Genomic DNA, 72,089 nt, shown 5'->3' on the forward strand with positions numbered 1-72,089 from the left:
GGGATTTTCCGTCATCAGACACATACTTTCGCATTCTTCACATACTTGTTGAACAGATTCTGGGCTTTTTCTGGTTTCGATCACGTAGTAATGTGGTACCACACTGAAACATTCAATTAAACCTGGTCTTGATAATTATTTTAGAGGATAACGCATGTTAGGTCTGGGTTAGGCCTTGGATTTGCTTTCATCAGGCTCATACTTTCGCATATTTCTCATACTTGTTGGCTAGATCCTGGGCTTTTTCTGGATTGGATCACGTATTAATGAGGTACCAAACTGAAACAGTCAATTAAACCTGGTTTGGATCAATATTTTAGGGGATTACGCATGTTAGCTCTGGGTTAGGTCTAGGATTTGCCCTCATCAGTCTCATACTTTCGCATTCTTCACATACTTGTTGAACAGATCCCCGGATTTTGCCGGTTTGGATCAGGTAGTAATGTGGTACCACACTGAAACAGTCAATTAAACCTGGTTTCCATCAATATTTTAGAGGATAACACATGTTAGGTCTGGGTTTGGTCCAGGATTTGCCCTCATCAGTCTCATACATTCGCATTCTTCACATACTTCTTGAACAGATCCTGGGTTTTTTCTGGTTTGGATCACATAGTAATGTGGTACCGCACTGAAACTGTCAATTAAACCTGGTTTCGATCAATATTTTGTGGGATAACGCAAGTTAGGTCTGGGATAGGTCTGGGATTTGCCCTCATCAGGGTCACATTTTCGCGTTTTTCACATACTTGTTGCACAGACCCCTGGCTTTTTCTGGGTGGATCACGTAGTAATGTGGTACCACACTGAAACAGTCGATTAATCCTGGTTTCGATCAATATCTTAGAGGATAACGCATGTTAGGTCTAGGTTAGGCCTGGGATTTGCCCTCATCACGGTCATACTTTCGCAGTTTTAACATACATGTTGACCTGATCGAGGGTTTTTTCTGCTTTGGATCACGTAGTAATGTGTTACCACGCTGAAACAAACCATTAAACCTGGTTTCGATCAATATTTTAGAGGATAACGCAAGTTATGTCTGGGATAGGTCTGGGATTTGCCCTCATCGTTCTCATACTTTCGCGTTTTTCACATACTTGTAGAACAGATCCTGTGTTTTTTCTGGTTTGGATCACGTAGTAATGTGGTACCACACTGAAACAGTCAATTAAACATGGTCTTGATAAATATCTCAGAGGATAACGCATGTTAGGTCTGGGCTAGGTCTAGGATTTGCCCTCATCAGGCTCATAGTTTGGCATATTTCTCATACTTGTTGGCTAGATCCTGGGCTTCTTCTGGATTGGATAACTTAGTAATGTGGTACCACACTGAAACTGTCAATTAAACCTGGTTTCCGTCAATATTTTAGAGGATTACACATGTTAGGTCTGGGTTAGGTCCAGGATTTGCCCTCATCAGTCTCATACATTCGCATTCTTCACATACTGCTTGAACAGATCCTGGGTTTTCTCTGGTTTGGATCACATAGTAATGTGGTACCACACTGAAACAGTCAATTAAACCTGGTTTCGATCAATATTTTATAGGATAGCGCATGTTAGGTCTAGATTAGGCCTGGGATTTTCCCTCATCAGACTCATATTTCCGCATTCTTCACATACTTGTTGAACAGATTCTGGGCTTTTTCTGGATTGGATCACGTATTAATGAGGTACCAAACTGATACTCTCAATTAAACCTGGTTTCCGTCAATATTTTAGAGGATTACACATGTTAGGTCTGGGTTAGGTCTAGGATTTGCCCTCATCAGTCTCATACTTTCGCATTCTTCACATACTTCTTGAACAGATCCTGGGTTTTTTCTGGTTTCGATCACGTAGTAATGTGGTACCACACTGAAACAGGCCATTGAACCTGGTTTCGATTAATATTTTAGTGGATAACACATGTTAGGTCTAGGTTAGGTCTGGGATTTGCCCTCATCAGGGTCATACTTACGCAGTTTTAACATACATGTTGAACAGATCCCCGGATTTTGATGGTTTGGATCACGTAGTAATGTGGTACCACACTGAAACAGTCAAGTAAACCTGGTTTCCATCAATATTTTAGAGGATAACATATGTTAGGTCTGGGTTAGGTCCAGGATTTGCCCTCATCAGTCTCATACATTCGCATTCTTCACATACTTCTTGAACAGATCCTGGGTTTTTTCTGGTTTGGATCACGTAGTAATGTGGTACCACACTGAACCTGTCAATTAAACCTGGTTTCGATCAATATTTTAGAGGATAGCGCATGTTATGTCTAGGTTAGGCCTGGGATTTGCCCACATCAGACTCATACTTTCGCAATCTTCACATACTTGTTGAACAGATCCTGGGTTTTTTCTAGTTGTGATCACGTAGTAATGTGGAACCCCACTGAAACAGTCGATTAAACCTCGTTTCGATCAATATTATAGAGGATAACGCAAGTTAGGTCTGGGATAGGTCTGGGATCTGCCCTCATCAGGCTCATACTTTCGCATTTTTCACATACTTGTTGAACACATCCTGGGTTTTTCTGGTTTGGATCACGTAGTAATGTGGTACCACACTGAAACAGACCATTAAACCTGGTTTCGATCAATATTTTAGAGGATAACGCATGTTAGGTCTAGGTTAGGCCTGGGATTTGCCCTTATCAGGGTCATACTTTCGCAGTTTTAACATACATGTAGACCTGAGCGAGTGTTTTTTCTGCATTGGATCGCGTAGCAAAGTGGTACCACACTAAAACAGTCAATTAAACCTGGTTTCGTACAATGTTTTAGAGGATAATTCATGTTAGGTCTAGGTTAGGTCTGGCATTTGCTCTCATCGGGCTCGTACTTTCGCATATTTCTCATACTAGATGGCCAGATTCTAGGCTTTTTCTGGTTTGGATCACGTAGTAATGTGGTACCACACTGAAACAGTCCATTAAACCTGGTTTCGGTCAATATTTTAGAGAATAATCCATGTTAGGTCTAGGTTAGGTCTGGCATTTGCTCTCATCGGGCTCGTACTTTCGCATATTTCTCATACTAGATGGCCAGATTCTGGGCTTTTTCTGGTTTGGATCACGTAGTAATGTGGTACCACACTGAAACATTCCATTAAACCTGGTTTCGATCAATATTTTAGAGAATAATTCATGTTAGGGCTCGGTTAGGTCTGGCATTTGCTCTCATCGGGCTCGTTCTTTCCCATATTTCTCATACTTGATGGCCAGATTCTGGGTTTCTTCTGGTTTGGATCACGTAGTAATGTGGTACCACACTGAAACAGTCCATTAAACCTGGTTTCGATCAATATTTTAGAGGATAGCGCATGTTATGTCTAGGTTAGGCCTGAGATTTGCCCACATCAGACTCATACTTTCGCAATCTTCACATACTTGTTGAACAGATCCTGGGTTTTTTCTAGTTGTGATCACGTAGTAATGTGGAACCCCACTGAAACAGTCGTTTAAACCTCGTTTCGATCAATATTTTTGAAGGTAACGCATGTTAGGTCTAGTTTAGGCCTGGGATTTTCCCTCATCAGACTCATACTTTCGCATTCTTCACATACTTGTTGAACAGATCCTGGGTTTTTTCTGGTTTGGATCACGTAGTAATGTGGTACCACACTGAAACAGTCAATTAGACCTGGTTTCGATCAATGTTATAGAGGATAACGCAAGTTAGGTCCGGGATAGGTCTGGGATCTGCCCTCATCAGGCTCATACCTTCGCATTTTTCACATACTTGTTGAACACATCCTGGGTCTTTCTGGTTTGGATCACGTAGTAATGTGGTACCACACTGAAACAGACCATTAAACCTGGTTTCGATCAATATTTTAGAGGATAACGCATGTTAGGTCAAGGTGAGGTCTGGGATTTGCTCTCATCAGGGTCATATTTTCGCGTTTTTTACATACTTGTTGAACAGATCCCTGGCTTTTTCTGGTTTGGATCACGTAGTAATGTGGTACCACACTGAAACAGTCCATTAAACCTGGTTTCGGTCGATATTTTAGAGGACAACGCATGTTATGTCTATGTTAGGCCTGGGATTTGCCCTCATCAGGGTCATACTTTCGCAGTTTTAACATACATGTTGTCCTGATCGAGGGTTTTTTCTGCTTTGTATCACGTAGCAAATTGGTACCACACTAAAACTGTCAATTAAACCTGGTTTCGATCAATATTTTGGAGGATAACGCAGGTTATGTCTGGAATAGGTCTGGGATTTGCTATCATCAGGCTCGTACTTTCGCAATCTTCACATACTTGTTGAACAGATCCGGGGTTTTTTTCTGGTTTGGAACACGTAGTAATGTGGTACCACACTGAAACAGTCGATTAAATCTGGTTTCGAACAATGTTTTTGAGGATAACGCATGTTAGGTCTAGGTCAGGCCTGGGATTTTCCCACATCAGGCTCGTACTTTCGCATTCTTCACATACTTGTTGAACAGATCCTAGGTTTCTTCTGGTTTGGATCACGTAGTAATGTGGTACCACAATGAAACAGTCAATTAAACCTGGTTTGGATCAATATTTTAGGGGATTACGCATGTTAGCTCTGGGTTAGGTCTAGGATTTTCCGTCATCAGACACATACTTTCGCATTCTTCACATACTTGTTGAACAGATTCTGGGCTTTTTCTGGTTTCGATCACGTAGTAATGTGGTACCACACTGAAACATTCAATTAAACCTGGTCTTGATAATTATTTTAGAGGATAACGCATGTTAGGTCTGGGTTAGGCCTTGGATTTGCTTTCATCAGGCTCATACTTTCGCATATTTCTCATACTTGTTGGCTAGATCCTGGGCTTTTTCTGGATTGGATCACGTATTAATGAGGTACCAAACTGAAACAGTCAATTAAACCTGGTTTGGATCAATATTTTAGGGGATTACGCATGTTAGCTCTGGGTTAGGTCTAGGATTTGCCCTCATCAGTCTCATACTTTCGCATTCTTCACATACTTGTTGAACAGATCCCCGGATTTTGCCGGTTTGGATCAGGTAGTAATGTGGTACCACACTGAAACAGTCAATTAAACCTGGTTTCCATCAATATTTTAGAGGATAACACATGTTAGGTCTGGGTTTGGTCCAGGATTTGCCCTCATCAGTCTCATACATTCGCATTCTTCACATACTTCTTGAACAGATCCTGGGTTTTTTCTGGTTTGGATCACATAGTAATGTGGTACCGCACTGAAACTGTCAATTAAACCTGGTTTCGATCAATATTTTATGGGATAACGCAAGTTAGGTCTGGGATAGGTCTGGGATTTGCCCTCATCAGGGTCACATTTTCGCGTTTTTCACATACTTGTTGCACAGACCCCTGGCTTTTTCTGGGTGGATCACGTAGTAATGTGGTACCACACTGAAACAGTCGATTAATCCTGGTTTCGATCAATATCTTAGAGGATAACGCATGTTAGGTCTAGGTTAGGCCTGGGATTTGCCCTCATCACGGTCATACTTTCGCAGTTTTAACATACATGTTGACCTGATCGAGGGTTTTTTCTGCTTTGGATCACGTAGTAATGTGTTACCACGCTGAAACAAACCATTAAACCTGGTTTCGATCAATATTTTAGAGGATAACGCAAGTTATGTCTGGGATAGGTCTGGGATTTGCCCTCATCGTTCTCATACTTTCGCGTTTTTCACATACTTGTAGAACAGATCCTGTGTTTTTTCTGGTTTGGATCACGTAGTAATGTGGTACCACACTGAAACAGTCAATTAAACATGGTCTTGATAAATATCTCAGATGATAACGCATGTTAGGTCTGGGCTAGGTCTAGGATTTGCCCTCATCAGGCTCATAGTTTGGCATATTTCTCATACTTGTTGGCTAGATCCTGGGCTTCTTCTGGATTGGATAACTTAGTAATGTGGTACCACACTGAAACTGTCAATTAAACCTGGTTTCCGTCAATATTTTAGAGGATTACACATGTTAGGTCTGGGTTAGGTCCAGGATTTGCCCTCATCAGTCTCATACATTCGCATTCTTCACATACTGCTTGAACAGATCCTGGGTTTTCTCTGGTTTGGATCACATAGTAATGTGGTACCACACTGAAACAGTCAATTAAACCTGGTTTCGATCAATATTTTATAGGATAACGCATGTTAGGTCTAGATTAGGCCTGGGATTTTCCCTCATCAGACTCATATTTCCGCATTCTTCACATACTTGTTGAACAGATTCTGGGCTTTTTCTGGATTGGATCACGTATTAATGAGGTACCAAACTGATACTCTCAATTAAACCTGGTTTCCGTCAATATTTTAGAGGATTACACATGTTAGGTCTGGGTTAGGTCTAGGATTTGCCCTCATCAGTCTCATACTTTCGCATTCTTCACATACTTCTTGAACAGATCCTGGGTTTTTTCTGGTTTCGATCACGTAGTAATGTGGTACCACACTGAAACAGGCCATTGAACCTGGTTTCGATTAATATTTTAGTGGATAACACATGTTAGGTCTAGGTTAGGTCTGGGATTTGCCCTCATCAGGGTCATACTTACGCAGTTTTAACATACATGTTGAACAGATCCCCGGATTTTGATGGTTTGGATCACGTAGTAATGTGGTACCACACTGAAACAGTCAAGTAAACCTGGTTTCCATCAATATTTTAGAGGATAACATATGTTAGGTCTGGGTTAGGTCCAGGATTTGCCCTCATCAGTCTCATACATTCGCATTCTTCACATACTTCTTGAACAGATCCTGGGTTTTTTCTGGTTTGGATCACGTAGTAATGTGGTACCACACTGAACCTGTCAATTAAACCTGGTTTCGATCAATATTTTAGAGGATAGCGCATGTTATGTCTAGGTTAGGCCTGGGATTTGCCCACATCAGACTCATACTTTCGCAATCTTCACATACTTGTTGAACAGATCCTGGGTTTTTTCTAGTTGTGATCACGTAGTAATGTGGAACCCCACTGAAACAGTCGATTAAACCTCGTTTCGATCAATATTATAGAGGATAACGCAAGTTAGGTCTGGGATAGGTCTGGGATCTGCCCTCATCAGGCTCATACTTTCGCATTTTTCACATACTTGTTGAACACATCCTGGGTTTTTCTGGTTTGGATCACGTAGTAATGTGGTACCACACTGAAACAGACCATTAAACCTGGTTTCGATCAATATTTTAGAGGATAACGCATGTTAGGTCTAGGTTAGGCCAGGGATTTGCCCTCATCAGGGTCATACTTTCGCAGTTTTAACATACATGTTGACCTGAGCGAGTGTTTTTTCTGCATCGGATCGCGTAGCAAAGTGGTACCACACTAAAATAGTCAATTGAACCTGGTTTCGAACAATGTTTTATAGGATAACGCAAGTTAGGTCTGGGACAGGTCTGGGATTTGCACTCATCAGGGTCATATTTTCGCGTTTTTCACATACCTGTTGAACAGATCCCTGACTTTTTCTGGTTTGGATCACGTACTAATGTGCTACCACACTGAAACAGTCCATTAAACCTGGTTTCGATCAATATTTTAGAGGATAACGCATGTTAGGTCTAGGTTAGGCCTGGGATTTGCCCTTATCAGGGTCATACTTTCGCAGTTTTAACATACATGTAGACCTGAGCGAGTGTTTTTTCTGCATTGGATCGCGTAGCAAAGTGGTACCACACTAAAACAGTCAATTAAACCTGGTTTCGTACAATGTTTTAGAGGATAATTCATGTTAGGTCTAGGTTAGGTCTGGCATTTGCTCTCATCGGGCTCGTACTTTCGCATATTTCTCATACTAGATGGCCAGATTCTAGGCTTTTTCTGGTTTGGATCACGTAGTAATGTGGTACCACACTGAAACAGTCCATTAAACCTGGTTTCGGTCAATATTTTAGAGAATAATCCATGTTAGGTCTAGGTTAGGTCTGGCATTTGCTCTCATCGGGCTCGTACTTTCGCATATTTCTCATACTAGATGGCCAGATTCTGGGCTTTTTCTGGTTTGGATCACGTAGTAATGTGGTACCACACTGAAACATTCCATTAAACCTGGTTTCGATCAATATTTTAGAGAATAATTCATGTTAGGGCTCGGTTAGGTCTGGTATTTGCTCTCATCGGGCTCGTTCTTTCCCATATTTCTCATACTTGATGGCCAGATTCTGGGTTTCTTCTGGTTTGGATCACGTAGTAATGTGGTACCACACTGAAACAGTCCATTAAACCTGGTTTCGATCAATATTTTAGAGGATAGCGCATGTTATGTCTAGGTTAGGCCTGAGATTTGCCCACATCAGACTCATACTTTCGCAATCTTCACATACTTGTTGAACAGATCCTGGGTTTTTTCTAGTTGTGATCACGTAGTAATGTGGAACCCCACTGAAACAGTCGTTAAAACCTCGTTTCGATCAATATTTTTGAAGGTAACGCATGTTAGGTCTAGTTTAGGCCTGGGATTTTCCCTCATCAGACTCATACTTTCGCATTCTTCACATACTTGTTGAACAGATCCTGGGTTTTTTCTGGTTTGGATCACGTAGTAATGTGGTACCACACTGAAACAGTCAATTAGACCTGGTTTCGATCAATGTTATAGAGGATAACGCAAGTTAGGTCCGGGATAGGTCTGGGATCTGCCCTCATCAGGCTCATACCTTCGCATTTTTCACATACTTGTTGAACACATCCTGGGTCTTTCTGGTTTGGATCACGTAGTAATGTGGTACCACACTGAAACAGACCATTAAACCTGGTTTCGATCAATATTTTAGAGGATAACGCATGTTAGGTCAAGGTGAGGTCTGGGATTTGCTCTCATCAGGGTCATATTTTCGCGTTTTTTACATACTTGTTGAACAGATCCCTGGCTTTTTCTGGTTTGGATCACGTAGTAATGTGGTACCACACTGAAACAGTCCATTAAACCTGGTTTCGGTCGATATTTTAGAGGACAACGCATGTTATGTCTATGTTAGGCCTGGGATTTGCTCTCATCAGGCTCGTACTATCGCATCTTTCACATACTTGTTGGCTAGATCCTGGGCTTTTTCTGGATTGGATCACGTGTTAATGTGGTACCACACTGAAACAGTCCATTCAACCTGGTTTCGATCAATATTTTAGAGGATAGCGCATGTTATGTCTTGGTTAGGCCTGGGATTTGCCCACGTCAGACTCATACTTTCGCAATCTTCACATACTTGTTGAACAGATCCTGGGCTTTTTCTAGTTGTGATCACGTAGTAGTGTGGAACCCCACTGAAACAGTCGATTAAACCTCGTTTCGATCAATATTATAGAGGATAACGCAAGTTAGGTCTAGGTTAGGTCTGGCATTTGCTCTCATCGGGCTCGTACTTTCGTATATTTCTCATACTAGATGGCCAGATTCTAGGCTTTTTCTGGTTTGGAACACGTAGTAATGTGGTACCACACTGAAACAGTCCATTCAACCTGGTTTCGATCAATATTTTAGAGAATAAGTCATGTTAGGTCTAGGTTAGGTGTGAGATTTGCTCTCATCAGACTCATACTTTCGCATATTTCTCATTTTCGTTGGCCAGAACCTGGGCTTCCACTGGTTTGGACCACGAAGTAATGTGGTACCACAGTGAAGCAGTCAATTAAACCTGGTCTTGATAAATATTTTAGAGGATTACTCATGTTAGTTCTGGGTTAGGTCCCGGATTTGTCCCCATCAGGCTCATACTTTCGCATATTACTCATACTTGTTGAACAGATCCCAGCCTTTTTCTGGTTTGCATCACGTACTAATGTGGTACCACACTGAAACAGTCGATTAAACCTGGTTTCGATCAATATTTTTGAGGATAACGCATGTTAGCTCTGGGTTAGGTCTAGGATTTGCCCTCATCAGGCTCATACTCTCGCATATTACTCATACTTGTTGGCTAGATCCTGGGCTTTTTCTGGATTGGATCACGTATTAATGTGGTACCACACTGAAACTGTCAATTAAACCTGGTCTTCGTCAATAGTTTAGAGGATAACACATGTTCGGTCTAGGTTAGGTCTTGGATTTGCCCTCATCAGGGTCATACTTTCGCATCCTTCACATACTTGTTGAACAGATCCTGGGCATTTTCTGGATTGGATCACGCAGTAATGTGGTACCACACTGAAACAGTCCATTCAACCTGGTTTCGATCAATATTTTAGAGAATAATTTATGTTAGGTCTAGGTTAGGTCTGGGATTTGCTATCATCAGGCTCGTACTTTCGCAATCTTCACATACTTGTTGAACAGATCCGGGGTTTTTTTCTGGTTTGGAACACGTAGTAATGTGGTACCACACTGAAACAGTCGATTAAACCTGGTTTCGAACAATGTTTTTGAGGATAACGCATGTTAGGTCTAGGTTAGGCCTGGGATTTTCCCACATCAGACTCATACTTTCGCATTCTTCACATACTTGTTGAAGAAATCCTGGGCATTTTCTGGATTGGATCACGCAGTAATGTGGTACCACACTGAAACAGTCCATTCAACCTGGTTTCGATCAATGTTTTAGAGAATAATTTATGTTAGGTCTAGGTTAGGTCTGGGATTTGCTCTCATCAGGCTCGTACTTTCGCATTCTTCACATACTTGTTGAACAGATCCTGGGTTTCTTCTGGTTTGGATCACGTAGTAATGTGGTACCACAATGAAACAGTCATTTAAACCTGGTATCGATCAATATTTTTGAGGATAACGCATGTTAGCTCTGGGTTAGGTCTAGGATTTGCCCTCATCAGGCTCATACTCTCGCATATTACTCATACTTGTTGGCTAGATCCTGGGCTTTTTCTGGATTGGATCACGTATTAATGTGGTACCACACTGAAACTGTCAATTAAACCTGGTCTTCGTCAATAGTTTAGAGGATAACACATGTTAGGTCTAGGTTAGGTCTTGGATTTGCCCTCATCAGGGTCATACTTTCGCAGTTTTAACATACATGTTGTCCTGATCGAGGGTTTTTTCTGCTTTGTATCACGTAGCAAATTGGTACCACACTAAAACTGTCAATTAAACCTGGTTGCGATCAATATTTTGGAGGATAACGCAGGTTAAGTCTGGAATAGGTCTGGGATTTGCTATTATCAGGCTCGTACTTTCGCAATCTTCACATACTTGTTGAACAGCTCCGTGGTTTTTTTCTGGTTTGGAACACGTAGTAATGTGGTACCACACTGAAACAGTCGATTAAACCTGGTTTCGATCAATATCTTTGAGGATAACGCATGTTAGGTCTAGGTTAGGCCTGGGATTTCCCCACATCAGACTCATACTTTCGCATTCTGCACATACTTGTTGAAGAAATCCTGGGCATTTTCTGGATTGGGTCACGTAGTAATGTGGTACCACACTGAAACAGTCCATTCAACCTGGTTTCGACCAATATTTTAGAGAATAACGCATATTAGGTCGAGGTTAGGTCTGGGATTTGCTCTCATCAGGCTCGTACTATCGCATCTTTCACATACTTGTTGGCTAGATCCTGGGCTTTTTCTGTATTGGATCACGTGTTAATGTGGTACCACACTGAAACTGTCAATTAAACCTGGTTTCCGTCAATATTATAGAGGATAACGCATGTTAGGTCTAGATTAGGCCTGGGATTTTCCGTCATCAGACTCATACTTTCGCATTCTTCACATACTTGTTGAACAGATTCTGGGCTTTTTCTGGTTTCGATCACGTAGTAATGTGGTACCACACTGAAACATTCAATTAAACCTGGTCTTGATAATTATTTTAGAGGATAACGCATGTTAGGTCTGGGTTAGGCCTTGGATTTGCTTTCATCAGGCTCATACTTCCGCATATTTCTCATACTTGTTGGCTAGATCCTGGGCTTTTTCTGGATTGGATCACGTATTAATGAGGTACCAAACTGAAACTGTCAATTAAACCTGGTTTCCGTCAATATTTTAGAGGATAACACATCTTAGGTCTAGGTTAGGTCTAGGATTTGCCCTCATCAGTCTCATACTTTCGCATTCTTCACATACTTGTTGAACAGATCCCCGGATTTAGCTGGTTTGGATCAGGTAGTAATGTGGTACCACACTGAAATAGTCAATTAAACCTGGTTTCCATCAATATTTTAGTGGATAACACATGCTAGGTCTGGGTTAGGTCCAGGATTTGCCCTCATCAGTCTCATACATTCGCATTCTTCACATACTTCTTGAACAGATCCTGGGTTTTTTCTGGTTTGGATCACATAGTAATGTGGTACCACACTGAAACTGTCAATTAAACCTGGTTTCGATCAATATTTTATGGGATAACGCAAGTTAGGTCTGGGATAGATATGGGATTTGCCCTCATCAGGGTCACATTTTCGCGTTTTTCACATACTTGTTGCACAGACCCCCGGCTTTTTCTGGGTGGATCACGTAGTAATGTGGTACCACACTGAAACAGTCGATTAATCCTGGTTTCGATCAATATCTTAGAGGATAACGCATGTTAGGTCTAGTTTAGGCCTGGGATTTGCCCTCATCACGGTCATACTTTCGCAGTTTTAACATACATGTTGACCTGATCGAGGGTTTTTTCTGCTTTGGATCACGTAGTAATGTGTTACCACGCTGAAACAAACCATTAAACCTGGTTTCGATCAATATTTTAGAGGATAACGCAAGTTATGTCTGGGATAGGTCTGGGATTTGCCCTCATCGTTCTCATACTTTCGCGTTTTTCACATACTTGTAGAACAGATCCTGTGTTTTTTCTGGTTTGGATCACGTAGTAATGTGGTACCACACTGAAACAGTCAATTAAACATGGTCTTGATAAATATCTCAGAGGATAACGCATGTTAGGTCTGGGCTAGGTCTAGGATTTGCCCTCATCAGGCTCATAGTTTGGCATATTTCTCATACTTGTTGGCTAGATCCTGGGTTTTCTCTGGTTTGGATCACATAGTAATGTGGTACCACACTGAAACAGTCAATTAAACCTGGTTTCGATCAATATTTTATAGGATAACGCATGTTAGGTCTAGATTAGGCCTGGGATTTTCCCTCATCAGACTCATATTTCCGCATTCTTCACATACTTGTTGAACAGATTCTGGGCTTTTTCTGGATTGGATCACGTATTAATGAGGTACCAAACTGATACTCTCAATTAAACCTGGTTTCCGTCAATATTTTAGAGGATAACACATGTTAGGGCTGGGTTAGGTCTAGGATTTGCCCTCATCAGTCTCATACTTTCGCATTCTTCACATACTTCTTGAACAGATCCTGGGTTTTTTCTGGTTTCGATCACGTAGTAATGTGGTACCACACTGAAACAGGCCATTGAATCTGGTTTCGATTAATATCTTAGTGGATAACACATGTTAGGTCTAGGTTAGGTCTGGGATTTGCCCTCATCAGGGTCATCCTTACGCAGTTTTAACATACATGTTGAACAGATCCCCGGATTTTGCTGGTTTGGATCACGTAGTAATGTGGTACCACACTGAAACAGTCAAGTAAACCTGGTTTCCATCAATATTTTAGAGGATAACATATGTTAGGTCTGGGTTAGGTCCAGGATTTGCCCTCATCAGTCTCATACATTTGCATTCTTCACATACTTCTTGAACAGATCCTGGGTTTTTTCTGGTTTGGATCACGTAGTAATGTGGTACCACACTGAAACTGTCAATTAAACCTGGTATCGATCAATATTTTAGAGGATAGCGCATGTTATGTCTAGGTTAGGCCTGGGATTTGCCCACATCAGACTCATACTTTCGCAATCTTCACATACTTGTTGAACAGATCCTGGGTTTTTTCTAGTTGTGATCACGTAGTAATGTGGAACCCCACTGAAACAGTCGATTAAACCTCGTTTCGATCAATATTATAGAGGATAACGCAAGTTAGGTCTGGGATAGGTCTGGGATCTGACTCATCAGGCTCATACCTTCGCATTTTTCACATACTTGTTGAACACATCCTGGGTTTTTCTGGTTTGGATCACGTAGTAATGTGGTACCACACTGAAACAGACCATTAAACCTGGTTTCGATCAATATTTTAGAGGATAACGCATGTTAGGTCTAGGTTAGGCCAGGGATTTGCCCTCATCAGGGTCATACTTTCGCAGTTTTAACATACATGTTGACCTGAGCGAGTGTTTTTTCTGCATCGGATCGCGTAGCAAAGTGGTACCACACTAAAACAGTCAATTGAACCTGGTTTCGAACAATGTTTTAGAGGATAACGCAAGTTATGTCTGGGATAGGTCTGGGATTTGCCCTCATCAGGCTCATACTTTCGCGTTTTTCACATGCTTGTTGAAGAGATCCTGGGCTTTTTCTGGATTGGATCACGTAGTAATGTGGTACCACACTGAAACAGTCCATTAAACCTCGTTTTGATCAATATTTTAGAGAATAATTCATGTTAGGTCTAGGTTAGGTCTGGCATTTGCTCTCATCGAGCTCGTACTTTCGCATATTTCTCATACTAGATGGCCAGATTCTAGGCTTTTTCTGGTTTGGATCACGTAGTAATGTGGTACCACACTGAAACAGTCCATTAAACCTGGTTTCGATCAATATTTTAGAGGATAGCGCATGTTATGTCTACGTTAGGCCAGGGATTTGCCCTCATCAGGGTCATACTTTCGCAGTTTTAACATACATGTTGACCTGTGCGAGTGTTTTTTCTGCATCGGATCGCGTAGCAATGTGGTACCACACTAAAACAGTCAATTAAACCTGGTTTCGAACAATGTTTTAGAGGATAACGCAAGTTATGTCTGGGATAGGTCTGGGATTTGCCCTCATCAGGCTCATACTTTCGCAGTTTTAACATACATGTAAACCTGATCGATGGTTTTTTCTGCTTTGGATCACGTCGTAAAGTGGTACCACACTGAAACAGTCAATTAAACCTGGTTTCGATCAATATTCTATAGGATAACGCAAGTTAGGTCTGGGACAGGTCAGGGGTTTGCTCTCATCAGGGTCATATTTTCGCGTTTTTCACATACTTGTTGAACAGATCCCTGGCTTTTTCTGGTTTGGATCACGTACTAATGTAGTACCACACTGAAACAATCGATTAAACCTGGTTTCGATCAATATTTTTGAGGATAACGCATGTTAGGTCTAGGTTAGGCCTGGGATTTCCCCACATCAGTCTCATACTTTCGCATTCTGCACATACTTGTTGAAGAAATCCTGGGCATTTTCTGGATTGGATCACGTAGTAATGTGGTACCACGCTGAAACTGTCCATTAAACCTGGTTTCGGTCGATATTTTAGAGGACAACGCATGTTATGTCTATGTTAGGCGTGGGATTTGCTCTCATCAGGCTCGTACTATCGCATCTTTCACATACTTGTTGGCTAGATCCTGGGCTTTTTCTGGATTGGATCACGTGTTAATGTGGTACCACACTGAAACAGTCCATTCAACCTGGTTTCGATCAATATTTTAGAGGATAGCGCATGTTATGTCTTGGTTAGGCCTGGGATTTGCCCACGTCAGACTCATACTTTCGCAATCTTCACATACTTGTTGAACAGATCCTGGGCTTTTTCTAGTTGTGATCACGTAGTAGTGTGGAACCCCACTGAAACAGTCGATTAAACCTCGTTTCGATCAATATTATAGAGGATAACGCAAGTTAGGTCTAGGTTAGGTCTGGCATTTGCTCTCATCGGGCTCGTACTTTCGTATATTTCTCATACTAGATGGCCAGATTCTAGGCTTTTTCTGGTTTGGATCACGTAGTAATGTGGTACCACACTGAAACAGTCCATTCAACCTGGTTTCGATCAATATTTTAGAGAATAAGTCATGTTAGGTCTAGGTTAGGTGTGAGATTTGCTCTCATCAGACTCATACTTTCGCATATTTCTCATTTTCGTTGGCCAGAACCTGGGCTTCCACTGGTTTGGACCACGAAGTAATGTGGTACCACAGTGAAGCAGTCAATTAAACCTGGTCTTGATAAATATTTTAGAGGATTACTCATGTTAGTTCTGGGTTAGGTCCCGGATTTGTCCCCATCAGGCTCATACTTTCGCATATTACTCATACTTGTTGAACAGATCCCAGCCTTTTTCTGGTTTGGATCACGTACTAATGTGGTACCACACTGAAACAGTCGATTAAACCTGGTTTCGATCAATATTTTTGAGGATAACGCATGTTAGCTCTGGGTTAGGTCTAGGATTTGCCCTCATCAGGCTCATACTCTCGCATATTACTCATACTTGTTGGCTAGATCCTGGGCTTTTTCTGGATTGGATCACGTATTAATGTGGTACCACACTGAAACTGTCAATTAAACCTGGTCTTCGTCAATAGTTTAGAGGATAACACATGTTCGGTCTAGGTTAGGTCTTGGATTTGCCCTCATCAGGGTCATACTTTCGCATCCTTCACATACTTGTTGAACAGATCCTGGGCATTTTCTGGATTGGATCACGCAGTAATGTGGTACCACACTGAAACAGTCCATTCAACCTGGTTTCGATCAATATTTTAGAGAATAATTTATGTTAGGTCTAGGTTAGGTCTGGGATTTGCTATCATCAGGCTCGTACTTTCGCAATCTTCACATACTTGTTGAACAGATCCGGGGTTTTTTTCTGGTTTGGAACACGTAGTAATGTGGTACCACACTGAAACAGTCGATTAAACCTGGTTTCGAACAATGTTTTTGAGGATAACGCATGTTAGGTCTAGGTTAGGCCTGGGATTTTCCCACATCAGACTCATACTTTCGCATTCTTCACATACTTGTTGAAGAAATCCTGGGCATTTTCTGGATTGGATCACGCAGTAATGTGGTACCACACTGAAACAGTCCATTCAACCTGGTTTCGATCAATATTTTAGAGAATAATTTATGTTAGGTCTAGGTTAGGTCTGGGATTTGCTCTCATCAGGCTCGTACTTTCGCATTCTTCACATACTTGTTGAACAGATCCTGGGTTTCTTCTGGTTTGGATCACGTAGTAATGTGGTACCACAATGAAACAGTCATTTAAACCTGGTATCGATCAATATTTTAGAGGATTACGCATGTTAGCTCTGGGTTAGGTCTAGGATTTGCCCTCATCAGGCTCATACTCTCGCATATTATTCATACTTGTTGGCTAGATCCTTGGCTTTTTCTGGATTGGATCACGTACTAATGTGGTACCACACTGAAACTGTTAATTAAACCTGGTCTTCGTCAATAGTTTAGAGGATAACACATGTTAGGTCTAGGTTAGGTCTTGGATTTGCCCTCATCAGGGTCATACTTTCGCAGTTTTAACATACATGTTGTCCTGATCGAGGGTTTTTTTTGCTTTGTATCACGTAGCAAATTGGTACCACACTAAAACTGTCAATTAAACCTGGTTGCGATCAATATTTTGGAGGATAACGCAGGTTAAGTCTGGTATAGGTCTGGGATTTGCTATTATCAGGCTCGTACTTTCGCAATCTTCACATACTTGTTGAACAGCTCCGGGGTTTTTTTCTGGTTTGGAACACGTAGTAATGTGGTACCACACTGAAACAGTCGATTAAACCTGGTTTCGAACAATGTTTTTGAGGATAACGCATGTTAGGTCTAGGTTAGGCCTGGGATTTTCCCACATCAGACTCATACTTTCGCATTCTGCACATACTTGTTGAAGAAATCCTGGGCATTTTCTGGATTGGGTCACGTAGTAATGTGGTACCACACTGAAACAGTCCATTCAACCTGGTTTCGACCAATATTTTAGAGAATAACGCATATTAGGTCGAGGTTAGGTCTGGGATTTGCTCTCATCAGGCTCGTACTATCGCATCTTTCACATACTTGTTGGCTAGATCCTGGGCTTTTTCTGTATTGGATCACGTGTTAATGTGGTACCACACTGAAACTGTCAATTAAACCTGGTTTCCGTCAATATTATAGAGGATAACGCATGTTAGGTCTAGATTAGGCCTGGGATTTTCCGTCATCAGACTCATACTTTCGCATTCTTCACATACTTGTTGAACAGATTCTGGGCTTTTTCTGGTTTCGATCACGTAGTAATGTGGTACCACACTGAAACATTCAATTAAACCTGGTCTTGATAATTATTTTAGAGGATAACGCATGTTAGGTCTGGGTTAGGCCTTGGATTTGCTATCATCAGGCTCATACTTTCGCATATTTCTCATACTTGTTGGCTAGATCCTGGGCTTTTTCTGGATTGGATCACGTATTAATGAGGTACCAAACTGAAACTGTCAATTAAACCTGGTTTCCGTCAATATTTTAGAGGATAACACATCTTAGGTCTAGGTTAGGTCTAGGATTTGCCCTCATCAGTCTCATACTTTCGCATTCTTCACATACTTGTTGAACAGATCCCCGGATTTAGCTGGTTTGGTTCAGGTAGTAATGTGGTACCACACTGAAATAGTCAATTAAACCTGGTTTCCATCAATATTTTAGTGGATAACACATGTTAGGTCTGGGTTAGGTCCAGGATTTGCCCTCATCAGTCTCATACATTCGCATTCTTCACATACTTCTTGAACAGATCCTGGGTTTTTTCTGGTTTGGATCACATAGTAATGTGGTACCACACTGAAACTGTCAATTAAACCTGGTTTCGATCAATATTTTATGGGATAACGCAAGTTAGGTCTGGGATAGATATGGGATTTGCCCTCATCAGGTTCACATTTTCGCGTTTTTCACATACTTGTTGCACAGACCCCCGGCTTTTTCTGGGTGGATCACGTAGTAATGTGGTACCACACTGAAACAGTCGATTAATCCTGGTTTCGATCAATATCTTAGAGGATAACGCATGTTAGGTCTAGTTTAGGCCTGGGATTTGCCCTCATCACGGTCATACTTTCGCAGTTTTAACATACATGTTGACCTGATCGAGGGTTTCTTCTGCTTTGGATCACGTAGTAATGTGTTACCACGCTGAAACAAACCATTAAACCTGGTTTCGATCAATATTTTAGAGGATAACGCAAGTTATGTCTGGGATAGGTCTGGGATTTGCCCTCATCGTTCTCATACTTTCGCGTTTTTCACATACTTGTAGAACAGATCCTGTGTTTTTTCTGGTTTGGATCACGTAGTAATGTGGTACCACACTGAAACAGTCAATTAAACATGGTCTTGATAAATATCTCAGAGGATAACGCATGTTAGGTCTGGGCTAGGTCTAGGATTTGCCCTCATCAGGCTCATAGTTTGGCATATTTCTCATACTTGTTGGCTAGATCCTGGGCTTCTTCTGGATTGGATAACTTAGTAATGTGGTACCACACTGAAACTGTCAATTAAACCTGGTTTCCGTCAATATTTTAGAGGATTACACATGTCAGGTCTGGGTTAGGTCCAGGATTTTCCCTCATCAGTCTCATACATTCGCATTCTTCACATACTTCTTGAACAGATCCTGGGTTTTCTCTGGTTTGGATCACATAGTAATGTGGTACCACACTGAAACAGTCTATTAAACCTGGTTTCGATCAATATTTTATAGGATAACGCATGTTAGGTCTAGATTAGGCCTGGGATTTTCCCTCATCAGACTCATATTTCCGCATTCTTCACATACTTGTTGAACAGATTCTGGGCTTTTTCTGGATTGGATCACGTATTAATGAGGTACCAAACTGATACTCTCAATTAAACCTGGTTTCCGTCAATATTTTAGAGGATAACACATGTTAGGGCTGGGTTAGGTCTAGGATTTGCCCTCATCAGTCTCATACTTTCGCATTCTTCACATACTTCTTGAACAGATCCTGGGTTTTTTCTGGTTTCGATCACGTAGTAATGTGGTACCACACTGAAACAGGCCATTGAATCTGGTTTCGATTAATATTTTAGTGGATAACACATGTTAGGTCTAGGTTAGGTCTGGGATTTGCCCTCATCAGGGTCATCCTTACGCAGTTTTAACATACATGTTGAACAGATCCCCGGATTTTGCTGGTTTGGATCACGTAGTAATGTGGTACCACACTGAAACAGTCAAGTAAACCTGGTTTCCATCAATATTTTAGAGGATAACATATGTTAGGTCTGGGTTAGGTCCAGGATTTGCCCTCATCAGTCTCATACATTTGCATTCTTCACATACTTCTTGAACAGATCCTGGGTTTTTTCTGGTTTGGATCACGTAGTAATGTGGTACCACACTGAAACTGTCAATTAAACCTGGTTTCGATCAATATTTTATGGGATAACGCAAGTTAGGTCTGGGATAGATATGGGATTTGCCCTCATCAGGGTCACATTTTCGCGTTTTTCACATACTTGTTGCACAGACCCCCGGCTTTTTCTGGGTGGATCACGTAGTAATGTGGAACCCCACTGAAACAGTCGATTAAACCTCGTTTCGATCAATATTATAGAGGATAACGCAAGTTAGGTCTGGGATAGGTCTGGGATCTGACTCATCAGGCTCATACCTTCGCATTTTTCACATACTTGTTGAACACATCCTGGGTTTTTCTGGTTTGGATCACGTAGTAATGTGGTACCACACTGAAACAGACCATTAAACCTGGTTTCGATCAATATTTTAGAGGATAACGCAAGTTATGTCTAGGTTAGGCCAGGGATTTGCCCTCATCAGGGTCATACTTTCGCAGTTTTAACATACATGTTGACCTGAGCGAGTGTTTTTTCTGCATCGGATCGCGTAGCAAAGTGGTACCACACTAAAACAGTCAATTGAACCTGGTTTCGAACAATGTTTTAGAGGATAACGCAAGTTATGTCTGGGATAGGTCTGGGATTTGCCCTCATCAGGCTCATACTTTCGCGTTTTTCACATGCTTGTTGAAGAGATCCTGGGCTTTTTCTGGATTGGATCACGTAGTAATGTGGTACCACACTGAAACAGTCCATTAAACCTCGTTTTGATCAATATTTTAGAGAATAATTCATGTTAGGTCTAGGTTAGGTCTGGCATTTGCTCTCATCGGGCTCGTACTTTCGCATATTTCTCATACTAGATGGCCAGATTCTAGGCTTTTTCTGGTTTGGATCACGTAGTAATGTGGTACCACACTGAAACAGTCCATTAAACCTGGTTTCGATCAATATTTTAGAGGATAGCGCATGTTATGTCTACGTTAGGCCAGGGATTTGCCCTCATCAGGGTCATACTTTCGCAGTTTTAACATACATGTTGACCTGTGCGAGTGTTTTTTCTGCATCGGATCGCGTAGCAATGTGGTACCACACTAAAACAGTCAATTAAACCTGGTTTCGAACAATGTTTTAGAGGATAACGCAAGTTATGTCTGGGATAGGTCTGGGATTTGCCCTCATCAGGCTCATACTTTCGCAGTTTTAACATACATGTAAACCTGATCGATGGTTTTTTCTGCTTTGGATCACGTCGTAAAGTGGTACCACACTGAAACAGTCAATTAAACCTGGTTTCGATCAATATTCTATAGGATAACGCAAGTTAGGTCTGGGACAGGTCAGGGGTTTGCTCTCATCAGGGTCATATTTTCGCGTTTTTCACATACTTGTTGAACAGATCCCTGGCTTTTTCTGGTTTGGATCACGTACTAATGTAGTACCACACTGAAACAATCGATTAAACCTGGTTTCGATCAATATTTTTGAGGATAACGCATGTTAGGTCTAGGTTAGGCCTGGGATTTCCCCACATCAGTCTCATACTTTCGCATTCTGCACATACTTGTTGAAGAAATCCTGGGCATTTTCTGGATTGGATCACGTAGTAATGTGGTACCACGCTGAAACTGTCCATTAAACCTGGTTTCGGTCGATATTTTAGAGGACAACGCATGTTATGTCTATGTTAGGCGTGGGATTTGCTCTCATCAGGCTCGTACTATCGCATCTTTCACATACTTGTTGGCTAGATCCTGGGCTTTTTCTGGATTGGATCACGTGTTAATGTGGTACCACACTGAAACAGTCCATTCAACCTGGTTTCGATCAATATTTTAGAGGATAGCGCATGTTATGTCTTGGTTAGGCCTGGGATTTGCCCACGTCAGACTCATACTTTCGCAATCTTCACATACTTGTTGAACAGATCCTGGGCTTTTTCTAGTTGTGATCACGTAGTAGTGTGGAACCCCACTGAAACAGTCGATTAAACCTCGTTTCGATCAATATTATAGAGGATAACGCAAGTTAGGTCTAGGTTAGGTCTGGCATTTGCTCTCATCGGGCTCGTACTTTCGTATATTTCTCATACTAGATGGCCAGATTCTAGGCTTTTTCTGGTTTGGATCACGTAGTAATGTGGTACCACACTGAAACAGTCCATTCAACCTGGTTTCGATCAATATTTTAGAGAATAAGTCATGTTAGGTCCAGGTTAGGTGTGAGATTTGCTCTCATCAGACTCATACTTCCGCATATTTCTCATTTTCGTTGGCCAGAACCTGGGCTTCCACTGGTTTGGACCACGAAGTAATGTGGTACCACAGTGAAGCAGTCAATTAAACCTGGTCTTGATAAATATTTTAGAGGATTACTCATGTTAGTTCTGGGTTAGGTCCCGGATTTGTCCCCATCAGGCTCATACTTTCGCATATTACTCATACTTGTTGAACAGATCCCAGCCTTTTTCTGGTTTGGATCACGTACTAATGTGGTACCACACTGAAACAGTCGATTAAACCTGGTTTCGATCAATATTTTTGAGGATAACGCATGTTAGCTCTGGGTTAGGTCTAGGATTTGCCCTCATCAGGCTCATACTCTCGCATATTACTCATACTTGTTGGCTAGATCCTGGGCTTTTTCTGGATTGGATCACGTATTAATGTGGTACCACACTGAAACTGTCAATTAAACCTGGTCTTCGTCAATAGTTTAGAGGATAACACATGTTCGGTCTAGGTTAGGTCTTGGATTTGCCCTCATCAGGGTCATACTTTCGCATCCTTCACATACTTGTTGAACAGATCCTGGGCATTTTCTGGATTGGATCACGCAGTAATGTGGTACCACACTGAAACAGTCCATTCAACCTGGTTTCGATCAATATTTTAGAGAATAATTTATGTTAGGTCTAGGTTAGGTCTGGGATTTGCTATCATCAGGCTCGTACTTTCGCAATCTTCACATACTTGTTGAACAGATCCGGGGTTTTTTTCTGGTTTGGAACACGTAGTAATGTGGTACCACACTGAAACAGTCGATTAAACCTGGTTTCGAACAATGTTTTTGAGGATAACGCATGTTAGGTCTAGGTTAGGCCTGGGATTTTCCCACATCAGACTCATACTTTCGCATTCTTCACATACTTGTTGAAGAAATCCTGGGCATTTTCTGGATTGGATCACGCAGTAATGTGGTACCACACTGAAACAGTCCATTCAACCTGGTTTCGATCAATATTTTAGAGAATAATTTATGTTAGGTCTAGGTTAGGTCTGGGATTTGCTCTCATCAGGCTCGTACTTTCGCATTCTTCACATACTTGTTGAACAGATCCTGGGTTTCTTCTGGTTTGGATCACGTAGTAATGTGGTACCACAATGAAACAGTCATTTAAACCTGGTATCGATCAATATTTTAGAGGATTACGCATGTTAGCTCTGGGTTAGGTCTAGGATTTGCCCTCATCAGGCTCATACTCTCGCATATTATTCATACTTGTTGGCTAGATCCTTGGCTTTTTCTGGATTGGATCACGTATTAATGTGGTACCACACTGAAACTGTTAATTAAACCTGGTCTTCGTCAATAGTTTAGAGGATAACACATGTTAGGTCTAGGTTAGGTCTTGGATTTGCCCTCATCAGGGTCATACTTTCGCAGTTTTAACATACATGTTGTCCTGATCGAGGGTTTTTTTTGCTTTGTATCACGTAGCAAATTGGTACCACACTAAAACTGTCAATTAAACCTGGTTGCGATCAATATTTTGGAGGATAACGCAGGTTAAGTCTGGTATAGGTCTGGGATTTGCTATTATCAGGCTCGTACTTTCGCAATCTTCACATACTTGTTGAACAGCTCCGGGGTTTTTTTCTGGTTTGGAACACGTAGTAATGTGGTACCACACTGAAACAGTCGATTAAACCTGGTTTCGAACAATGTTTTTGAGGATAACGCATGTTAGGTCTAGGTTAGGCCTGGGATTTTCCCACATCAGACTCATACTTTCGCATTCTGCACATACTTGTTGAAGAAATCCTGGGCATTTTCTGGATTGGGTCACGTAGTAATGTGGTACCACACTGAAACAGTCCATTCAACCTGGTTTCGACCAATATTTTAGAGAATAACGCATATTAGGTCGAGGTTAGGTCTGGGATTTGCTCTCATCAGGCTCGTACTATCGCATCTTTCACATACTTGTTGGCTAGATCCTGGGCTTTTTCTGTATTGGATCACGTGTTAATGTGGTACCACACTGAAACTGTCAATTAAACCTGGTTTCCGTCAATATTATAGAGGATAACGCATGTTAGGTCTAGATTAGGCCTGGGATTTTCCGTCATCAGACTCATACTTTCGCATTCTTCACATACTTGTTGAACAGATTCTGGGCTTTTTCTGGTTTCGATCACGTAGTAATGTGGTACCACACTGAAACATTCAATTAAACCTGGTCTTGATAATTATTTTAGAGGATAACGCATGTTAGGTCTGGGTTAGGCCTTGGATTTGCTATCATCAGGCTCATACTTTCGCATATTTCTCATACTTGTTGGCTAGATCCTGGGCTTTTTCTGGATTGGATCACGTATTAATGAGGTACCAAACTGAAACTGTCAATTAAACCTGGTTTCCGTCAATATTTTAGAGGATAACACATCTTAGGTCTAGGTTAGGTCTAGGATTTGCCCTCATCAGTCTCATACTTTCGCATTCTTCACATACTTGTTGAACAGATCCCCGGATTTAGCTGGTTTGGTTCAGGTAGTAATGTGGTACCACACTGAAATAGTCAATTAAACCTGGTTTCCATCAATATTTTAGTGGATAACACATGTTAGGTCTGGGTTAGGTCCAGGATTTGCCCTCATCAGTCTCATACATTCGCATTCTTCACATACTTCTTGAACAGATCCTGGGTTTTTTCTGGTTTGGATCACATAGTAATGTGGTACCACACTGAAACTGTCAATTAAACCTGGTTTCGATCAATATTTTATGGGATAACGCAAGTTAGGTCTGGGATAGATATGGGATTTGCCCTCATCAGGTTCACATTTTCGCGTTTTTCACATACTTGTTGCACAGACCCCCGGCTTTTTCTGGGTGGATCACGTAGTAATGTGGTACCACACTGAAACAGTCGATTAATCCTGGTTTCGATCAATATCTTAGAGGATAACGCATGTTAGGTCTAGTTTAGGCCTGGGATTTGCCCTCATCACGGTCATACTTTCGCAGTTTTAACATACATGTTGACCTGATCGAGGGTTTCTTCTGCTTTGGATCACGTAGTAATGTGTTACCACGCTGAAACAAACCATTAAACCTGGTTTCGATCAATATTTTAGAGGATAACGCAAGTTATGTCTGGGATAGGTCTGGGATTTGCCCTCATCGTTCTCATACTTTCGCGTTTTTCACATACTTGTAGAACAGATCCTGTGTTTTTTCTGGTTTGGATCACGTAGTAATGTGGTACCACACTGAAACAGTCAATTAAACATGGTCTTGATAAATATCTCAGAGGATAACGCATGTTAGGTCTGGGCTAGGTCTAGGATTTGCCCTCATCAGGCTCATAGTTTGGCATATTTCTCATACTTGTTGGCTAGATCCTGGGCTTCTTCTGGATTGGATAACTTAGTAATGTGGTACCACACTGAAACTGTCAATTAAACCTGGTTTCCGTCAATATTTTAGAGGATTACACATGTCAGGTCTGGGTTAGGTCCAGGATTTTCCCTCATCAGTCTCATACATTCGCATTCTTCACATACTTCTTGAACAGATCCTGGGTTTTCTCTGGTTTGGATCACATAGTAATGTGGTACCACACTGAAACAGTCTATTAAACCTGGTTTCGATCAATATTTTATAGGATAACGCATGTTAGGTCTAGATTAGGCCTGGGATTTTCCCTCATCAGACTCATATTTCCGCATTCTTCACATACTTGTTGAACAGATTCTGGGCTTTTTCTGGATTGGATCACGTATTAATGAGGTACCAAACTGATACTCTCAATTAAACCTGGTTTCCGTCAATATTTTAGAGGATAACACATGTTAGGGCTGGGTTAGGTCTAGGATTTGCCCTCATCAGTCTCATACTTTCGCATTCTTCACATACTTCTTGAACAGATCCTGGGTTTTTTCTGGTTTCGATCACGTAGTAATGTGGTACCACACTGAAACAGGCCATTGAATCTGGTTTCGATTAATATTTTAGTGGATAACACATGTTAGGTCTAGGTTAGGTCTGGGATTTGCCCTCATCAGGGTCATCCTTACGCAGTTTTAACATACATGTTGAACAGATCCCCGGATTTTGCTGGTTTGGATCACGTAGTAATGTGGTACCACACTGAAACAGTCAAGTAAACCTGGTTTCCATCAATATTTTAGAGGATAACATATGTTAGGTCTGGGTTAGGTCCAGGATTTGCCCTCATCAGTCTCATACATTTGCATTCTTCACATACTTCTTGAACAGATCCTGGGTTTTTTCTGGTTTGGATCACGTAGTAATGTGGTACCACACTGAAACTGTCAATTAAACCTGGTTTCGATCAATATTTTATGGGATAACGCAAGTTAGGTCTGGGATAGATATGGGATTTGCCCTCATCAGGGTCACATTTTCGCGTTTTTCACATACTTGTTGCACAGACCCCCGGCTTTTTCTGGGTGGATCACGTAGTAATGTGGAACCCCACTGAAACAGTCGATTAAACCTCGTTTCGATCAATATTATAGAGGATAACGCAAGTTAGGTCTGGGATAGGTCTGGGGTCTGACTCATCAGGCTCATACCTTCGCATTTTTCACATACTTGTTGAACACATCCTGGGTTTTTCTGGTTTGGATCACGTAGTAATGTGGTACCACACTGAAACAGACCATTAAACCTGGTTTCGATCAATATTTTAGAGGATAACGCAAGTTATGTCTAGGTTAGGCCAGGGATTTGCCCTCATCAGGGTCATACTTTCGCAGTTTTAACATACATGTTGACCTGAGCGAGTGTTTTTTCTGCATCGGATCGCGTAGCAAAGTGGTACCACACTAAAACAGTCAATTGAACCTGGTTTCGAACAATGTTTTAGAGGACAACGCAAGTTATGTCTGGGATAGGTCTGGGATTTGCCCTCATCAGGCTCATACTTTCGCGTTTTTCACATGCTTGTTGAAGAGATCCTGGGCTTTTTCTGGATTGGATCACGTAGTAATGTGGTACCACACTGAAACAGTCCATTAAACCTCGTTTTGATCAATATTTTAGAGAATAATTCATGTTAGGTCTAGGTTAGGTCTGGCATTTGCTCTCATCGGGCTCGTACTTTCGCATATTTCTCATACTAGATGGCCAGATTCTAGGCTTTTTCTGGTTTGGATCACGTAGTAATGTGGTACCACACTGAAACAGTCCATTAAACCTGGTTTCGATCAATATTTTAGAGGATAGCGCATGTTATGTCTACGTTAGGCCAGGGATTTGCCCTCATCAGGGTCATACTTTCGCAGTTTTAACATACATGTTGACCTGTGCGAGTGTTTTTTCTGCATCGGATCGCGTAGCAATGTGGTACCACACTAAAACAGTCAATTAAACCTGGTTTCGAACAATGTTTTAGAGGATAACGCAAGTTATGTCTGGGATAGGTCTGGGATTTGCCCTCATCAGGCTCATACTTTCGCAGTTTTAACATACATGTAAACCTGATCGATGGTTTTTTCTGCTTTGGATCACGTCGTAAAGTGGTACCACACTGAAACAGTCAATTAAACCTGGTTTCGATCAATATTCTATAGGATAACGCAAGTTAGGTCTGGGACAGGTCAGGGGTTTGCTCTCATCAGGGTCATATTTTCGCGTTTTTCACATACTTGTTGAACAGATCCCTGGCTTTTTCTGGTTTGGATCACGTACTAATGTAGTACCACACTGAAACAATCGATTAAACCTGGTTTCGATCAATATTTTTGAGGATAACGCATGTTAGGTCTAGGTTAGGCCTGGGATTTCCCCACATCAGTCTCATACTTTCGCATTCTGCACATACTTGTTGAAGAAATCCTGGGCATTTTCTGGATTGGATCACGTAGTAATGTGGTACCACGCTGAAACTGTCAATTAAACCTGGTTTCGATCAATATTTTATGGGATAACGCAAGTTAGGTCTGGGATAGATCTGGGATTTGCCCTCATCAGGGTCACATTTTCGCGTTTCTCACATACTTGTAGAACAGATCCTGTGTTTTTTCTGGTTTGGATCACGTAGTAATGTGGTACCACACTGAAACAGTCAATTAAACATGGTCTTGATAAATATCTCAGAGGATAACGCATGTTAGGTCTGGGCTAGGTCTAGGATTTGCCCTCATCAGGCTCATAGTTTGGCATATTTCTCATACTTGTTGGCTAGATCCTGGGCTTCTTCTGGATTGGCTAACTTAGTAATGTGGTACCACACTGAAACTGTCAATTAAACCTGGTTTCCGTCAATATTTTAGAGGATTACACATGTTAGGTCTGGGTTAGGTCCAGGATTTGCCCTCATCAGTCTCATACATTCGCATTCTTCACATACTTCTTGAACAGATCCTGGGTTTTCTCAGGTTTGGATCACATAGTAATGTGGTACCACACTGAAACAGTCAATTAAACCTGGTTTCGATCAATATTTTATAGGATAACGCATGTTAGGTCTAGATTAGGCCTGGGATTTTCCCTCATCAGACTCATATTTCCGCATTCTTCACATACTTGTTGAACAGATTCTGGGCTTTTTCTGGATTGGATCACGTATTAATGAGGTACCAAACTGAAACTCTCAATTAAACCTGGTTTCCGTCAATATTTTAGAGGATAACACATGTTAGGTCTGGGTTAGGTCTAGGATTTGCCCACATCAGACTCATACTTTCGCATTCTTCACATACTTGTTGAACAGATCCTGGGTCTTTCTGGTTTGGATCACGTAGTAATGTGGTACCACACTGAAACAGTCCATTAAACCTCGTTTTGATCAATATTTTAGAGAATAATTCATGTTAGGTCTAGGTTAGGTCTGGCATTTGCTCTCATCGGGCTCGTACTTTCGCATATTTCTCATACTAGATGGCCAGATTCTAGGCTTTTTCTGGTTTGGATCACGTAGTAATGTGGTACCACACTGAAACGGTCCATTAAACCTGGTTTCGATCAATATTTTAGAGGATAGCGCATGTTAGGTCTAGGTTAGGTCTGGCATTTGCTCTCATCTGGCTCGTACTTTCGCATATTTCTCATACTAGATGGCCAGATTCTAGGCTTTTTCTGGTTTGGATCACGTAGTAATGTGGTACCAAATTGAAACAGTCCATTAAACCTGGTTTCGATCAATATTTTAGAGGATAGCGCATGTTATGTCTAGGTTAGGCCTGGGATTTGCCCACATCAGACTCATACTTTCGCATTCTTCACATACTTGTTGAATAGATCCTGGGTTTTTTCTGGTTTGGATTACGTAGTAATTTGCTACCCCACTGAAACAGTCAATTAAACCTGGTTTCGATCAATATTTTAGAGGATAACGCAAGTAAGGTCTGGGATAGGTCTGGGATCTGCCCTCATCAGGCTCATACCTTCGCATTTTTCACATACTTGTTGAACACATCCTGGGTTTTTCTGGTTTGGATCCCGTAGTAATGTGGTACCACACTGAAACAGACCATGGAACCTGGTTTCGATCAATATTTTAGAGGATAACGCATGTTAGGTCTAGGTTGGGCCTGGGATTTTCCCTCAACAGACTCACACTTTCGCATTTTTCACATACTTGTTGAACAGATCCTGGGTTTTTTCTAGTTGTGATCACGTAGTAATGTGGTATCACACTGAGACAGTCGATTAAAACTGGTTTCGATTAATATTTTTGAGGATAACGCAAGTTAGGTCTGGGACAGGTCAGGGGTTTCCTCTCATCAGGGTCATATTTTCGCGTTTTTCACATACTTGTAGAACAGATCCCTGGCTTTTTCTGGTTTGGATCACGTATTAATGTGGTACCACACTGAAACTGTCAATTAAACCCGGTTTCCGTCAATAGTTTAGAGGATAACACATGTTAGGTCTAGGTTAGGTCCGGGATTTGCCCTCATCAGGGTCATACTTTCGCAGTTTTAACATACATGTTGTCCTGATCGAGGGTTTTTTCTGCTTTGTATCACGTAGCAAATTGGTACCACACTAAAACTGTCAATTAAACCTGGTTTCGATCAATATTATGGAGGATAACGCAGGTTATGTCTGGAATAGGTCTGGGATTTGCTATCATCAGGCTCGTACTTTCGCAATCTTCACATACTTGTTGAACAGATCCTAGGTTTCTTCTGGTTTGGATCACGTAGTGATGTGGTACCACAATGAAACAGTCAATTAAACCTGGTTTGGATCAATATTTTAGGGGATTTCGCATGTTAGCTCTGGGTTAGGTCTAGGATTTGCCCTCATCAGGCTCATACTCTCGCATATTACTCATACTTGTTGGCTAGATCCTGGGCTTTTTCTGGATTGGATCACGTATTAATGTGGTACCACACTGAAACTGTCAATTAAACCTGGTTTCTGTCAATATCATACAGGATAACGCATGTTAGGTCTAGATTAGGCCTGGGATTTTCCGTCATCAGACACATACTTTCGCATTCTTCACATACTTGTTGAACAGATTCTGGGCTTTTTCTGGTTTCGATCACGTAGTAATGTGGTACCACACTGAAACATTCAATTAAACCTGGTCTTGATAATTATTTTAGAGGATAACGCATGTTAGGTCTGGGTTAGGCCTTGGGTTTGCTTTCATCAGGCGCATACTTTCGCATATTTCTCATACTTGTTGGCTAGATCCTGGGCTTTTTCTGGATTGGATCACGTATTAATGAGGTACCAAACTGAAACAGTCAATTAAACCTGGTTTGGATCAATATTTTAGGGGATTACGCATGTTAGCTCTGGGTTAGGTCTAGGATTTGCCCTCATCAGTCTCATACTTTCGCATTCTTCACATACTTGTTGAACAGATCCCCGGATTTTGCCGGTTTGGATCAGGTAGTAATGTGGTACCACACTGAAACAGTCAATTAAACCTGGTTTCCATCAATATCTTAGAGGATAACGCATGTTAGGGCTAGGTTAGGCCTGGGATTTGCCCTCATCACGGTCATACTTTCGCAGTTTTAACATACATGTTGACCTGATCGAGGGTTTTTTCTGCTTTGGATCACGTAGTAATGTGTTACCACGCTGAAACAAACCATTAAACCTGGTTTCGATCAATATTTTAGAGGATAACGCAAGTTATGTCTGGGATAGGTCTGGGATTTGCCCTCATCGTTCTCATACTTTCGCGTTTTTCACATACTTGTAGAACAGATCCTGTGTTTTTTCTGGTTTGGATCACGTAGTAATGTGGTACCACACTGAAACAGTCAATTAAACATGGTCTTGATAAATATCTCAGAGGATAACGCATGTTAGGTCAGGGCTAGGTCTAGGATTTGCCCTCATCAGGCTCATAGTTTGGCATATTTCTCATACTTGTTGGCTAGATCCTGGGCTTCTTCTGGATTGGATAACTTAGTAATGTGGTACCACACTAAAACTGGCAATGAAACCTGGTTTCCGTCAATATTTTAGAGGATTACACATGTTAGGTCTGGGTTAGGTCTAGGATTTGCCCTCATCAGTCTCATACTTTCGCATTCTTCACATACTTCTTGAACAGATCCTGGTTTTTTTCTGGTTTCGATCACGTAGTAACGTGGTACCACACTCAACAGGCCATTGAACCTGGTTTCGATTAATATTTTAGTGGATAACACATGTTAGGTCTAGGTTAGGTCTGGGATTTGCCCTCATCAGGGTCATACTTACGCAGTTTTAACATACATTTTGAACAGATCCCCGGATTTTGCTGGTTTCGATCACGTAGTGATGTGGTACCACACTGAAACAGGCCATTGAACCTGGTTTCGATTAATATTTTAGAGGATAACGCATATTAGGTCTAGGTTAGACCTGGGATTAGCCCCCATCAGACTCATACTTTCGCATTCTTCGCATTCTTGTGAACAGATCCTGGGTTATTTCTGGTTTGGATCAGGTAGTAATGTCGCACCACACTGAAACAGTCGATTAAACCAGGTTCCGATCAATATTCTAGATGATAACGCATGTTAGGTCTGGGTTAGGTCTAGGATTTGCCCTCATCTGGCTCATACATTCGCATATTTCTCATACTTGTTAGCCAGATCCTTTGCTTTTTTTGGATTGGGTCACACAGTAATGTGCTACCACACTGAAACGGTCAATTAAACCTGGTTTCGATCAATATTCTAGATGATAACGCATGTTAGGTCTGGGTTAGGTCTGGAATTTGCTCTCATCAGTCTCATACCTTCGCATTCATGACATACTTGTTGAAGAGATCGTGGGTTTTTTCTGGTTTGAATCACGTGGGAATGTGGTACCATACTGAAACAGTCAATTAAACCTAGTCTCGGTCAATATTTTGAAGGATATCGCATGTTAGGTCTGGGTTAGGTCTGGGATTTGCCCTCATGAGGCTCATACTTTCGCATATTTCTCATACTTGTTGGCCTGATCCTGGGCTTTTTCGGGTTTGGATCACGTAGTAATGTGGTACCACACTGAAACAGTCGACTAAACTTGGTCTCGATCAATATTTTAGAGGATAACGCAAGATAGGTATGGGATAGGTGTGGGATTTGCCCTCATCAGGATCATACTCTCTCATTTTTCACATACTTGTTGAACAGATCCTTGGATTTTTCTGGATTGGATCACGTAGTAATGTGGTACCACACTGAAACAGTCCATGAAACCTGATTTTGAACAATATTTTGAAGGATATCGCATGTTAGGTCTGGGTTAGGTCTGGGATTTGCCCTCATCGGGATCATACTTTCGCATTTTTCGTATACTCGTTGGCCAGATCCTGGGCCTTTCCTGGTTTGGATCACGTGGTAATGTGGTACCACACTGAAACAGTCAATTAAACTTAGTCTCGGTCAATATTTTATGGGATATCGCATGTTAGGTCTAGGTTAGGCCTGGGATATGCCCTCATCAGACTCATACCTTCGCATTCTTCACATACTTGTTGAACAGATCCCGGGTTTTTTCTAGTTTGGATCAGGTAGTAATGTGGTACCACACTGAAACAGCCGATTAAACCTGGTTTCGATCAACATTGTGGAGGATAACGCATGTTAGGTCTAGGTTAGGTCTAGGATTTGCCCTCATCTGGCTCATACTTTCGCATATTTCGCATACTCGTTGGCCAGATCCTGGGCCTTTTCTGGATTGGATCACCTGGTAATGTGGCACCACACTGAAGCAGTCAAACAAACCTAGTCTCGGTCAATATTTTATAGGATATCGCATGTCAGGTCTGGGTTAGGCCTGGGATATTCCCTCATCAGACTCATACTTTCGCATTCTTCACATACTTGTTGAACAGATCCCCGGATTTTGCCGGTCTGGATCAGGTAGTAATGTGGTACCACACTGAAACAGTCAATTAAACCTGGTTTCCATCAATATTTTAGAGGATAACACATGTTAGGTCTGGGTTTGGTCCAGGATTTGCCCTCATCAGTCTCATACATTCGCATTCTTCACATACTTCTTGAACAGATCCTGGGTTTTTTCTGGTTTGGATCACATAGTAATGTGGTACCACACTGAAACTGTCAATTAAACCTGGTTTCGATCAATATTTTATGGGATAACGCAAGTTAGGTCTGGGATAGGTCTGGGATTTGCCCTCATCAGGGTCACATTTTCGCGTTTTTCACATACTTGTTGCACAGACCCCTGGCTTTTTCTGGGTGGATCACGTAGTAATGTGGTACCACACTGAAACAGTCGATTAATCCTGGTTTCGATCAATATCTTAGAGGATAACGCATGTTAGGTCTAGGTTAGGCCTGGGATTTGCCCTCATCACGGTCATACTTTCGCAGTTTTAACATACATGTTGACCTGATCGAGGGTTTTTTCTGCTTTGGATCACGTAGTAATGTGTTACCACGCTGAAACAAACCATTAAACCTGGTTTCGATCAATATTTTAGAGGATAACGCAAGTTATGTCTGGGATAGGTCTGGGATTTGCCCTCATCGTTCTCATACTTTCGCGTTTTTCACATACTTGTAGAACAGATCCTGTGTTTTTTCTGGTTTGGATCACGTAGTAATGTGGTACCACACTGAAACAGTCAATTAAACATGGTCTTGATCAATATCTCAGAGGATAACGCATGTTAGGTCAGGGCTAGGTCTAGGATTTGCCCTCATCAGGCTCATAGTTTGGCATATTTCTCATACTTGTTGGCTAGATCCGGGGCTTCTTCTGGATTGGATAACTTAGTAATGTGGTACCACACTATAACTGGCAATTAAACCTGGTTTCCGTCAATATTTTAGAGGATTACACATGTTAGGTCTGGGTTAGGTCTAGGATTTGCCCTCATCAGTCTCATACTTTCGCATTCTTCACATACTTCTTGAACAGATCCTGGGTTTTTTCTGGTTTCGATCACGTAGTAAGGTGGTACCACACTCAACAGGCCATTGAACCTGGTTTCGATTAATATTTTAGTGGATAACACATGTTAGGTCTAGGTTAGGTCTGGGATTTGCCCTCATCAGGGTCATACTTACGCAGTTTTAACATACATGTTGAACAGATCCCCGGATTTTGCTGGTTTCGATCACGTGGTGATGTGGTACCACACTGAAACAGGCCATTGAACCTGGTTTCGATTAATATTTTAGAGGATAACGCATATTAGGTCTAGGTTAGACCTGGGATTAGCCCCCATCAGACTCATACTTTCGCATTCTTCGCATTCTTGTGAACAGATCCTGGGTTATTTCTGGTTTGGATCAGGTAGTAATGTCGCACCACACTGAAACAGTCGATTAAACCAGGTTCCGATCAATATTCTAGATGATAACGCATGTTAGGTCTGGGTTAGGTCTAGGATTTGCCCTCATCTGGCTCATACATTCGCATATTTCTCATACTTGTTAGCCAGATCCTTTGCTTTTTTTGGATTGGGTCACACAGTAATGTGCTACCACACTGAAACGGTCGATTAAACCTGGTTTCGATCAATATTCTAGATGATAACGCATGTTAGGTCTGGGTTAGGTCTGGAATTTGCTCTCATCAGTCTCATACCTTCGCATTCATGACATACTTGTTGAAGAGATCCTGGGTTTTTTCTGGTTTGAATCACGTGGGAATGTGGTACCATACTGAAATAGTCAATTAAACCTAGTCTCGGTCAATATTTTGAAGGATATCGCATGTTAGGTCTGGGTTAGGTCTGGGATTTGCCCTCATGAGGCTCATACTTTCGCATATTTCTCATACTTGTTGGCCTGATCCTGGGCTTTTTCGGGTTTGGATCACGTAGTAATGTGGTACCACACTGAAACAGTCGACTAAACTTGGTCTCGATCAATATTTTAGAGGATAACGCAAGATAGGTATGGGATAGGTGTCGCATTTGCCCTCATCAGGATCATACTCTCTCAGTTTTCACATACTTGTTGAACAGATCCTTGGATTTTTCTGGATTGGATCACGTAGTAATGTGGTACCACACTGAAACAGTCCATGAAACCTGATTTTGAACAATATTCTGAAGGATATCGCATGTTAGGTCTGGGTTAGGTCTGGGATTTGCCCTCATCAGGATCATACTTTCACATTTTTCGTATACTCGTTGGCCAGATCCTGGGCCTTTCCTGGTTTGGATCACGTGGTAATGTGGTACCACACTGAAACAGTCAATTAAACTTAGTCTCGGTCAATATTTTATGGGATATCGCATGTTAGGTCTAGGTTAGGCCTGGGATATGCCCTCATCAGACTCATACCTTCGCATTCTTCACATACTTGTTGAACAGATCCCGGGTTTTTTCTAGTTTGGATCAGGTAGTAATGTGGTACCACACTGAAACAGCCGATTAAACCTGGTTTCGATCAACATTGTGGAGGATAACGCATGTTAGGTCTAGGTTAGGTCTAGGATTTGCCCTCATCTGGCTCATACTTTCGTATTCTTCACATACTTTTTTTTTTTTTTTTTTTTTTTTTTTTTGTCGTGGGGAAAATCTTCGAAAGACTCCCTCCCACCTCCTTGGGGAGAGGTGGGAGGGGTGTGTGGGATTCCCCGCGCCCGTACAACGACAGGCGCGGGACCTACCCACTAAAAACCCCACGGTGACCCTTCGGCACGCTTTGGGAGGATACCGGGAATCGCTCGAAGCATTCTTCCGGTATCCTCCCCGTGCCCGCACTTTCGCGCCCATCCCACGGGGGGACAATCGGTCCCCCCAGTAGACACACTGCCTCATAGCGGCGGGACGGGGCCACTCCATCCCGCCGCTATCCGTCCCGGGGCCGCGTTTAGTGGCGGCTGCGAGCCCCAACTCGCAACCGCCCGCGACCCCGTTTCCACCCCTCGGCGGCCGGGCGTTCATGGCCGCACCAGACCGCCGAGGGTGCCTCCCCTTGCGTCGGACCGGTAGGGAGAGGCACTCCTACCCCCAACCGGTCCGACCCGGCGCCGCCTGGCGGGAGGAGGGTCCCCTCAGGACCCCCCTCCCAGCCTAGGTCATCCGCCACGCCGAGGCGGCCGCCCGCGACGCCTCGCGACCGGGCGACGACCTCGGGCCACCGCACGTGCGCGAGCTTCAGCGCGCCGCTGAAGCTCGCGCTCCCTCCCCGCGGCCTCCTTCTGCAACATTACGTTCTCGCAGAAGGAGGCCACGGCCCTCCACTTCTCCTCGCTGCCGAGCATGGCGCGCACCACGCCCGGCAGCGAGACATCCCGCCCGACGACGCCGACCAGGACACGGCGCTCCCCCTCCCACGCGGGGCATACCTCCAGGGTATGATCCGCCGTGTCCTGCTCAGCGTCGCAGTGGCAGCAACGCGCCGTCGGCTCCTTCCCTATCCGGCACAGGTATCTTCCGAAGCTGCCATGCCCAGAAAATACCTGTGCCATCCGGTAGGTGAGGCTGCCATGGCCTCTGTCCAGCCACTCCTTCAGGAGTGGCCGAACCGCCCCGACAGTCCGGTGCCCCGCGGTTGGCAGAGCCAGCCGCTCCTGCCACGCGAGCAACACGGACTGCCGGGCCTGGCGCTTCAAATCGCCCCAAGCAGGTTCCTGCCCGCCCGGGACCGCCCCCACCCCCGCGCGATGGTCGACGCGGTGCCGGTACATCTCCGCGTGCGACCGCCCGAGCAGGTCCATGGGCGGCATCCCCGCTAGAACCGTCGCCGCCTCATGTGACATGGTCCGATACCCGCGGACGACCCTGAGCGCCATGCGCCTCTGCACCCGACGCAGCATAGTCATGCTGCGCCGGGAGGCAGCCAGGTCGTCCGCCCAGACGGGGGCCCCGTATAGGGCCACCGACTGGACCATTGCCACATAGAGGCGACGAACTCGGCCCGCCGGGCCCCCCAGGTTGGGCAGGATCCGGCCCAGAGCCGCAACCATCCTTTCCAACCGGGGGACCAGGCAGCGGAAATGCTCCTCGAAACGCCAGTGGCTATCGAGGATCAGCCCTAGTTACCTGATCTGGGGCTTCACCTCGATGTCAGCAACACCCACCCGGATCAGAGGGGGTGGCGGATCCTGCCGAGGTGAATGAAACGCAATCACCTCGGTCTTATGGACCGCCACCGTCATCCCCATCCCCCTGATCCGGTCGACGACGCGTTGCGACCCCTCCTCCGCGCGACGCATGGCCCTCCCCCAGTGCGCCCCGACGGCCAGCACCAGTGTGTCATCCGCATAACACACCGTGCTGACGCCGTCGGGGAGGCCGGCCCGCAACACCGAGTCGTACGCGATGTTCCACAGGAGTGGCCCGAGGACCGACCCCTGCGGAACACCGCAGTACACCTCCCTCCGCATATCACCATCCCGGCCCGGATACTCGATCCACCTGCCGCGGAGATAATCCCCGACGACCGCCCTGAGACAAGGGGGGACCCGATGATATTCGAGTCCCCTCCTTATCTCTTCCCAGGGGAGGGTGTTAAAGGCATTGGCAATATCCAAGGATATTGCCAATGCCACCCCTCCCCGGGAGACGGCCGCCCCCGAGAGGGCCCTCACACGACCTATCGCGTCGATAGTCGATCGGCCCCCCCGGAAACCGAACTGGCAGTCGGCCAGACCGGGATCACCCCGCGACAGGTGCTCGTCGAGGCGGGCAGCAATCACACGCTCGAAGAGCTTGCCCACCTCGTCGAGGAGACAAATGGGCCGGTATGCGGAGGGAGACTCCGCGGGCCGACCCTCCTTCCGGAGGAGGACCATCCTCGCCACCTTCCAACTGGGGGGGAATCGCCCGTCCCTCAGGCAGCGGTCGAACAACCGCCTGAGGTCGGCCCCAAGGACGCCCTGGGTCAAGACCCAAACCCGGCCGGGCACACCATCCGGACCCGGGGCCGTGTTACGAACCCCGAGCCGTCTGATGGCCGCTGCCAGCTCCTCCTGCGTGACCCCCAGCTCGGCCGTCCACTCCACTGGGACAGCCGCCGCCGCCGGAGGACGCGGTCCCCTCTCCCCAATTGGGAAGAGTGTATTGACCACGTCCTCCAGCAGCTGGGGGTCAAGACCCTCGGTGACGGGGGGCGCCCACGGGCGGAGCTTATTCAGCACCACCTTATATGGGCGCCCCCATGGATCGTCATCAAGGGTCTGGAGGAGCTCCTTCCATGCCCGGGTCTTGGCCCGTTTGATGGCGACCTGCAGAGCAACCCGCGCCACGCGGTATGCTGCATACAGGTCATCAGCTGCCCTCGCTCGCGCCACGCCGTCGCCTGTACGTTGACGACGGCGCGCGCGGGTGTACTGGCGTCGGGCGCGGACAGTCGCGACTCGCAACTCCGCGATCGCGTCCGACCACCAGTACACCGCCCGGCGAGGAGAAGCCCGCCCGACCCGAGGCATCGCCGCGTCGCAAATACCCGCGACCAATGCTCGGAGCCGGGCGACCTCCTCCTCTATGCTCGGCAACTCGGCCGCTCCCTGCGGCCAAGTTGCAGCGAGGGCAGCTGCCATCAGGGCGTCCTTGTCCAGGCGCCGAAGCGCCCAGCGGCGTGGTGGGGTGCCACGCAGGCGGCCGTGTCGGGATGCACTCGCGGCGGCAGAGACCTCCATCCGGATGTACCGGTGATCGGAGAGTGTCTCTGCCCCCGCGACCACGTGCCAACCCGACACCATGCGCACGGCGTTGGGGGTCGCGAATCCAACATCCACGATGGACCCCCCATATCGCCGCACGCATGTGTGCTCCGACCCCCGGTTCAATACCCGGAGGTCGAGCCCCGCCGCCCAATCGCCCAGGATCCCGCCGCGAACGGAGGTCCTGGGGGATCCCCAAGCCACCGACTTGGCATTAAAATCCCCCTAGGACCAGCACCGGCCGGGCCGCGTAGCGCTGCACGCATGCCGCGACCTCGGCCAAGTACAGCTCGAACGCAGCGCGACCGCTACGGGGCGAAATGTAGCACCCCACCACAGCGACTCCCCCCCAGTCCACGGCGACGAATCCCCGACCGCGCTCCAACAAGGAGAACGGGGTGGGGACCCGTCGCCCCCTCCCCATACCGTCGCCACCAAGCCGTCCGCGTCGCCCACCCAATGAGGGTGAACAGGGACGCGGTGCGGCTCGGCGGCGACCGCCAGGCCAACCCCCCACTCCGCGAGGACTTGGGACATCAAGTCCTGTGCCGCGCGGCAGTGGTTGAGGTTGGCCTGGAGGAGGAGGCGGGGCGGCATTAATTAATGGCCGCGCCAGCCTCCTCCCGGCCGTCCGTCCCCGTAGCATCGTCCACCTCCATGGAGGACGATGCCACCGCCCTCGGCACCGGAGCCGGTGCAGCCCGACTCTTCCTCTCCTTCCGGGAGGGGGGGGAGCACTTCTTGCTCCCCACCCTGTGATCGGCTGGCCTCCCCATGTCCGCACACAGCGGGCAGTGGGGGGCCGCCGAGCACTGGCTCGCACGGTGCTCGTTGGCACCGCAGCGGTAACACTGACCGCTGCGGTCCACCGGCGAGGTGCACCACTGCCTCACGTGCCCCAATTCGAGGCAGCGGTGACACTGGAGCGGGCGCGGCGCGAGGATTTCCACTCGCGCCGAAACCCACCCCACCAACACCCTCCCGGATTCCGCCACCTTACGGGCGGCGGAGAGGGGGCACCGGGCCCACACCGACCCGAGGCCGGAGGACGACCTGCGGATCTCTCCGATCCGCAGGTCCTCCACAGGACAGTGCCCCGCCCTCGCAAGGGCACGGGACACATCCTGAGCGCTGACCGAGTCGTCCAGCCCACAAACGCGCATCTCCATGCGCTTCGTGGGCCGGGTGACCCGGACACCTCGCTCGCCCAGCTGCTCCCGGAGCCTCTGGGCGAGACGATCCGCCTTCGCGCCGCCTTCTGCACCGGGGATCTCCAGCAAGAGACCCCCGGTCACGGCCCTCTTCGCCCTCACGGAGGCGATGCCCAGCTCTTCCAGGGAGATATTCTCCCTGGCGAGCCGCATCGCCTCCGCGAGGGTCAGGTCGCCCCCCTGCGCAACGGTCAGCGTCACCGCTGCCGTTTTTGGGGGACGACCTGGTCGTGCCTTCCGACCTTCGCGGCCTTTACCTTGGCCGCCGGCGGCGGAGGCGGAGGCTGCGGTTGCGAGGCCTTCCTCGCCGCCCGCTTCGCCTTCCGCCCCACCACCTCACTCCACGCCACCCCCCCTTGGGAGGGTGCTGTGGAGGACGCGACCACCGCGACCACGGGTACACCACCCCCCTTGGGGATCGCGACCCGGGGCCCTGATGCCGCAACGCTGGGCGGAGCCTTCACTCCGCCCTTCTTTGCCTTCCCCGACTGTACCGGAACAGGTCGGGGAGGCACCGCCTTCCTGCTGACCGCTCTTCCGGCGAGGAGCTCCTCCCGGAAGGCGGCCAGCTTGCCATCAATCATGTCCCCAATCCTCCTCAGAAGATCGTCTTCTGAGGAGGACGGGGACTTCTTCACGGGCGGAGTGCGGGTGGAGGGGCCCGCGGTGCCCCGCACCACTGCCGCCGCACTCCGCTTATTTACCTCCGCCGAGGGACGCGGCGGTGGAGGAGGAGGGAGGATGGGAGGGAGGGCCGCGCTGTTCCACAGCGCCTCTGCCCTCCTCCTCCCCCGTCGCTCCTCCTCCTCAGGAGCTGCAGACGGGCGTTCCGCCCTCTGAGCTCCCGCGCCGCCTCCCTCATTTCCTCCGCCGCGGCCTTCAGGGCCTCCGCGCCACCGCTTTTCTGCCCCTTAAAGGCGCAGGCAGCGGCGACTTTCTCCACCCGCCTCAGGGCGAGGAGATCCTCTCCGATATCTCCTCGGTCACCTCGTCCCTGAGGCAACTCAGCCTCACCGACGGGCTCATCGCCCCGCCCACCTCGACGACGGCCTGCCCCGCCCTCTTCCTCTTAGAGCCTATGAGGCTCCTGGTGGAGGAGAAGGACGAGACTGACGCAGTCTCGTCGTCCTCCTCCACCTTCCACGAAGCCGGGCCAGGCACTGGAGGCGGCGCGAGCGCCGTCACTCCAGTCCCAACACCGCCTTCGTCCTCCCCCTCTGACTTACCCCGTCCCATCCCCGTTTTAATATTGAACTCCATAATATTCCCACGAGCAGGTCGGAAGAAAAGGTCCGCCCGGGCAGAGCCGCCTTACCCGGGTAAGCCTATATACTCCGGGGGTTCGGCAGGTTCCCCGGAGGTGGTCGCTTGGGATTGGGCCTTCTCCCCCAACCATGCATCCCATCGCCGCGCACCATAGCTTAGGATTGGAGGGCGATTTTATAGAGTCGCCATACTCGTGGCCCAGGCGGTTAAGCCAAGACCCCCGTTCCTCCTGCCGTCACGTACCATTCACAAAACCAATAGGGAATTGTGAATGGGTCGTTGTGACGACCAACAGGAGGCTTACGGTGTGTGTATGACTCGGGTACCCCGGGTTCGTTAAGCCCGTACTGCAGCTGAAAGGCTGGCAGCCCCTGAGGGGATCAGTCTCATACCTTCGCATTCTTCACATACTTGTTGAACAGATCCTGGGTTATTTCTGGTTTGGATTATGTAGTAACATGGTATCACACTGAAACAGTCGATTAAACCTGGACACGATCAACATTTTAGAGGATAACGCCGGTTAGGACTCGGTTAGGTGTGGGATTTGCCCTCATCAGGCTCATACTTTCCCATATTTCTCATACTTGTTAGCCAGATCCTTTGCTTTTTCTGGATTGGGTCACACAGTAATGTGGTACCACACTGATACAGTCGATTAAACCTGGTTTCGATCAATATTTTAGATGATAACCCATATTTGGTCTGGTTTAGTTCTTGGATTTGCCCGCATCTGGCTCATACTTTCGCATTCTTCACATACTTGTTGGACAGATCCTGGGTTTTTTCTGGTTTGGATCACGTAGTAATGTGGTGCCACACGGAAACAGTCGATTAAACCTGGTTTCGATCAATATTTTAGAGGATAACGCATGTTAGGTCTGGGTTAGGTCTAGGATTTGCCCTCATGAGGCTCATACTTTCGCATATTTCTCATACTTGTTGGCCTGATCCTTGCCTTTCTCTGGTTTGGATCACGTAGTAATGTGGTGCCACACTGAAACAGTCGACTAAACCTGGTCTCGATCAATATTTTAGAGGATAACTCATGCTAGGTCTAGGTTAGGTCTGGAATTTGCTCTCATCAGTCTGATACCTTCGCATTCTTCACATACTTGTTGAACAGATCCTGCGTTTTTTCTGGTTTGAATCAAGTAGTAATGTGATATCACACTGAAACTGTCCATGACACCCGGTTTCGATCAATATTTTAGAGGATAACGCATGTTAGGTCCAGGTTAGGCCTGGGATTAGCCCTTATCAGACATACTTTCACATTCTTCACATACTTGTTGGACAGATCCTGGGTTATTTCTGGTTTGGATCAGGTAGTAATGTCGTACCACACTGAAGCAGTCGACTAAACCTGGTCTCGATCAATATTTTAGAGGATGACTCATGCTAGGTCTAGGTTAGGCATGGGATTTGCCCTCATCAGACTCATACTTTCGCATTCTTCACATACTTGTTGGCCTGATCCTGGGCTTTTTCCGGTTTGGATCAGGTAGTAACGTGGTACCACACTGATGCAGTCGATTAAACCTGGACACGATCAACATTTTAGAGGATAACGCCGGTTAGGACTCGGTTAGGTGTGGGATTTGCCCCCATCAGGCTCATACTTTCCCATATTTCTCATACTTGTTAGCCAGATCCTTTGCTTTCCCTGGATTGGATCAGACAGTAATGTAGTACCACATTGAAACAGTCAATTTTACCTGGTCTCGATCAATATTTTAGAGCATAACGCACGTTAGGTCTCGGTTAGGTCTAGGATTTGCCCTCATCTGGCTCATACTTTCACATTTTTCGCATACTTGTTGAACAGATCCAGGGATTTTTCTGGTTTGGATCACGTGGTAATGTGGTACCACACTGAAACAGTCAATCAAACCTAGTCTCGGTCAATATTTTAAAGGATATCGCATGTTAGGTCTGGGTTAGGTCTAGGATTTGCCCTCATGAGGCTCACACTTTCGCATATTTCTCATACTTGTTGAACAGATCCTGCGTTTTTTCTGGTTTGAATCACGCAGTAATGTGGTATCACACTGAAACAGTCCATGAAACCCGGCTTCGATCGATATTTTAGAGGATAACGCATGTTAGGTCTAGGTTAGGCCTGGGATTAGCCCTTATCAGACTCATACATTCGCAATTTTCGCATACTTGTTGAACAGATCCTGGGTTATTTCTGGTTTGGATCATGTAGTAACATGGTATCACACTGAAACAGTCGACTAAACCTGGTCTCGTTCAATATTTTAGAGGATAACTCATGCTAGGTCTAGGTTAGGCCTGGGATTTGCCCTCATCAGACTCATACTTTCGCATTCTTCGCATACTTGTGAACAGATCCTGGATTATTTCTGGTTTGGATCATGTAGTAGCATGGTATCACACTGAAACAGTCGACTATACCTGGTCTCGATCAATATTTTAGAGGATAACTCATGCTAGGTCTAGTTTAGGTCTGGAATTTGCTCTCATCAGTCTCATACCTTCGCATTCTTCACATACTTGTTGAACAGATCCTTGGTTATTTCTGGTTTGGATCATGTGGTAACATGGTATCACACTGAAACAGTCGATTAAACCTGGACACGATCAACATTTTAGAGGATAACGCCGGTTAGGACTCGGTTAGGTGAGGGATATGCCCTCATCAGGCTCATACTTTCCCATATTTCTCATACTTGTTAGCCAGATCCTTTGCTTTTTCTGGATTGGGTCACACAGTAATGTGGTACCACACTGATACAGTCGATTAAACCTGGTTTCGATCAATATTTTAGATGATAACGCATATTTGGTCTGGTTTAGTTCTTGGATTTGCCCGCATCTGGCTCATACTTTCGCATTCTTCACATACTTGTTGGACAGATCCTGGGTTTTTTCTGGTTTGGATCACGTAGTAATGTGGTGCCACACGGAAACAGTCGATTAAACCTGGTTTCGATCAATATTTTTGAGGATAACGCATGTTAGGTCTGGGTTAGGTCTAGGATTTGCCCTCATGAGGCTCATACTTTCGGATATATCTCATACTTGTTGGCCTGATCCTTGCCTTTTTCTGGTTTGGATCAGGTAGTAATGTGGTACCACACTGAAACAGTCGACTAAACCTGGTCTCGATCAATATTTTAGAGGATAACTCATGCTAGGTCTAGGTTAGGTCTGGAATTTGCTCTCATCAGTCTCATACCTTCGCATTCTTCACATACTTGTTGAACAGATCCTGGGTTATTTCTGTTTTGGATCACGTAGTAACATGGTATCACACTGAAACAGTCGACTAAACCTGGTCTCGATGAATATTTTAGAGGATAACGCATGTTAGGTCTGGGTTAGGGCTGGAATTTGCTCTCATCAGTCTCATATCTTCTCGTTCTTCACATACTTGTTGAACAGATCCTGTCTTTTTTCTGGTTTGAATCACGTAGTAATGTGGTATCACACTGAAACAGTCCATGAAACCTGGTTTCGATCAATATTTTAGAGGATAACGCATGTTAGGTCTATGTTAGGCGTGGGATTAGCCCTCATCAGACTCATACTTTCGCATTTTTCGCATACTTGTTGAACAGATCCCGGGCTTTTTCAGGTTAGGATCAGGTGGTAATGTGGTAACACACTGAATCAGTCGATTAAACATGGTTTCGATCGATATCTTAGAGGATAACGCATGTTAGGTCTAGGTTAGGTCTGGGATTTGCTCTTTACAGGCTCGTAGTTCCGCATATTTCTCATACTTGATGGCCAGATTCTGGGTTATTTCTGGTTTGGATCATGTAGTAACATGGTATCACACTGAAGCAGTCGATTAAACCAGGTTTCGATCAATATTCTAGATGATAACGCATGTCAAGTCTGGGTTAGGTCTAGGATTTGCCCTCATCTGGCTCATACTTTCGCATATTTCTCATACTTGTTAGCCAGATCGTTTGCTTTTTCTTGATTGGGTCACACAGTAATGTGGTACCACACTGAAACAGTCGATTAAACCTGGTTTCGATCAATATTTTAGATGACAACGCATAGTAGGTCTGGTTTAGTTCTTGGATTTGCCCGCATCTGGCTCATACTTTCGCATTCTTCACATACTTCTTGGACAGATCCTGGGTTTTTTCTGGTTTGGATCACGTAGTAATGTGGTGCCACACGGAAACAGTCGATTAAACCTGGTTTCGATCAATATTTTTGAGGATAACGCATGTTAGGTCTGGGTTAGGTCTAGGATTTGCCCTCATGAGGCTCATACTTTCGCATATTTCTCATACTTGTTAGCCAGATCCTTTGCTTTTTCTCGGATTGGATCACACAGTAATGTAGTACCACACTGAAACAGTCAATTTTACCTGGTCTCGATCAATATTTTAGAGCATAACGTATGTTAGGTCTGGGTTAGGTCTAGGATTTGCCCTCATCTGGCTCATACTTTCGCATATTTCTCATACTTGTTGGCCTGATCCTTGCCTTTTTCTGGTTTGGATCACGTTGTAATGTGGTACCACACTGAAACAGTCGACTAAACCTGGTCTCGATCAATATTTTAGAGGATAACTCATGCTAGGTCTAGGTTAGGCCTGGGATTTGCCCTCATCAGACTCATACTTTCGCATTCATCACATACTTGTTGTACAGATCCTGGGTTTTTTCTGGTTTGAATCACGTGGTAATGTGGTACCACACTGAAACAGTCCATGAAACCTAGTCTCGGTCAAACTTTTAAAGGATATCGCATGTTAGGTCTGGGTTGGGTCTGGGATTTACCCTCACGAGGCTCATACTTTCGCATATTTCTCATACATGTTGGCCTGATCCTGGGCTTTTTCTGTTTTTGATCACGTGGTAATGTGGTACCACATTGAAACAGTCCATGAAACCTGGTTTCGATCAATATTTTAGAGGATAACGCATGTTAGGTCTAGGTTAGGTCTAGGATTTGCCCTTATCTGGCTCATACCTTCGCATTCTTCACATACTTGTTGAACAGACCCTGCGTTTTTTCTGGTTTGAATCACGTGGTAATGTGGTACCACACTGAAACAGTCCATGAAACCTAGTCTCGGTCAAAATTTTAAAGGATATCGCATGTTAGGTCTGGGTTGGGTCTGGGATTTACCCTCACGAGGCTCATACTTTCGCATATTTCTCATACATGTTAGCCTGATCCTGGGCTTTTTCTGTTTTTGATCACGTGGTAATGTGGTACCACATTGAAACAGTCCATGAAACCTGGTTTCGATCAATATTTTAGAGGATAACGCATGTTGGGTCTAGGTTAGGTCTAGGATTTGCCCTCATCTGGCTCATACTTTCGCATATTTCTCATACTTGTTGGCCTGATCCTTGCCCTTTTCTGGTTTGGATCACGTAGTAATGTGGTACCACACTGAAGCAGTCGACTAAACCTGGTCTCGATCAATATTTTAGAGGATTACTCATGCTAGGTCTAGGTTAGGTCTGGAATTTGCTCTCATCAGTCTCATACCTTCGCATTCTTCACATACTTGTTGAACAGACCCTGCGTTTTTTCTGGTTTGAATCACGTAGTAATGTGGTATCACACTGAAACAGTCCATGAAACCTGGTTTCGATCAATATTTTAGAGGACAACGCATGTTAGGTCTAGGTTAGGCCTTGGATTAGGCGTCATCAGACTCATACTGTCGCATTTTTCGCATACTTGTTGAACAGATCCGGGGTATTTCTGGTTTGGATCACCTGGTAATGTGGCACCACACTGAAGCAGTCAAATAAACCTAGTCTCGGTCAATATTTTATAGGTTATCGCATGTTAGGTCTTGGTTAGGCCTGGGATTTGCCCTCATCAGACTCATTCTTTCGCATTCTTCACATACTTGTTGAACAGAACCTGGGTTATTTCTGGTTTGGGTCAGGTAGTAATGTCGTACTGTCATGCCGTAGGCCCCCATAGAAAATAAGTATTACTCATAGCGATAAGGTTAGTCATAAGCGATACACCAAGAAGATGACGAACTTGTTGACTCCTTTAAGGGTAAAAACAAATGCGTCATACGCCCAGATCTAACCCGGCTGTACTCAAACCAAAAATTATAAAAGCGTACCGCTCCTGGCCCTCGGGGCTCATTTTCACGTTTGATTTTGTAAGAACTGCATCAATGTTCAGTCTCCGAATAAACCTTAGAGTATATCCTGATATCTTTGTCCGAGTGCTTGAACCTTTCCCAAACCAAATCAACCTAATATTGTGACGCCGCAACTATTTGGACGAGTCTGCAGCTTACGGCATAACAATAAGGACAATTTTATGGTGGCAGCGGTGGGATAAGCCAGCAGAAGACGACAAAGGGACGAGCTCCACTCTAAGCTTTCGAGAGTATGAAGATAATTCTTGGGTAAGTTGATCAATTTATGCTATTTTCGACTTACCGTGAGCCCAAGAACGTAATTGAAACCGATTCATCAAGCGAAAACAGTATCATGAATACTAACGCGAGTTTTAAAATAAACCCGGAAGACCTCGCCGCGGCTGGTTCTTCGAGGGAACTATTAGATTCGAATTCTATTCAGCAACAGATAGATATGCTAACGAAGAACTGTAACGCAATGATGGAACAAATCAGAGCACTCAAACTACAGAAAGACGGTATAATTCGTAAAATCACCGACGATGATTCTTCCGATAATCAACGAAGCGGTAGCGAAATAAACACGCCACTTCGAACGCGAACATTAGTCCAGTATTCTAAGGACACAGAGGTAGCTTTGGAAATGATTGGAGAATTCGACGGATTTAATAGACCGGTTGAAAAATTCATATTAGAAGTCAGGGAAATGAAACAAATGGTACCGGATCAAGTCATTTATCTTAACATGCTACGCGCGCAGAAACTCAAAGGAGACGCTAAACAACTAATAGATCAGCAAGACATCAGTGATATTGACGACTTAATAGACGTGTTGAAAACAGAATACGGACTGTCGAAATCGTATCACCTACTACAACAGGAACGCACAATTTTAACACAAGGAAGACGCGACGTTAGAGAATTTACACGTCGTTTCAATCTACTAAACCGCGACATACAACGAGCTATTAATCAAATGCCAGATCTCTCGCCTCGAGAAAAACGCGCAGCACTAGTGGTAGAAGAAAAGAATGCGATAGATCTTTACATACAAAACCTAAACGACACTTTAACGAAAGACGTACAGTATATGCGTCCAATGACACTGCGAGAAGCACAGCAAATTGCTTACGAAGCTCAAAGACGAAACGAATTACGCGAAAGAGCTAGAAGTACCGTCCAACGCGGGCAATACCCGTCGCGATCAAATAGGAGCTACCGGCTGGACGATATACCACCTCGTGCCGAAAAGCAACCCTCTCGCGAGACTCGCCCGTATCGAGAACAACCAAGATTCGCGCCGAGGCCAGACAGGGACAGAAATTTCCAACCAACGTGCTTTAAGTGTCAGAAAGTAGGTCATTATTCACGCGATTACCCTAAGAACCAAAATTTTTGCGAAGTGAACAAATCCGACCGACCACCGGGAATAAAGTACTTACAATCGGACGAGACAGGAGTAATGGAAGAGGAGAGCGACCGCGAGTTAGCTGCAAGAATAAAATATCCATCGGAGTCAGATTGGGAGGAAGCCGAGGCACCTTCCTTATCGATACCGGAGCAGGAATAAATTTAATTAAGCGTACCCCAGCTAGAAATTTATCAACGCGACCTGGTATTAATACATTTTACGGAATAGATAATATGGAAACCCAGACTACGCGAGAAGCCAAATTAACTATTGGCGAAAAATCACATGTGTTAGCTATCGTAGATGATTCATTTCCTATAGAAGAAGATGGGCTCTTAGGAATGCCCTTCCTGTCTTCCGAGGAAGCAGGGATCGAAATCAAAAATAAAACAATAAAGTTAACCAATACATTGAAGCGCGTTTTGCACTTACAAAGTATCAAACGGCCCGGACGAATCGAGCTGTTAGATAGTCAGACGCGACTAGATCATATAATGGATCCAAAGGTTCGTCAGCGAATAAGAAAAATTGTATTGGATCATGCAGAAATATTTTGTTTACCCGACGATCCTCTACCTAAAACGAGTTTAGTAGAGCACGCGATACCCACGACGGACGATATACCAGTCCACACGAAGCAGTTCAGGTATCCTCCAGGACACTTAGATGTTATTAAAGAACAAGTAAAAGATATGAAAGAAAAAGGGATTATCGTAGATTCCGACTCTCCGTATAATTCCCCTCTTTGGGTGGTTCCAAAGAAAGTGGACGCCAGTGGAAAGAAGAAGTGGAGAGTCGTGATAGACTTTCGGCAATTGAACGAAAAGACGCCTCAGGATGCCTATCCGTTGCCGAACATCGAAGAAGTCCTAGACCAGTTAGGAAGAGCGCGATGGTTCTGTGCTTTCGACCTGGCTAGCGGTTTTCACCAAATAGGAATGAAGACCAAGGATCAGAAGAAAACTGCATTCAGCACTCCGGCAGGGCACTACGAGTATACCCGCATGCCATTTGGGCTCAAGAATGCACCAGCGACGTTTCAACGGATGATGGATCAAGCCTTGAGGGGACTGACTGGCAACATCTGTTTCGTCTACCTAGATGACGTGATCGTGTTCGCGGCGGAACTCGAAGAATTATATAAACGTCTAAATACTCTTTTCGATCGATTTCGCGAAGTAGGGTTGAAACTTCAACCAGATAAATGCGAATACCTTAAACCCGAATTACAGTATTTGGGACATCTCATAACTGAGGAAGGAGTAAAGCCTAATCCCGAAAAGATTAGGGCAGTAAAAGAATTTCCAAGACCAAAAGACCGTAAGAATATCAAACAATTTTTAGGATTAGCGGGTTATTATCGACGCTTCATACCAGGATTTTCAAAGATCGCAAAACCATTAAACACACTTCTGAGGAAGGACGCAAAGTTTGAATGGGGCACGCGACAACAAGAGGCGTTTGATATTCTCAAGAAGGAACTCTGCGGAGATCGTGTTTTAGCGTACCCGGATTTCACCAAGGAATTTATTTTAGCCACCGACGCTTCGGGAGAAGCTATTGGAGGAATACTGGCTCAGAAGGGTTCCGACGGAAAGGAAAGACCTGTTAGCTTTGCCAGCAGGACACTTAACAAAGGAGAAATCAATTATTCAACAACCGACAAAGAATTATTAGCAGTTGTTTGGGCTGTAAAGCATTTCCGACCCTATCTGTATGGTCGAAATTTCAAAATTATTACTGATCATCAACCATTGAGGTGGCTGTCAACGCTAAAGAATCCAACGGGAATCAAGGCGCGATGGAAGATCACGCTAGAAGAGTACAATTACGAAATTATTTATAAAAAGGGATGTTTAAATACAAATGCAGATGCTTTATCGCGCAATCCAGTTTTATATTCCGATCACTATAAATCGCGTTGGATAAAAAGTATAAGAATTTGTGAAATCGCACCTCAGGATGCGACAATTGTTCGCTTTGAAGACGGGGAAGCTAGACTAGACTTAACCGATACTGAAATTGTAATTTACCGCAAGGATTTTGATTTATCTGAAATTTGCGAAGAACTTCTAACATTACTAATCTCGGAGCCGATCGCTTCTATAGCTATTAATATGTACGACTTGATAGGATATTGCAATTGCACGGAACAGGATATTAAAAAGATATTTTTGCGTGTATTTCAAGAAATTCCACGAAATTACGTCGTTAATTTAATACAAAATGCCTTAAACGAACCTGAGAATGACGAAGAGAAACAACGCATACTGAGTAATTCACACGGTAATATTCTGACGGGTCATTTAGGTATTAAGAATACAATTACAAAAATCTTGAAGAATTATGCATGGAAAGGACTCTATAAAGACGTGGCAAATTTTATTAAACAATGCCCAACTTGTCAACAGGGCAAAATAGAGAGAAAACCGACAAAAATGCCGCTGTGTATAACAGACACGCCGCGACGTTTTAATGATAAAATCGCGATAGATATAGTAGGGTCTTTTAATGAAAGTTCGATGGGTCAAAGATATGTGTTAACTATCCAAGACCAATTAAGTAAATTCATAGAAGCTGTAGCCTTAACAAATCAACGGAGCGAAACAATCGCTACAGCACTCATGAACACCTGGTTCTTACGTTACGGCGTACCAAAGACAATTTTGACAGACCTAGGACAGAACTTTACCAGTAATTTAATGCAGGACTTTGCAAAATTATTTAATATAAATTTACAACACACAACCGCTTTTCACCCAGAGTCTAATGGATCATTAGAGAGAGCGCATGCCACACTTAAGGAATTTATTCGAACACAATTGATAATGGACGATAACAACGAAGACTGGCACAATTATTTACAAGGAGCTGTATTCGCATGGAATACTGCACCACATCAAAATAAACTCGTACCGTATGAACTAGTTTTTGGACGAGACGCACCAATAGTCGATCAACTTTTAAACAATTCCACAGACGTAGACTATTCTGACTTATTGACTGCACACAAGACACACATACGTAAACTGACGTTACATGCCGAAGACGTACTATAGGATATTAAAGCTAGAGTTAAGAAAGAATATGATAAGCATATTAAACCATTATCATTAGAAATAGGTGACTATGTATGGGTTAAAAATCAGGGTAGGGACAGGCTACAAGGACTAACAAATCCTTGGGTAGGCCCATATAGAGTTATAGACATCAAAAATGTAAACGTACTAGTAGATGTTAAAGGAAAAATACAGAATATTCATCTCAATAGATTAAAATACGCTAATATGAACTCTGTTACAGATTAACGCTAGCAGTAATATGCTATGCAACATCATGGAAAATAACGCCAATAACCAATGTACCAAATATTGAGTTCGACCATTTAGGCACTGCTAGGTTATATCATAAAACTTGGATAACCGTTTTTACCATTGACCTAGAAGAAATCATCCTACACGAGGAACTCATCCTTGATAGCCTACATCTAGTAACACAGAACACCGGAGGATCCTACCAGGATCTCTTGCAGCATATTAAAGATAAGTTAATTAGGTTGAAACAAGAACGATTAGATCTATTAGCTATGGTAGGATATAGAGAAACGGATACAGTAAGTAACCGCGTTAAGAGAGGATGGTTAAACCCCATAGGAGATTTGGCAAATGTACTTTTTGGAACATTGTCTCAGAAAGACGCCGAATATTACAATCAAGAAATCGATAAATTATATAGTGACAATAAACGCGTAAATGTTCTAATAAGTAACGAAACTCTAATTGTCAAAGGGATTTTAAAAGACTTTAGTAAATATCAAGAGAAAGTAACAAAAGTCAATGCGTTAATGAATAGAAACGTCCGAACCGTTCATCAAGAACTTAATATGCTGTATAACACGTTACTAGTTAATGAAATTGCAGACGAATATTCGAATTTAGTAACTAAGTTACGAAACATCGTAAATTCCGGACTTCAAGGAAAATTCAACATTGCCGCGGTACAAATGAGTAGTCTCTTAGAAACCTTGAAATATATGCAGAACCGTTTCGGTCAACATCAATTACTTTTTCCTATAGATCCACAAAATTTACATAAATATATAAAGATCTCCGATGTATCCATTTTTATTATGAATCGAGACAAGCTTTGCTTTGAAATTAAACTCCCCGTAACCGAAGAAGAAATGTATAATTTGTACCAAATAATACCGATTCCGAAATTAGTAGAGGCCATCATGTATTTGCCTACCATACCGAAAAATACTTACTCATTGATTCCACTACGAAGCGTTATAATCCAATAAATATAAATGAAATAGCTGATTGCAAGAAAATAGAGAAACTTTACATTTGTGAACGCCACACACCTGCATATGCGACTGCTTTACAAGACCCCTACCTTGTTCAAGCAATCCGTATTTTGCCAGAACAAGCCAAGTGCAAAACTGCAATGTTGAAATTGATAAATCCTATATGGATACAGCTCTCTTCTCAACAAGATTGGATATCAATTTCCCGCGAAGTCGAAAGCATACATAACTCCTGTAAAGGGCTTCCTCAAGAAACAAGGCTTTTGCAAGGTTTACATCGTATATATTTAGATAAGGAATGTATAGGCTCCGCGTTAACAGCCACTCTTATACCTCGAACTACAGATATTGATGTCAAAACATACCAACTACAATTAGGCTTAGCTTCATTCAATGTCACTGAACTGAATAATACAATAATAGATTTTGCAAAAATACCTAGCTTACCGACGAATGTTATCGAGCCAGAACATTTGTTACAATATGCTAGATCTTTTATGGATATTTCACAAGAAGCCGAGCGACTATCAACACATGTTAGGTCGACAACTAGGTACGAATCATTTTTGAGTAGTTTACAAATAATTGGAGCATCAGTAGCGACCATACTCGTCTTGTACGTATTATATAAATTAAAAGCTTTCCGTTTGCTTAAATACTTATTTACTAGACCTTGTTATTATATTAATTGTTTCAATGTCGGAGGACGACAGCAAGCTTTTAATACCATAAATCCACATGTGACGCCTGACGTCGAATACTCTCCAGACCCGACGGCTCCCTTAACTCCGACTACAATCATAGAATCCCCGCTTGATGTACCTAAAACTCTGCGTTTTGATACAGGATCGCCAACACCCGCAATCAAAACTATTAGATTTAAGCCATTAAAATTTTGAATATTGTAATCAAAATTTTAAAAATAAGGAAAGGGGTGTCATGCCGTAGGCCCCCATAGAAAATAAGTATTACTCATAGCGACAAGGTTAGTCATAAGCGATACACCAAGAAGATGACGAACTTGTTGACTCCTTTAAGGGTAAAAACAAATGCGTCATACGCCCAGATCTAACCCGCCTGTACTCAAACCAAAGATTATAAAAGCGTACCGCTCCTGGCCCTCGGGGCTCATTCTCACGTTTGATTTTGTAAGATGTGCATCAGTGTTCAGTCTCCGAATAAACCTTAGAGTATATCCTGATATCTTTGTCCGAGTGCTTGAACATTTCCCAATCAAAATCAACCTAATATTGTGACGCCGCAACTACTTGGACGAGTCTGCAGCTTACGGCATAACAGTACCACAGTGAAACAGTCGATTAAACCAGGTTTCGATCAATATTCTAGATGATAACGCATGTTAGGTCTGGGTTAGGTCTAGGATTTGCCCACATCTGGCTCATACTTTCGCATATTTCTCATACTTGTTAGCCAGATCCCTTTGCTTTTTCTGGATTGGGTCACACAGTAATGTGGTACCACACTGAAACAGCCGATTAAACCTGGTTTCGATCAATATTTTAGATGATAACGCATATTAGGTCTGGCTTAGTTCTTGCATTTGCCCGCATCTGGCTCATACTTTCGCATTCTTCACATACTTGATGGACAGATCCTGGGTTTTTTTCTGGTTTGGATCACGTAGTAATGTGGTGCCACACGGAAACAGTCGATTAAACCTGGTTTCGATCAATATTGTTGAGGATAACGCATGTTAGGTCTGGGTTAGGTCTAGGATTTGCCCTCATGAGGCTCATACTTTCGCATATTTCTCATACTAGTTGGCCTGATCCTTGGCTTTTTCTGGTCTGGATCACGTAGTAATGTGGTACCACACTGAAACAGCCGACTAAACCTGGTCTCGATCAATATTTTAGAGGATAACGCATGTTACATCTAGGTTAGGCCTGGGATTTGCTCTCATCAGGCTCGTACTTCCGCATATTTCTCATACTTGATGACCAGATTCTGGGTTATTTCTGGTTTGGATCATGTAGTAACATGGTATCACACTGAAACAGACGATTAAACCTGGACACGATCAACATTTTAGAGGATAACGCTGGTTGGGTCTAGGTTAGGCCTGGGATTTGCCCTCATCAGACTCATACTTTCGCATTCTTCACATACTTGTTGAACAGATCCTGGGTTATTTCTGGTTTGGATCAGGTAGTAATGTCGTACCACACTGAAACAGCCGATTAACCCTAGTCACGATGAACATTTTAGAGGATAACGACGGTTAGGTCTCGGTTAGGTGTGGGATTTGCCCTCATCAGGCTCATACTTTCGCATATTTCTCATACTTGTTAGCCAGATCCTTTGCCTTTTCTGGATTGGGCCACACAGTAATGTGGTACCACACTGAAACAGTCAATTTTACCTGGTCTCGATCAATATTATAGAGCATAACGCATGCTAGGTCTAGGTTAGGCCTGGGATTTGCCCTCATCAGACTCATACCTTCGCATTCATCACATACTTGTTGTACTGATCCTGGGTTTTTTCTGGTTCGAAACAGGTGGTAATGTGGCACCACAATGAAACAGTCCATGAAACCTAGTCTCGGTCAAAATTTTAAAGGATATCGCATGTTAGGTCTGGGTTGGGTCTGGGATTGACCCTCACGAGGCTCATACTTTCGCATATCTCTTATACATGTTGGCCTGATCCTGGGCTTCTTCTGTTTTTGAACACGTGGCAATGTGGTACCACATTGAAACAGTCCATGAAACCTGGTCTCGATCAATATTTTAGAGGATAACTCATACTAGGTCTAGGTTAGGTCTGGAATTTGCTCTCATCAGTCTCATACCTTCGTATTCATCACATACTTGTGAACAGATCCTGGGTTTTTTCTGGTTTGAATCACGTGGTAATGTGGCACCACACTGAAACAGTCCATGAAACCTAGTCACGGTCAAAATTTTAAAGGATATCGCATGTTACGTCTGGGTTGGGTCTGCGATTTACCCTCACGAGGCTCATACTTTCGCATATTTCTCACACATGTTGGCCTGATCCTGGGCTTTTTCTGTTTTTGATCACGTGGTAATGTGGTACCACATTGAGACAGTCCATGAAACCTGGTTTCGATCAATATTTTAGAGGATAACGCATGTTAGGTCTAGTTTAGGTCTAGGATTTGCCCTCATCTGACTCATACCTTCGCATTCTTCAGATACTTGTTGAACAGACCCTGCGTTTTTTCTGGTTTGAATCACGTAGTAATGTGGTGTCACACCGAAACAGTCCATGAAACCTGGTTTCGATCAATATTTTAGAGGATAACGCATGTTAGGTCTAGGTTAGGCCTGGGATTAGCCGTCATCAGACTCATACTTTCGCATTTTTCGCATACTTGTTGAGCAGATCCTGGGTTATTTCTGGTTTGAATCACGTGGTAATGTGGTACCACACTGAAACAGTCCATGAAACCTAGTCTCGGTCAAAATTTTAAAGGATATCGCATGTTAGGTCTGGGTTGGGTCTGGGATTTGCCCTCACGAGGCTCATACTTTCACATATTTCTCATACTTGTTGGCCTTGTCCTGGGCTTTTTCCGGTTTGGATCAGGTAGTAACGTGGTACCACACTGATGCAGTCGATTAAACCTGGACACGATCAACATTTTAGAGGATAACGCCGGTTAGGACTCGGTTAGGTGTGGGATTTGCCCTCATCAGGCTCATACTTTCCCATATTTCTCATACTCGATAGCCAGATCCTTTGCTTTTTCTGGATTGGATCACACAGTAATATAGTACCACACTGAAACAGTCAATTTTACCTGGTCTCGATCAATATTTTAGAGGATAACGCATGTTAGGTCTGGGTTAGGTCTGGAAATTGCTCTCATCAGTCTCATATCTTCGCATTCTTCACATACTTGTTGAACAGATCATGCGTTTTTTCTGGTTCGAATCACGTAGTAATGTGGTACCACACTGATGCAGTCGATTAAACCTGGTTTCGATCAATATTTTTGAGGATAACGCATGTTAGGTCTGGGTTAGGTCTGGGATTTGCCCTCACGAGGCTCATACTTTCGCATATTTCTCATTCATGTTGGCCTGAACCTGGGCTTTTTCTGTTTTTGATCACGTGGTAATGTGGTACCACATTGAAACAGTCCATGAAACCTAGTCTTGGTCAATATTTTAAAGGATATCGCATGTTAGGTCTGGGTTAGGTCTGGGATTTGCCCTCACGAGGCTCACACTTTCGCATATTACCCATACTTGTTGGCCTGATCCTGGGCTTTTTCCGGTTTGGATCAGGTAGTAACGTGATACCACACTGATGCAGTCGATTAAACCTGGACACGATCAACATTTTAGAGGATAACGCCGGTTAGGACTCGGTTAGGTGTGGGATTTGCCCTCATCAGGCTCATACTTTCCCATATTTCTCATACTTGTTAGCCAGATCCTTTGCTTTTTCTGAATTGGATCACACAGTAATGTAGAAGCACACTGAAACAGTCAATTTTACCTGGCCTCGATCAATATTTTAGAGGATAACGCATGTTAGGTCTGGGTTAGGTCTGGAAATTGCTCTCATCAGCCTCGCACTTCCGCATATTTCTCATACTTGATGACCAGATTCTGGGTTATTTCTGGTTTGGATCATGTAGTAACATGGTATCACACCGAAACAGTCAATTTTACCTGGTCTCGATCAATATTTTAGAGCATAACGCATGTTAGGTCTGGGTTAGGTCTAGGATTTGCCCTCATCTGGCTCATACTTTCACATATTTCTCATACATGTTGGCCTGATCCTGGGCTTTTTCTGTTTTTGATCACGTGGTAATGTGGTACCACACTGAAACAGTCCATGAAACCTAGTCTCGGTCAAAATTTTAAAGGATATCGCATGTTAGGTCTGGGTTGGGTCTGGGATTTGCCCTCACGAGGGTCATACTTTCACATATTTCTCATACTTGTTGGCCTTGTCCTGGGCTTTTTCCGGTTTGGATCAGGTAGTAACGTGGTACCACACTGATGCAGTCGATTAAACCTGGACACGATCAACATTTTAGAGGATAACGCCGGTTAGGACTCGGTTAGGTGTGGGATTTGCCCTCATCAGGCTCATACTTTCCCATATTTCTCATACTTGATAGCCAGATCCTTTGCTTTTTCTGGATTGGATCACACAGTAATATAGTACCACACTGAAACAGTCAATTTTACCTGGTCTCGATCAATATTTTAGAGGATAACGCATGTTAGGTCTGGGTTAGGTCTGGAAATTGCTCTCATCAGTCTCATATCTTCGCATTCTTCACATACTTGTTGAACAGATCATGCGTTTTTTCTGGTTCGAATCACGTAGTAATGTGGTACCACACTGATGCAGTCGATTAAACCTGGACACGATCAACATTTTAGAGGATAACGCCGGTTAGGACTCGGTTAGGTGTGGGATTTGCACTCATCAGGCTCATACTTTCCCATATTTCTCATACTTGTTAGCCAGATCCTTTGCTTTTTCTGGATTGGATCACACAGTCATGTAGTACCACACTGAAACAGTCAATTTTACCTTGTCTCGATCAATATTTTTGAGGATAACGCATATTAGGTCTGGGTTAGGTCTAGGATTTGCCCTCATGAGGCTCATACTTTCGCATATTTCTCATACTTGTTGGCCTGATCCTCGGCTTTTTCCGGTTTGGATCTGGTAGTAACGTGGTACCACACTGATGCAGTCGATTAAACCTGGACACGATCAACATTTTAGAGGATAACGCCGGTTAGGACTCGGTTAGGTGTGGGATTTGCACTCATCAGGCTCATACTTTCCCATATTTCTCATACTTGTTAGCCAGATCCTTTGCTTTTTCTGGATTGGATCACACAGTCATGTAGTACCACACTGAAACAGTCAATTTTACCTGGTCTCGATCAATATTTTTGAGGATAACGCATATTAGGTCTGGGTTAGGTCTAGGATTTGCCCTCATGAGGCTCATACTTTCGCATATTTCTCATACTTGTTGGCCTGATCCTCGGCTTTTTCCGGTTTGGATCTGGTAGTAACGTGGTACCACACTGATGCAGTCGATTAAACCTGGACACGATCAACATTTTAGAGGATAACGCCGGTTAGGACTCGGTTAGGTGTGGGATTTGCACTCATCAGGCTCATACTTTCCCATATTTCTCATACTTGTTAGCCAGATCCTTTGCTTTTTCTGGATTGGATCACACAGTCATGTAGTACCACACTGAAACAGTCAATTCTACCTGGTCTCGATCAATATTTTTGAGGATAACGCATATTAGGTCTGGGTTAGGTCTAGGATTTGCCCTCATGAGGCTCATACTTTCGCATATTTCTCATACTTGTTGGCCTGATCCTTGGCTTTTTCTGTTTTTGATCACGTGGTAATGTGGTATCACACTGAAACAGTCCATGAAACCTGGTTTCGATCAATATTTTAGAGGATAACGCATGTTAGGTCTAGGTTAGGCCTGGGATTAGCCCTCATCAGACTCATACTTTCGCATTTTTCGGATACTGGTTAGCCAGATCCTTTGCTTTTTCTGGATTGGGTCACACAGTAATGTGGTACCACACTGAAACAGTCAGTTAAACCTGGATACGACCAATATTTTAGAGAATAACGCATGTTAGGTCTGTGTTAGGTCTAGGACTTGCCATCATCTGGCTCATACTTTCGCATTATTCGCATACTTGTTGTACAGATCCTGGGTTTTCTCTGGTTTGAATCACGTGGTAATGTGGTACCACACTGAAACAGTCCATGAAACCTAGTCACGGTCAATATTTTAAAGGATATCGCATGTTAGGTCTGGGTTAGGTCTGGGATTTGCCCTCATGAGGCTCATACTTTCGCATATTTCTCATACTTGTTGGCCTGATCCTGGGCTTTTTCTGTTTTGGATCAAGGAAAAACGTGGTACCTCACTGAAACAGTCGACTAAACCTGGTGTCGATCAATATTTTAGAGGATAACTTATGCTAGGTCTAGATTAGGCCTGGGATTTGCGCTGATCAGACTCATACTTTCGCTTTCTTCACATACTTGTTGAACAGATCCTGGGCTTTTTCTGTTTTTGATCACGTGGTAATGAGGCACCACATTGAAACAGTCCATGAAACCTAGTCTCGGTCAATATTTTAAAGGATATCGCATGTTAGGTCTGGGTTAGGTCTGGGATTTGCCCTCACGAGGCTCACACTTTCGCATTCTTCACATACGTGTTGAACAGATCCTGGGCTTTTTCCGGTTTGGATCAGGTAGTAACGTGGTACCACACTGATGCAGTCGATTAAACCTGGACACGATCAACATTTTAGAGGATAACGCCGGTTAGGACTCGGTTAGGTGTGGGATTTGCCCTCATCAGGCTCATACTTTCCCATATTTTTCATACTTGTTAGCCAGATCCTTTGCTTTTTCTGGATTGGATCACACAGTAATGTAGTACCACACTGAAACAGTCAATTTTACCTGGTCTCGATCAATATTTTAGAGGATAACGCATGTTAGGTCTGGGTTAGGTCTGGAATTTGCTCTCATCATTCTCATATCTTCGCATTCTTCACATACTTGTTGAACAGATCCTGCGTTTTTTCTGGTTTGAATCACGTAGTAATGTGGTATCACACTGAAACAGTCCATGAAACCTGGTTTCGATCAATATTTTAGAGGATAACGCATGTTAGGTCTAGGTTAGGCCTGGGATTAGCCCTCATCAGACTCATACTTTCGCATTTTTCGCATACTTGTTGAACAGATCCCGGGCTTTTTCTGGTTTGGATCACGTGGAAATGTGGTATCACACTGAAACAGTCCAATAAACCTGGTTTCGATCAATATTTTAGGCGATAACTCATGTTAGGTCTAGGTTAGCCCTGGGATTTGCTCTCATCAGGCTCGTACTTCCGCATATTTCTCATACTTGATGACCAGATTCTGGGTTATTTCTGGTTTGGATCATGTAGTAACATGGTATCACACTGAAACAGTCGATTAAACCTGGACACGATCAACATTTTAGAGGATAACGCCGGTTAGGTCTCGGTTAGGTGTGGGATTTGCCCACATCAGGCTCAAACTTTCGCATATTTCTCATACTGGTTAGCCAGATCCTTTGCTTTTTCTGGATTGGGTCACACAGTAATGTGGTACCACACTGAAACAGTCAGTTAAACCTGGATATGACCAATATTTTAGAGGATAACGCATGTTAGATCTGGGTTAGGTCTAGGATTTGCCATCATCTGGCTCATACTTTCGCATTATTCGCATACTTGTTGTACAGATCCTGGGTTTTCTCTGGTTTGAATCACGTGGTAATGTGGTACCACACTGAAACAGTCCACGAAACCTAGTCACGGTCAATATTTTAAAGGATATCGCATGTTAGGTCTGGGTTAGGTCTGGGATTTGCCCTCATGAGGCTCATACTTTCGCATATTTCTCATACTCGTTGGCCTGATCCTGGGCTTATTCTGTTTTGGATCAAGGAAAAACGTGGTACCTCACTGAAACAGTCGACTAAACCTGGTCTCGATCAATATTTTAGAGGATAACTAATTCTAGGTCTAGATTAGGCCTGGGATTTGCCCTGATCAGATTCATACTTTCGCATTCTTCACATACTTGTTGAACAGATCCTGGGTTATTTCTGGTTGGTATCAGGTAGTAATGTGGTACCACACTGAAACAGTCCATGAAACCTTGTCACGGTCAATATTTTAAAGGATATCGCATGTTAGGTCTGGGTTGCGTCTGGGATTTGCCCTCACGAGGCTCATACTTTCGCATATTTCTCATACTTGTTGGCCTGATCCTAGGCTTTGTCCGGTTTGGATCACACAGTAATGTAGTACCACACTGAAACAGTCAATTTTACCTGGTCTCGATCAATATTTTAGAGGATAACGCATGTTAGGTCTGGGTTAGGTCTGGAATTTGCTCTCATCAGTCTCATATCTTCGCATTCTTCACATACTTGTTGAACAGATCCTGCGTTTTTTCTGGTTTGAATCACGTAGTAATGTGGTATCACACTGAAACAGTCCATGAAACCTGGTTTCAATCTATATTTTTGAGGATAGCGCATGTTAGGTCTGGTTTAGGTCTTGGATTTGCCCGCATCTGGCTCATACTTTCGCATTCTTCACATACTTCTTGAAGAGACCGTGGGTTTCTACTAGTTTGGATCAGGTAGTAACGTGGTACCACACTGATGCAGTCGATTAAACCTGGACACGATCAACATTTTAGAGGATAACGCCGATTAGGACTCGGTTAGGTGTGGGATTTGCCCTCATCAGGCTCATACTTTCCCATATTTCTCATACTTGTTAGCCAGATCCTTTGCTTTTTCTGGATTGGATCTTGCAGTAATGTAGTAGCACACTGAAACAGTCAATGTTACCTGGTCTCGATCAATATTTTAGAGGATAACGCATGTTAGGTCTGGGTTAGGTCTGGAATTTGCTCTCATTAGTCTCATATCTTCGCAATCTTCACATACTTGTTGAACAGATCCTTCGTTTTTTCTGGTTTGAATCACGTAGTAATGTGGTACCACACTGATGCAGTCGATTAAACCTGGTTTCGATCAATATTTTTGAGGATAACGCATGTTAGGTCTGGGTTAGGTCTGGGATTTGCCCTCACGAGGCTCATACTTTCGCATATTTCTCATACTTGTTGGCCTGATCCTGGGCTTTTTCCGGTTTGGATCAGGTAGTAACGTGGTACCAAACTGATGCAGTCCATGAAACCTGGTTTCGATCAATATTTTAGAGGATAACGCATGTTAGGTCTAGGTTAGGCCTGGGATTAGCCCGCATCAGACTCATACTTTTGCATTTTTCGCATACTTGTTGAACAGATCCCGGGATTTTTCTGGTTTGGATCGCGTGGTAATGTGGTATCACACTGAAACAGTCCAATAAACCCGGTTTCGATCAATATCTTAGGGGATAACTCATGTTAGGTCTAGGTTAGGCCAGGGAATTGCCCTCATCAGACTCATACTTTCGCATTCTTCACATACTTGTTGAACAGATCCTGGGTTATTTCTGGTTTGGATCAGGTAGTAATGTCGTACCACACTGAAACAGTCGATTAAACCAGGTTTCGATCAATATTCCAGATGATAACGCATGTTAGGTCTGGATTAGGTCTAGGATTTGCCCTCATCTGGCTCATACTTTCGCATATTTCTCATACCTGTAAGCCAGATCCTTTGCTTTTTCTGGATTGGGTCACACAGTAATGTGGTACCACACCGAAACAGTATATTAAACCTGGTTCCGATTAATATTTTAGAGGATAACACTGGTTATGTCTGGGTTAGTTCTAGCATTTGCTATCATCAGGCACATACTTTCGCATTTTTCGCATACTTGTTGGGCAGATCCTGGGTTTTCCCTGGTTTGGATACCGTAGTAATGTGGTACCACACCGAAACAGTCAACTAAACCTGGTTGCGGTTAATATTTTTGAGGATAACGCCGGTTATGTCTGGGTTAGGTCTGGTATTTGCCCTCATGTGGCTCGTACTTTCGCATTTTTCGCATACTTGTTGGCCAGATCCTGGGCTTTTTCTGGCTTGGATCACGTAGTAATGTGGTACCACACTGAAACAGTCAATAAAGTCTGGCTCCGATTAATAGTTTGGAGGATAACGCTGGTTACGTTTGGGTTTGTTCTGGTATTAGCAATCATCTCGCTCGTACATTCGCACTTTTCGCATACTTGTTGGCCTGATCCTGGGCTTTTTCTGGCTTGGATCACGTGGTAACGTGGTACCACACTTTCAATAAAAGCTGGTTCCGATTAGTATTTTAGAGGATAACGCTGGTTATGGCTGGGTTAATTCTGGTACTTGCAATTATCTGGCTCATACTTTCGCGTTTTTCGCATACTTGTTGGCCGGATCGTGGGCTTTTTCTGGTTAGGAGCACGTAGTAATGCGGTACCACACCGGAACAATCAATTAAAGCTGGATGCGATTAGTATTTTAGAGGATAACGCCGGTTATGTCTCGGTTAGGTCTGGGATTTGCCCTCATCTGGCTCGTACTTTCGCATTTTTCGCATACTTGTTGGCCAGATTCTGGGTTTTTTCTGATTTGGATCAGGTAGTAACGCGGTGCCACACCGAAACAATCAATTAATTCTGGTTGCGATTAATATTTTAGAGGATAACGCTGGTTATGTCTGGGTTAGTTCTGGTATTTGCTATCATCTGGCTCATACTTTCGCGTTTTTCGCATACTTTTTGGGCAGATCCTGGCCTTTTTCTGGCTTGGACCACGTAGTAATGTGGTACCACACCGAAACAGTCAATTAATCCCGGTTGCGATTAATATTTTAGAGGATAACGCCGGTTATATCTCGGTTAGGTCTGGTATTTGCCCTCATCTGGCTCGTAATTTCGCATTTTTCGCATACTTGTTGGCCAGATCCTGGCCTTTTTCTGGCTTTGACAACGCAGTAATGTGGTACCACACCGAAACAGTCAATTAATCCTGGTTGCGATTAATATATTGGAGGATAACGCCGGTTATGTCTGGGTTAGTTTTGGTATTTGCCGTCATCTGGCTCGTACTTTCGCATTTTTCGCATACATGATGGCCAGATCCTGGCCTTTTTCTGGCTTGGACCACGTAGTAATGTGGTACCACACCGAAACAGTCAATTAATCCCGGTTGCGATTAATATTTTAGAGGATAACGCCGGTTATATCTCGGTTAGGTCTGGAACTTGCCCTCATCTGGCTCGTACTTTCGCATTTTGCGCACACTTGTTGGCCAGATCCTGGGTTTTTTCTGGTTCGAATCACGTAGTAACGCGGTACCACACCGAAACAGTCAATTAATACTGGTTGCGATTAATATTTTAGAGGAAAACGCCGGTTATGTCTGGGTTAGTTCTGGTATTTGCAATCATCTGGCTCATACTTTCGCATTTTTCGCATACTTGTTGGCCGGATCGTGGCCATTTTCTGGTTTGGATCACGTAGTAATGCGGTACCACACCGAAACAATCAATTAAACCTGGTTGCGATTAATATATTGGAGGATAACGCCGGTTATGTCTGGGTTAGTTCTGGTATTTGCCCTCATCTGGCTCGTAATTTCGCATTTTTCGCAAACTTGTTGGCCAGATCCTGGCCTTTTTCTGGCTTTGACAACGCAGTAATGTGGTACCACACCGAAACAGTCAATTAATCCTGGTTGCGATTAATATTTTAGAGGATAACGCCGGTTATGTCTGGTTAAGTTCTGGTATTTGCCCTCATCTGGCTCGTACTTTCGCGTTTTTCGCATACTTGTTGGCCAGGCCCTGGTCTTTTTCTGGTTTGGATCACGTAGTAATACGGTACCACACCGAAACAGTAAATTAAACCTGGTTGCGATTAGTATTTTGGAGGATAACGCCGGTTACGTCTCCGTTAGTTCCGGTATATGCAATTATCTGGCTCACACTTTCGCGTTTTTCGCATACTTGTTGCGCAGATCCTGTGTTTTTTCTGGTTTGGATCACGTAGTAACGCGGTACCACACCGAAGCAGTCAATTAATCCTGGTTGCGATTAATATCTTAGAGGTTAACGCCGGTTATGTCTCGGTTAGGTCTGGGATATGCCCTCATCTGGCTCGTACCTTCGCACTTTTTGCATACTTGTTGGCCAGATCCTGGCCTTTTTCCGGCTTGGACCACGTAGTAATGTGGTACCACACTGAAACAGTCAATAAAAGCTGGTTCCGATTAATAGTGTGGAGGTTAACGCTGGTTACGTTTGGGTCAGTTCTGGTATTAGCAATCATCTGGCTCGTACTTTCGCATTTCTCGCATACTTGTTTTTCAGATCCTGGCCTTCTTCTGGCTTGGACCACGTAGTAATGCGGTACCGCAACGAAAGAGTCAATTAAACCTGGTTGTGGTTAATATTTTAGAGGAAAACGCCGGTTATGTTTGGGTTAGGTCTGGGATTTGCCCTCATCTGGCTCGTACTTTCGCATTTTTCGCATACTTGTTGGCCAGATCCTGGGCTTTTTCTGGTTTGGATCACGTAGTAACGCGGTACCACACTGAAACAGTCAATTAAACCTGGTTGTGATTAATATTTTAGAGTAAAACGCCGGTTAAGTCTGGGTTAGTTCTGGGATTTGCCCTCCTCTGGCTCGTACTTTCGCATTTTTCGCATACTTGTTGGCCAGATCCTGGGCTTTTTCTGGTTTGAATAACGTAGTAATGTGGTACCACACTGAAACAGTCAATAAAAGCTGGTTCCGATTAATAGTTTGGAGGATAACGCTTGTTACGTTTGTGTTAGTTCTCTTATTAGCAATCATCTGGCTCGTACTTTCGCATCTTTGGCATACTTGTTGGCCAGGTGCTGGCCTTTTTCCGGCTTGGACCACGTAGTAATGTGGTACCACAACGCAACAGTCAGTAATACCTGGTTGCGATTAATATTTTAGAGGATAACGGCGGTTATGTCTCGGTTAGGTCTGGAATTTGCCCTCATCTGGCTCGAGCTTTCGTATTTTTTGCATACTTGTTGGCCAGATCCTAGGCTTTTTCTGGTTTGGATCACGAACTAATGTGGTACCACACTGGAACAGTCAATAGAAGCTGGTTCCGATAGTATTTTAGAGGATAACACTGGTTATGTCTGGGTTAGGTCTGGGATTTGCCCTCATCTGACTTGTACTTTCGCATTTTTCGCATACTTGTTGGCCAGATCCTGGCCATTTTCTGGTTTGGATCACGTAGTAATGCGGTACCACACCGAAACAGTCAATTAAACCTGGTTGCGATTAATATTTTAGAGGATAACGCAGGTTATGTCTGGGTTAGGTCTGGGATTTGCCCTCATCTGGATCGTACTTTCGCATTTTTCGCATACTTACTGGCCAGATCCTGGCCTTTTTCTGGCTTGGACCACGTAGTAATGTGGTACCACACTGAAACAGTCAACTAAACCTGGTTGCGATTAATATTTTAGAGGATAACGCCGGTTATGTCTAGGTTAGGTCTGGTATTTGCCGTCATCTGGCTCGTGCTATCGCACTTTTCGCATACTTGTTGCCCAGATCCTGCCCTTTTTCTGGTTTGGATCACGTAGTAATGTGGTACCACACTGAAACAGTCAATTAAACCTGGTTGCGATTAATATTTTTGAGGATAACGCCGGTTATGTCTAGGTTAGTTCTGGTATTACCAACCATCTGGCTCATATTTTCGCATTTTTCGCTTACTTGTCGGGCTGATCCTGGGTTTTTTGTGGTTTGGATACCGTCGTAATGTGGTTCCACACCGAAACAGTCAATTAAACCTGGTTGCGATTAATATTTTACATGATAACGCCGGTTAACTCTTGGTTAGTTCTAGTATTTGCCGTCATCTGTCTCATACTTTCGCATTTTTCGCATACTTGTCGGCCAGATCCAGGGCTTTTTCTGGTTTGGATCACGTACAAATGCGGTACCACACCGAAACAGTCAATTAAACCTGGTTGCGATTAATATTTTAGAGGATAACGCCGGTTACGTCTCGGTTAGGTCTGGGATTTGCCATCATCTGGCTCGTGCTTTCGTATTTTTCGCATACTTGTTGGCCAGATCCTAGGCTTTTTCTGGTTTGGATCACGTACTAATGTGGTACCACACTGGAACAGTCAATAGAAGCTGGTTCCGAATAGTATTTTTGATTATAACGCCGGTTATGTCTGGGTTACGTCTGGTATTTGCCCTCATCTGGCTCGTACTTTCGCATTTTTCGCATACTTGCTGGCCAGATCCTGGCCTTTTTCTGGCTTGGACCACGTAGTAATGTGGTACCACACCGAAACAGTCAGTTAAACCTGGTTGCGATTAATATTTTAGAGTATAACGCCGGTTATGTCTGGGTTAGGTCTGGTATTTGCCCTCATCTGGCTCGTACTATCGCACTTTTCGCAATACTTGTTGCCCAGATGCTGCACATTTTCTGGTTTGGAACACGTAGTAATGCGGTACCACACCGAAACAGTCAACTAAACCTGGTTGCGACTAATATTTTAGAGGATAACGCCGGTTATGTCTCGGTTAGGTCTGGGATATGCCTTCATCTGGCTCGTACTTTCGCATTGTTCGCATACTTGTTGGCCAGATCGTGGGCTTTTTCTGGCTTGGATCACGTAGTAATGTGGTACCACACTGTCAATAAAAGCTGGTTCCGATTAGTATTTTAGAGGATAACGCTGGTTATGTCTGGGATAGTTCTGGTATTTGCAATCATCTGGCTCGTACTTTCGCATTTTTGGCATACTTGCTGGCCTGGTCCTGGCCTTTTCCCGGCTAGGACCACGTAGTAATGTGGTACCACACCGAAACAGACAGTTATACCTGGTTCCGATTAATATTTTAGAGGAAAACGCCGGTTATGTCTGGGTTAGTTCTGGCATTTGCCCTCATCTGTCTCATACTTTCGCGTTTTTCGCATACTTGTTGGCCAGATCCTGTCCCTTTTCTGGTTTGGATCACGTAGTAATGTGGTACCACACTGAAACAGTCAATTAATCCCGGTTGCGATTAATATTTTAGAGGATAACGCCGGTTATATCTCGGTTAGGTCTGGGATTTGCCCTCATCTGGCTCGTACTTTCGCATCTTTCGCATACTTGCTGGCCAGATCCTGGCCTTTTTCTGGCTTGGACCTCGTAGTAATGTGGGACCACACTGAAACAGTCAATTAAACCTGGTTCCGATTAATATTTTAGAGGATAACGCCGGTTATGTCTGGGTTAGGTCTGGTATTTGCCCTCATCTGGCTCGTACTATCGCACTTTTCGCAATACTTGTTGCCCAGATACTGCACTTTTTCTCGTTTGGAACACGTAGTAATGCGGTACCACACCGAAACAGTCAACTAAACCTGGTTGCGACTAATATTTTAGAGGATAACGCCGGTTATGTCTCGGTTAGGTCAGGGATATGCCCTCATCTGGCTCGTACTTTCGCATTGTTCGCATACTTGTTGGCCAGATCGTGGGCTTTTACTGGCTTGGATCACGTAGTAATGTTGTACCACACTGTCAATAAAAGCTGGTTCCGATTAGTATTTTAGAGGATAACGCTGGTTATGTCTGGGTTAGTTCTGGTATTTGCAATCATCTGGCTCGTACTTTCGCATTTTTGGCATACTTGTTGGCCTGGTCCTGGCCTTTTCCCGGCTATGACCACGTAGTAATGTGGTACCACACCGAAACAGACAGTTATACCTGGTTCCGATTAATATTTTAGAGGAAAACGCCGGTTATGTCTGGGTTAGTTCTGGCATTTGCCCTCATCTGTCTCATACTTTCGCGTTTTTCGCATACTTGTTGGCCAGATCCTGTCCCTTTTCTGGTTTGGATCACGTAGTAATGTGGTACCACACTGAAACAGTCAATTAATCCCGGTTGCGATTAATATTTTAGAGGATAACGCCGGTTATATCTCGGTTAGGTCTGGGATTTGCCCTCATCTGGCTCGTACTTTCGCATTTTTCCCATACTTGGTGGCCAGATCCTGGGTTTTTTCTGATTTGGATCACGTAGTAACGCGGTACCACACCGAAACAGTCAATTAATACTGGTTGCGATTAATATTTTAGAGGATAACGCTGGTTATGTCTGTGTTAGTTCTGGTATTTGCTATCATCTGGCTCATACTTTCGCGTTTTTCGCATACTTGTTGGCCAGATCCTGGTTTTTTCTGGTTTGGATCACGTAGTAATGTGGTACCACACTGAAACAGTCAATAGAAGCTCCGATTATTAGTTTGGAGGATAACGCTGGTTACGTTTGGGTTAGTTCTGGTATTTGCAATCATCTGGCTCATACTTTCGCGTTTTTCGAACACTTGTTGGCCAGATCCTGGCCTTTTTCTGGCTTGGACCACGTAGTAATGTGGTACCACACTGAAACAGTCAATTAATCCCGGTTGCGATTAATATTTCAGAGGATAACGCCGGTTATATCTCGGTTAGGTCTGGAACTTGCCCTCATCTGGCTCGTACTTTCGCATTTTTCGCATACTTGTTGGCCAGATCCTGGGTTTTTCCTGGTTTGAATCACGTAGTAACGCGGTACCACACCGAAACAGTCAATTAATACTGGTTGCGATTAACATTTTAGAGGATAACGCTGGTTACGTTTGGGTTAGTTCTGGTATTTGCAATCATCTGGCTCATACTTCCGCATTTTTCGCATACTTGTTGGCCGGATCCTGGCCATTTTCTGGTTTGGATCACGTAGTAATGCGGTACCACACCGAAACAATCAATGAAACCTGGTTGCGATTAATTTATTGGAGGATAACGCCGGTTATGTCTGGGTTAGGTCTGGTATTTGCCCTCATCTGGCTCGTACTTTCGCATTTTTCGCATACATGATGGCCAGATCCTGGCCTTTTTCTGGCTTGGACCACGTAGTAACACCGGTACCACACCGAAACAGTCAATTAAACCTGGTTGTGATTAATATTTTAGAGGAAAACGCCGGTTATGTCTGGGTTTGTTCTGGTATTTGCCCTCATCTGGCTCGTAATTTCGCATTTTTCGCATACTTGTTGGCCAGATCCTGGCTTTTTTCTGGCTTTGACAACGCAGTAATGTGGTACCACACCGAAACAGTCAATTAATCCTGGTTGCGATTAATATTTTAGAGGATAACGCCGGTTATGTCTAGGTTAGGTCTGGTATTTGCCATCATCTGACTCGTGCTTTCGTATTTTTCGCATACTTGTTGGCCAGATCCTAGGCTTTTTCTGGCTTGGACCACGTAGTAACACCGGTACCACACCGAAACAGTCAATTAACCCTGGTTGCGATTAATATTTTGGAGGACAACGCTGGTTATGTTTGGGTTAGTTCTGGTATTTGCAATCATCGGGCACATACGTTCGCATTTCTCGCATACTTGTTTTTCAGATCCTGGCCTTTTGCTGGCTTGGACCACGTAGTAATGCAGTACCGCACCGAAACAGTCAATCAAACCTGGTTGCGATTAAGATTTCAGAGGATATCGCCGGTTACGTCTCGGTTTGGCCTGGGATTTGCAATCATCTGGCTCGTACTTTCGCAATTTTCGCATACTTTTTGGCCAGAACTCGGGTTATTTGTGGTTTGGATCCCGTCGTAATGTGGTACCACACTGAAACAGTCAATTAAACCTGGTTCCAATTAATATTTTAGAGGATAACGCAGGTTATGTCTGGGTTAGGTCTGGTATTTGCCCTCATCTGGCACGTACTTACGCATTTTTCGCATACTTGTTGGCCAGATCCTGGCCTTTTTCCGGCTTGGACCACGTAGTAATGTGGTACCAC

This window comes from Colletes latitarsis, unplaced genomic scaffold (assembly GCF_051014445.1).
Source record: "Colletes latitarsis isolate SP2378_abdomen unplaced genomic scaffold, iyColLati1 scaffold0013, whole genome shotgun sequence".
NCBI lineage: Eukaryota > Metazoa > Arthropoda > Insecta > Hymenoptera > Colletidae > Colletes > Colletes latitarsis.